Source organism: Miscanthus floridulus, chromosome 2 (assembly GCF_019320115.1).
Source record: "Miscanthus floridulus cultivar M001 chromosome 2, ASM1932011v1, whole genome shotgun sequence".
NCBI lineage: Eukaryota > Viridiplantae > Streptophyta > Magnoliopsida > Poales > Poaceae > Miscanthus > Miscanthus floridulus.
In genome coordinates this window covers 137,991,483-138,063,571 of record NC_089581.1, presented here as the reverse complement: position 1 = coordinate 138,063,571, position 72,089 = coordinate 137,991,483, and the positions used below count along the sequence as shown (strand labels likewise).

The 72,089-nt window shown below is 45.0% G+C and overlaps 2 protein-coding genes and 2 pseudogenes across 2 annotated transcripts; all 4 read left to right on the top strand.

The window, feature by feature from the left end:
- The first annotated feature begins 8,539 nt into the window (after positions 1-8,539).
- Positions 8,540-9,941, top strand: LOC136539827 (protein SEEDLING LETHAL 1, chloroplastic-like). Its single transcript, XM_066531818.1, has one exon. The coding sequence runs from the start codon at positions 8,728-8,730 to the stop codon at positions 9,793-9,795; it is 1,068 nt and encodes a 355-aa protein (XP_066387915.1). The 5' UTR covers positions 8,540-8,727; the 3' UTR covers positions 9,796-9,941.
- Positions 9,942-12,650: 2,709 nt separating this feature from the next.
- On the top strand, positions 12,651-29,825 carry LOC136537139 (uncharacterized; annotated as a pseudogene).
- Positions 29,826-32,513: 2,688 nt separating this feature from the next.
- On the top strand, positions 32,514-33,230 carry LOC136537138 (UDP-glucuronate 4-epimerase 6-like). Its single transcript, XM_066529204.1, has one exon. It carries the CDS (start codon positions 32,514-32,516, stop codon positions 33,228-33,230), a length of 717 nt encoding a protein of 238 aa, XP_066385301.1.
- A 5,245-nt stretch (positions 33,231-38,475) lies between these two features.
- Positions 38,476-68,077, top strand: LOC136530898 (protein ALWAYS EARLY 3-like; annotated as a pseudogene).
- Positions 68,078-72,089: the final 4,012 nt, after the last annotated feature.

Below are 72,089 nucleotides of genomic sequence, written 5' to 3'. Positions count from 1 at the left end.
AATCAATTTTTCTTACAAGCTCCCCTTTTTTGACGATTGATGACAACACAACCAAAGCAATCAAATAATAAAAATTTTGGAATTTAAAAACTAACTACTTGCTAGGATGCAATGCAAAGGGTAAGGTTATATAATGCTAAAAGATACCACATGTAAACATCTTTGGAAATTTATCTTACCCTTGCAAATGTTCCCATGTAGCATTATGGATTTAAGCCTCTCACTAACTTTATAATCCACTATCCTCCCTTTCTCGGACCATTACCACCTATAAATTATTATGATCGAGCTTGCTTTTGGTCCTACAAATGCTCCCCTTTGGAATTAAACACCAAAAAGAAAGACATTAGTAGCACAAGAGAGGGTCAAATTTTGTGATCCTTTGAATGTGGAGTGGAATAAATCACACAACTTGAATCTCATATTACATAGACTAAGCTCCCCCTAAAAATATGCATATATATGGTGGAAGACAAAGCATATGCATAATTAGCAAATTATTGTTCAAGGGAATTTAATCTATATAATGCATGGAGAAAACATATAAATACCAAATTGAAATCAACATGACGATATCGGTTTAGAAATACCACATGTAGAAATCAATTTGATTGTCACCACTTGCAATAGGTGGTGGATTTTTGAAGCATAATGCTTAACTCTAGGGACTCCATTTTCCTTGCAATGAGACTACTACACATATGATAAGTTTGAAATAGTGTTAGTCTCAAAGCATCCAAATTATAGAGTAACCTTCCCCTAAATTTATGCATACAAGCAAGGAATCAGAAGTGGTGTTTGGCCAGGCCTTCTGGTCAGAGAGACGGGCTAGAGTCCGAAGCGAGCGTTGTTCCTCTTTGGCCAGGCCTCCCGGTCGGAGAGGCGGGCCAGAGTCAGAAGCGAGCACTGTTCCTCTTTAGCGAGGCTTCCCGATCGAAGATTAGATCGCCCTTCTGGCCTTTTGATTAGTTATTTGGGCCAGCCCAGGAGTTTACATGTCATTCGTAACGTCATCTGCCGGGCCGAGCCTTTGTTGGGAAGCCAGTCCATGAGGGACCCTGGGTTATGAACCTGACAGGGGGTGAATTAGGCAACTCAAAAATCTACTCTAAACTATGGCCTCTAATTCCACCCTAGCAAAACCTATGCAATAAAGTAATCCATCTAAATGTGCAACTATGATTTTGCTAATGTATTGCTATCTCTATCGCAAAAGAGTCTTGCAACCTAGGTTCCAACCCTATCAACTAGCCTATCAACTAAGCTAGAAAAGTAAAGCACACAACCTAGGTAACAATGTAAATATGGAAGGTAAAGATGAGGTAGAGACGCAAACTCCCATCGACGACTCCAGTATTTTTACTGAAGTATCGAGAAGCGCTCAAGCTTCCCCCTAGTCCTCGTTAGATCCCCTCGCAAGGAATCCCTCGCAAGGGTGAAGCTCCCGATCGGGTAACTCCGTGGATAGCCCTGGGTCTTCCCCATGCGCAAGTGGGTCTCCAGTGCGTCTTCCGGCAAGCCTCTCCTGGACCGCTCTCCACCGTCTTCACTATTAAGCTTCCGGCTAAACCGCCGCGGGCCTTGTTCCCTTTGGTACATAGTGGTGGCCACACCACAAACGTAGTTGGTGTAATATCACAAGACTACAAGCCCCTACGATGTACAACAATGGTGCACGCAAGCACCGAGTGATAAGAGGTGTGTAAATCTCACTAAACACTAGGCCTAAACCTAGAGCAAGCGCATAAGCGGTAGTCTAATCAACCTAAGCACTTCGCAAAACGCCTATGCCAATCACCTATTGAATTACTAAGCACTATACATGTGGAGATCACTAAAGTGGTGTAACAACACCCTTGGTATGTTTACTCAGCTCTCCTCACCTCAAATGGCCGGTTGGAGGGTCTATTTATAAGTCCTATGGAGAAAGTAGATGTTGGGGATGAAACCCAGCTTTTCTGCCACTGAGCGGACGCTGAAAGCTCTAGTTTAGTTTTGGTGAATTGATGAAACCCTAAGTATTAACCTAGTTTATCAAAGTGATTATGAAATAGGTAGCACATTCCAAGTGATGAAGCAAATGAAGATCATAACATGATGATGGTGATGATCAAGTGCTTGGACTTGAAAAGAAGAAAGAGAACAACACAAAAGGCTCAAGGCAAAGGTATAAATCGTAGGAGCTATTTTGTTTTGGTGATTAAGACACTTAGTGAGTGTGATCACATTTAGGGTTGATAGCCGTACTATTAAGAGGGGTGAAACTCGTATCAAAATGCGGTTATCAAAGTGTCACTAGATGCTCTAACTCATTGCATATGCATTTAGGATCTAGTGGAGTGCTAACACCCTTGAAAATGTTTGTGAAAATATGCTAACACATGTGCCCAAGGTGATACACTTGGTGGTTGGCACATTTGAGCAAGGGTAGGAAACTTCACCGGTGGAGTGTCCGCCCATAGAGTGCGGACAGTCCGACGGTGACACCGGTGCCCTAGATAGAAAAGATGGAAGTCACTGTAAGTGACCGGACGCTGGTCTCGGTAGGACCGGCGCGTCCGGTCAGAAGAAGCAGCGAAGACGCTGGCGTCGGTCTCTGACCGAACGCTGGGTCACTTAGTGACCGGACGCTGGAGGGTTGCATCCGGTCCTGCTGACGTGGCAGTGCATAGAGGGGACGCCGAGTGACCAGACACTGGGTGAGTTTGGTCGAGCATGACCGGACGCGTCCGGTAGTGAAAAATCATTTCTGGATGCTTACTAGAAACGACCGGACGCTGAGGTCTAGCGTCCGGTCACTTTGAGCTGCTATGTCCGGTCATCACTTGATCATTGGGATCAGGCGCTCAACATTTGAAGAGAGGGGACACGTGGCACGCATCGCGTGACCGGACGCTGAGGTCCAGCGTCCGATCGATATGACCGGAGCGTCCGGTCACCCCGTGTTGTGCCCAGTGAAGGGGTACAACGACTCTATTTCATAGGGGCTTCTATTTAAGCCCCATGGCCGGCTCAAGCTCACTCTCTTGGCCATTAGCATTAACATAGCAACCTTGTGAGCTTAGCCAAAGCCCTCCCACTCATCTCCATCATTGATTAAACATCTTTGTGGGATTGGGAGAGAATCCAAGTGCATTGCTTGAGTGTTTGCATCTAGAGGCACTTGGTGTTCGTGTTTCACTGCAAGATTCGCTTGTTACTCTTGGTTGTTGCCACCACCTAGACGGCTTGGAGCAGCGAGGATCGTCGAGCGGAGGTTGGTGATTGTCTTCGGCTTCGATCATGGTGATTGTGAGGGGTTCTTGACCTTTCCCCGGTGGAGAGCCAAAAGGTACTCTAGTGGATTGCTTGTGGCTTGTGTGATCCTCATCTTGTGTTGGTTGTGCGGCACCCTATTGAGGGTTTGGCGTGTGATGCCGATTAGCGCGTGAACCTCCAAGTGAGTGAATCGCCACAACGAGGAGTAGCTTGCCGGCAAGCAAGTGAACCTCGGTAAAAAATCATTGTGTTCATCATTTGATTCCGAGGTGATTGGTCTTCATTTATATTGATTCTTATGATTGATTGGTTCACTCCTTGACACGGCGGTATAACTCTCTTGCTCTCTCTTTTTACATTACCGCAAACTAGTTATCAAGCTCTTTAGTGTATCTAGTTATGAGAGCTTATTAGTTTGGTTAGTGTGACTCTTTAGTTAGTCTTTGAGAGCACACTAACTTAGTGTAGTGCCATAGCTATTGTGTGGTTAGAGACAATAAAAACTAAAATTGTGGTAGGTGGCTTGCATTTTTAGCAGGCTAGTGCAACACTTGCTTTACCTTATAATTATCTAACTGGTTTGTTAAGTGTTGTTGTACAAATTTTTATTAGGCTATTCACCCCCCCCCTCTAGCCATTAGGACCTTTCAGACGCGTAGGTTGTCCTAATCGGACGCATCAGGTCATCCCGACCGTTGAAGCCGACCGTTGGCGCTCACTATTGATCAGACTCTCTGGCGAGTCCGGTTGCTTACCATCTGACGCGTCCGGCCGACGTTTTGCCACTCTTAGACTCGATCGGACGCCATTGCCTGGCGCGTCCGGTCATCCACAGCTACAGCGTCCGGTCCTCACTGAGTTTTTTGCTACGACGATGAACAATGAAGTCCGTGCATCCGGTCACTACCTCGCTAAAAGGTCCTAATATGGCTAGAGGGGGGTGAATAGCCTATTTAAACATCTACAAATCAACTAGAGCAATTTGATTAGTGTGACAAATAACAAAAAGCAACCTTGCTCTAGCTCTACAAGGGTTGCAAGCCACCTATCCAACAATTTTTGTTACTATGATCACTAAACACCCAATTTGCTAAGTCACTACTCACTAAGAGCTCTCACAATTGCTACACTAAAGAGCTCCACTAGATGAACTTAAGTTACAAAGTAAGCTCTCAATTCTAGCTACACTAAAGAGCTTGCTACAACTAGTTTGCGGGTATGTAAATGAGTAGGTAAGGTGATTATACCGCCACATAGAGGAGTGAACCAATCACAAGATGAATACTAATTCAATCACCAGGAGAATACCAAAAGGGCAAGAGACAACCAATTTTTCTCCCGAGGTTCACGTGCTTGCTAGCACGCTAGTCCCCATTGTATCGACCAACACTTGATGGTTTGGTGGCTAAGAGATGTTGCATGAACCTCATCCACACAATTGGACACTGCAAGAACCTACCCACAAGTGAGGTAACTTAATGACATGAGCAATCCACTAGAGTTACCTTTCGACGCTCTGCTAGGGAAGGCACAAGACCCCTCACAATCACTAGAAGATGACCACAAACAATCACCAACTTGTGCCAATCCTCCTCCGCTACTCCAAGCCATCTAGGTGGCGGCAACCACCAAGAGAAACAAGCAAATCCCGCAACAAAACACGAATACCAAGTGACTCTAGATGCAATCACTCAAGCAATACACTTGGATTCTCTCTCAATCTCACAAAGATGATGAATCAATGATGGAGATGAGTGGGAGGGCTTTGGCTAAGCTCACAAGGTTGCTATGTCAATGCAAATAGCCAAGAGAGTGAGCTTGAGCCGGCCATTGGGCTTAAATAGAGAGCCCCCACGAATAGAGCCGTTGACTCTCTGTTCACTGAAAAATTAGGGCGATCGGATGCACCGGTCAGATTGACCAAACGTAGGACCCCAGTGTCCAGTCGCGCGATGCACGCCATGTGTCCCCTGCTTCAAATGCTGATCACCCGATCTCAACGGTCATTAGTATATTCAAATTGTGACTGGACGCACTATTCGAAGTGACCAGACGCACCAACACCAGTGTCCAGTCGTTTCTAGTAAGGTTCCACTCGCAACCGGACGCGTCTGGTCATACCCGACCGGACTCGCCTAGCATCCAATCACTCGCCCACTTCTCTATGCGCTGCCACATCATCATGACCGAACGCTGAACAACATTCAGCTAGAGTCTGGTCACCTACGTCCAGTCAAGAGACCAAGGGTGGCCTTCACTACGCGTCACTGACCGGAAGCAGGACCCCAGCGTTCAGTCACTGCGTGACCAGCGTCCGGTGCACTCTGTGAAACCTTGTCTTTTTTGTACAGGGTGCCGGTGGCACCGTCGGACTGTCCGCACTCTACGGGCGGACACTCTGCTGATGAAGTTTTGAACCCTTACTCCCAAGTGCAAAACACAATGTGTATCACCTTTGTGCATGTGTGTTAGCATATTTTTCACAAACATTTTCAAGGGTGTTAGCACTCCACTAGATCTAAATGCATATGCAATGAGTTAGAGCATCTACTGGCACTTTAATAACCGCATTTCGATAAGAGTTTCACCCCTCTTACTAGTACGATTATCGATCCTAATTGTGATCACACTCGCTAAGTGTCTCGATCACTAAACCGAAAAGCTACTATCAATTTCACCTTTGCCTTGAGCTTTTTGTTTTTCTTTCTTCTTTTCCAAGTCCAAGCATTTGATCATCCCCATGCCATCATCATCATGTCATGATCTTTATTTGCTTCACCACTTGGAGTAGTGCTACCTATCTCATAATCACTTTGATAAACTAGGTTGGCACTTAGAATTTCATCAATTCACCAAAACCAAACTAGAGCTTTCACTCGCTCAGCGTTCGGTCGCTGCTGCTGACGCCTGCTGTTGCCGAGCAACTGATCGGACATGTCTGGTCCACATAAGGGTCACGTCCGGTCACCTCTGTCGTGCTCATTTCTTCACGATCTTGTGTCTGACTTGGTTCCTATCTTCGTGCTTGGACTTTGCTTGGTTTCATGTGTCTTCTATTGTGCTTCTAGAGTCTTGCTTATGGTGTTGATCGTCGGATCATCATATCGCCTTCATCCAAGTCACGTCTTGCACCCTATTGAACTACAAAATAATTACTTGCAAATTCATTAGTTCAATTTGGTTGTGTTGGTCATCAAACACCAAAATCCAAAGTAAATGGGCCTAGGGTTCATTTTCCTTACATTGGTAATTTGGTTCTAGGACCAAACAGGATAGGTTGAACCTGACCAATTTTTTTGTGTTGGTTGGACCCATCACGTGTTTGGTTGAGAAGGTTGGGTTCGTTCTAGTTTTTTTGTTTGGTTTGGTGTCTTTGTAGGAGTGGTTTGGGATACTGACTTGTGGGGTCCATGTGTCAACCTCACACTCCCCTTCTTCTACCTTGGGCTCAATTGACTTGCATAGCTCGGCTTGGCCACACGCTGCTCGGCTGCCCGTCCTGCCCCTCGTGTGCCGGCATAGCACAACTCGAGCCTACCCAATGCCGTCGCACACAGAAGCTCCCTCGAGCCATCTTGCGTTGCTGTGCTTCGCCACCACCACCTGTAGGAGATCTGTAACCAACGTGCCAAGGAGGCCATGCCGCCCACACAGGCTTCTCAGGCCCACCCAACGCTGCCGCACGCAGAGGGTCATCGGGTCGTCCCATGTCACCGTGCTCCGCCATCATCGCCAGCAAGAGATCCGCCACCACCGCCCAAGGAGGCCACGCCGCCCGTATAGGTAGGAGGACAAATATTCAATACTAGGTTTGACCTAGGTTTGGAGACCTCCCATCCAAACATCTCAGTGGATTAAACCTGCTCCAACCTAGTTGGTCCCTCCATCCAAATGCATTGTACCACCTCAAGCCTGGTGCCAATTGCGAGTAGTAAAGAAGATATATTGGTTGTGTTTGGTTTCCTGGCCAATTTCTAGCCTGGCCAGAATCCTAGCCTGGGCAGCCTTAGCCTGCTCCCACCAAGCCAACCCCTGATTGTTTGGTTGTTTATACTGTGTTAGCCTGGCTAGCCTCATGATATGTTTGGTTGCCTGCTTTATGTTGCATAGAATCACCTTGTCTTTGGGATGGTAAGATTACCCCCTTAGAAACATATCATCGAACAGATGGTGGGTACTCTCACCGGTGGTCAGCTCCGGCGCTTCCTCGAGCAAATTAGAGTGGTAGGCACCTCTTCGAATAGGAAAGAATAGGAGAGGGATCGGAAGTGGTGAGCAAATCAGAATGGTGATTCAGATCCACCAAACACAAGCAAGCCAAGAACGTACAAGCTAAGCAAGCCAAGAACGCACAATCTTCCATGGATTCTTATGGGATAGGGCGTGCTAGCTCCCCTCCACGAGCGTGTGCAACAGATGGGCACATGAACCTCCCCACCTGCCCAGCATGCAGAGGCGTCAACGAGTGTGGAGGATGAGGCAGAGGGACGACCGGCGCGATGAACTACGGTAGCGGCGTGGTGGGAGCTTGCATGGCCTACTTCACGTACATCAGGCGGTGCACCGCCGTGGGCTTGGGGCGCTCCAGGAACACGGCCTCGTGGGTCTTGAGCACCTCGCGGGCGACGTCCGGGGAGCAGGCGACATTGGTCGGCACGGAGCCGAGGCAAAGGCACAGGAGCGACGCCAGAGGGAGCGATTCGTGCCCCTGGCGAATCACCATGGATGGATCCGGATCGAATCGTTGTCCGTTGCCCATTGCTGCTGCAGCTGGAGCACTCCCTCATGGTGGCCTCCGCTCCGGCGTGGTGGTGGCGGCGGCGATCTGCTGACCAAGAAGAGGTTCACGAGGAGGCCGGCCACGAGCGTGGCATGGCCAGCATCTCTGCTCGAGCTCCGGCGGGCGGGTTGAGCGGTGAGGAGGAGTAGAGGAGACCACCGAGCGGTGAGGGAACTCACACATGAGCTTAGCCAAGTCTGGCCAGCGAAAAACGGATCCCTATCTTGTTTTTCTGGAGCCAGACTGGGTCCTCCAAAGTGGCTTAGCTGGACCTGTCTTTACAGGCAACCAAACAAACTGAAAATTGATTTCCTGACGCCTGGTTAGGGGTTCACCGCCCAACCAAAGTGGCCCACCGTGTTTCATTCATGTCCCGGATACATTGTTTGTTTGTGTGTTTGTCCTTATTGTCGCACATCGTAGGTATACAGACTGTTCGTTTGGTTGTGGCTTGTCGTAAACGATTGTAAATTTCCAGCTGGAACAGTATTTTTCTCTCACACAAACCAACCAGCAGTACTTCTTCACGAATCAGCAACGATATGAACCAACCAACCGAACATGCCGATAAAGGCTAAAGCACCATCCCACCGGCCAACCGGGTTACGCCACGTGAGGATCCGAAATCCTGCACACTATCGGTTCATAGTGTCGGGACCAGGGCTCTGTTCCGAGCTGTTGTCCATGCAATGCAATGCAGCCTTAGACATTTCTCGAGCTCCCTACGCGTGTGGTGGTTCTACCCGATCCATCACAGCCTTATCCTCTTCCTCGATCCCACGACGCCTCATCATCATACATACAAAAAAGCAGGGAAAAGCTTGCGAGCGATGGTGACTATGGCCGGCACCCGCACCGCCCTGGCCCTGTTAGGGCACGAGGGCTTGGATTCTGGTCCCAGGCCGGTGGCGCCGCGCCTCAGCAGCAGGCTACGCGTCGTCGCAGTCGCGCTGCGGACCAGGCCCACCACCAGACTAGCGGTCCCAGGCCCGCCGCCCCCGGCGCCGGCGGCGGAGCCCGTGCTGCCGTCGCCGCCCGTGTCCGCAGGCGCCGCGGCGGTGCTGCTGGAGGCTGGCGTGCCGCCCGCGGACCTCCGGCGCGCGGCAGGGATGTGCCCGGAGCTGCTGTCCGTGCCTGCGGAGGCCATCGAGGCCGCGCTCCGGTTCCTGACGGAGGAGGCCGGCGTCCCGGCGTCCGACCTCCCGCGCGTGCTGCGGCGGCGCCCGCGCCTGCTCGTGTCCCCCGTCGCGGCGCGGCTGCGGCCCACGCTCTACTTCCTGCGCGCGCTCGGCGTTCCGGACCTGCACCGCCGCGCCGACCTGCTGTCTTTCTCCGTGGAGGACAAGCTGCTGCCGCGGATCGAGTTCCTCGAGTCGCTGGGCCTTCCGGCCCGCGCCGCGCGCTCCATGGCGCGCCGCTTCCCGGCGCTCTTCGCCTACGGCGTGGACGGGAACATGCGGCCCAAGGCGGAGTACCTCCTGGGCGCCATGGCCCGCCGCGCCGACGAGCTGGTCGACTTCCCCGAGTACTTCTCCTACGCGCTGGCCGCGCGCATCGTGCCGCGCCACGAGGCGTGCGCCGCCTCCGGGGTCAGGCTGCCGCTCCCCGCCATGCTCCGCCCCGGGGACGCCAAGTTCCGCTCCACGCTCGCCAGCTGCGTCGGGTCCATGCTGCCCCGGAGGCGGTCGCCGCTGTGGCACGCCACGTGGGTGGACGACGACGACGCGACGGCGGCGGGCAAGGAGACGATGGTGTGAGTGTGACGTGCGCATTGGTAGCGAGCGAGAGGCTTTGCCTCTTGGTGGTGTAACATATGTCCATAAGGATTGGCATTGGCTGCTTGTAAGTATGATTATGATAGCCATGATGAATGAATCTAGTTGGTCCTACCATTGTTGCCGTACGTGACATCGAGTGAACAAGGGCATTTTCATTTTCATAACAAAGGCATTGTTGGCTATATACTTGGTTCTACATATATAGCCATATATAGGTGATTGTTAGCCTAATCGGGTGAGCATACAATCGTTTATCGCGTCCTCCTCCCAGAGGATTGAGCTCAGTCAAGAGCACTCTTTGTGTGGACATGAACTTTCCACTTGTCACCAGCCAAAGGAAATCGGAAAAAAAAGAAGCACGTGCCACTGCATCATATGATCGTATCCCCTCCCTGGCCCCTGTACCGGCCTCGCTGCTCAGCGTCCCCACCTTCCAGCAAAGAATCCACAGCTGGCCGCCTACCTGGCCCAATCACTCTCCCCCTTCAAACCAGCACTATCCACACTCCACCTCATCCTCGCCACAACACCAACTGCCAGAGCACTATTGCCGTGACATAAATGAACAAATGCACCGCCTACTTTGGTTCTGTTCGCTTGATTTATAAATTATATTTTTTAGTCAACGAATAGTATTTTTCTTTCATAATAAATTAGTCAACAGTACTTTCAACCATGACTTATCAGTCTAGCAAACAGGACATTTGCTTGTGGCCTTTGTGCCTAGGTGTTTACGAGGATGAGTGGTACATATTTATATCGTTGAAGCGCTAGTAGGAAATAAATAAAGTTCAGACGACCTTCTACGTGTAACGTGTATACTACACTAAGTACAGAAATCATTTTTATTGACGGTATATTTTATTTTCACTGATGGTGGTTTGAATTGCCAATGTGAAAGGTGAATGAAAATAGAGAATTTCCGCTAGCATCAGTTTTAAAATCGCCGGTACAAACACATCTTCATTGGCGGCACCCTTATACCGATCGTTAGTGTAAATATATTTATATCGTCGGAACATCAACCGCATCGCAAACGATTTCACGACAAATAAATAAATAAAAACAAGGCTAAGCACAAGACCCTATTACTCATACTAGCACGGGCGGATCCAGCGGTGGGGCGGGGGGGCTCAAGCCCCCCTACCCAAACCGAATCAGTGCAAATTACTATATAGTCCCTATGAATTTTTAGGTAAAATTCTATAGTGTAGAGGCTGAGACTTAAGATCGAGCAGCAGTACTGTTCAGTCCCCCTTAAAATATTTTCTGGATCCGCCGCTGCATACTAGTGATAAAAAAGTAAACAACAAGCTTACGCTAGCAAAAGCAACTACACTAGCAATAGATAAAATGTAAAAGGCTAGTGTAAGGAATGCAAACCACAAAGGAGGGAGAGACACGATTTCTCTCCCGAGAGCAGGGACGTAGCCAGCGGTGGGGCTAGGGGGGCTTCAGCCCCCCTACCCATCCTGAGCACGTGGAGTTTTCCTAAGTCATCCCTTAAAATTTTATGCATACATGTATTAGGTAGGAGGGGCTAAGGTTAAGAAAAGATTAAAAAAAATCTCTATTCTTTTGTTCAGCCCCTCCTAAATTTTTTTCTGGCTTCGTCACTGCCCGAGAGGTTCGGTGGCTTGCCAACTATCTACTCCGTGTTGAGGCTTAAAGGGTCAAGAACTCGAGATGTCTCCTAGTTCAACGGTGGAGAATCAATGATACAATAGTTAGGTACTTCCACTGTCCCCAAATAAATCAATTCCTAGAATTCGTGTCAGTCAAACTTTTTTAAGTTTACTAACTTTATAGAAAAGAGTAACCACATCTATGACATAAAATGAACACATTATGAAAATATATTCTATGGTACACTAATGATACTAGTTTGATATCATAAATCTTGATATATTTTTTTTTCTAGAAATTCGGTCAAAATTTAAAAAAAATGACTTAAAACAACTCTAGAAATCTATTTATTTAGGGACAGAAAGAGTGGGGATGGAAATCATATTGGCGAGGTCAGAAAGAAAACCAGCAATGATATGCAAATGCTGATGCCGAGTGGCTTGACCCGGCAGAAATATATCACTGCTGGTTTGAAGAAATGAGCTCATCAATGTCGGGTGGTGGTTTTAGCCGGTAGTGATAGACGCCATCACTGTCTCGAAATTAGCCTCCCACCAATTTTTTGAATCCTCGCTTTACCACCCAACAATGTAGTAATCACTGTCGGCTCTAGCACACCCGGCTGTGATGCTCCGATTATATGTTCTCGTGTAGTGTCTAGTGCCTTCATCGGAGCTTACCACCAGAGCTCTCCCAACGGTTATTGACGCATGTCAGAACTAGCTGTTTTCCAGTGGCGGATCTAGGATTTCAATCATGGGGGTACGGACGAAAACGATATAGTCAACGAACATGGACACGACATAATTAGATCACTACAGTAGTATCATGGGGGTACAGCTGCCCCCCCCCCCCCCAAAATTTCTGAAAAAAATCAAGTATATATATTCTTTAATATCTTGTATATGTATAATACTCTTTCTAGGCCCAGCTGCAGCCCATTTTCAAACGTACAGCAACCCATTTTCAAACATATTGACGTATAATAAGCACTTTGCCGATCTGCCGAATACGAAACGACACATCACAGCTCACAGCGATACAACTCCTTCCTCAACCCCGCCCGCCGCCGCTGCAAAGACGGAAACCCTCGTCGTCGTCGTTCGGTCGTTGTCTGACGGCCGACCGGCTGGCTGAGGCGCTGCTTGCCTGCTTCCGATTTCCGACCTTTCCTCCGGCCGTCTGCCCATCCTACACGCTACGCCAATATGCCCAGGAACTGCCAAACTGACAAGTTGCAAAGGGTAAAAATTCAATCTTGTTCTATTGCGATCACTGATTAATCATTTTTTTACCGGAATATTCCCATCAATAATGAGTTCTAGTTTGTGGAATCCCTCTTCTATCTTCTAATTTGACCGATTATTGCAGATTGCAGAACATCAAGGATCAAGTAGCATGAAGAGGAATAACAATCTTGCATCTCTATGGAATGCTCATGCTCAGAAACAGAAAGCACAAAAGGTGTCTTCTTCCACTCCAAATCAACTAATTATTCATGATCAGCAAGTAGGACCTGAAATTCCTTGTGAGGAAGAAATACATGAGACACAAGAGATGGAAATGGAAGATCAAGAAGCAAGACCTGAAAATCCTAGTGACGAAGAAATACATGAGGAACAAGAGACAGAAGAGGGAATTTATGATGTTGATCGTCTTCCCCATGATCCTGGAAAGAGGATCCCCATCATCCAATATTCTGCCAATGAGCAAGATGCAGTGAGAAGAGGATATATTGCAAAAGGGCCATGCCAGCCAAGGACATATAATTTTCCACAGCGACAAATTGGTGGTAAGCGTCGCTTTCCGGTTAGATGGTTTGACAAGTATGACTGGCTTGAGTACAGTGTGGAAAAGGATGCTGCCTTCTGCTTTGTTTGTTATTTGTTTGCGGATACAGCTAATTATGTTGGTGGTGATGCTTTTGTGAATAGTGGGTTTAGAAAATGGAACCATCCTGCAAAACTTGACTTGCATGTTGGAAGCATTACAAGCACCCACAATGAAGCTCTTGAGAAATTTACTAATTTCATTAGGCCAAGAGCATCAATAGCAAGTACTTACATTAAGCACACCACAGAAGAAAAAGTTAAATATAAGGCGCGCTTAACCTACTCAATTAGTTGTCTGAGGTTTCTTTTGCGTCAAGGGCTATCTTGTCGGGGACATGATGAAAGTGACACATCTAGCAATATGAGGAATTTTAAGGAACTCCAAAAATGGTTGGATGAAATGTTTGAAGATGTTAGAAAGGTTACAGGACATAATGCTCCCAAGAATTGTCAGATGACTGCCCATTCCATACAAACAGATATCATTAATTGTTGTGCCAAAGAAACTAGCAAACTTATTATTGAAGATCTTAGAGATGACTACTTTTCTATACTTGCTGATGAATCTAGTGATGTTTACCAAAAGGAACAGTTAGCTCTTTGCATAAGGTATGTTGACAAAAAAGGGAGGGTTACAGAAAGATTCCTTGGTATTGTTCATGTTCAGGATACTACTTCTTCAACACTAACAGATGCAATAGTGTCTCTTCTTATGGAGCACAAATTGACATTATCTAAATGTCGTGGTCAAGGATATGATGGAGCTAGTAACATGAAGGGGGAAATCAATGGGCTGAAAACAAAAATCATGGACGAATCTCCCTCAGCATACTATATTCATTGCTTTGCGCACCAACTCCAATTGACTCTTGTTGCTGTTGCCAAACAAAATGATGACTGTGTCGCATTTTTTGATTGTGTCACAAATATTTTGAATGTTGTTGGGATTTCTTGTAGAAAGCATCACATGCTTAGAGAAGCCCAGGCACAGGAGGTTTTGGAAGCTTTAGAACAGGGGGAAATTGAAACAGGACAAGGTTTAAATCAAGAGATGGGTCTAGGTAGGCCAGGAGATACTCGATGGGGAACTCACTACAAGACTATTTCTCGTATTATTGCTATGTATCCCACACTCTAGAAAGTTCTTAGGAAGATCTCAAAAGATAAATCTCAATCTGAGCGTATAAAAGCTCAAAATTGCTTGACAATAATTGAGTCATTTGACTTTATATTCATGGCACACTTATTGCTGACCATATTTGGATATACTGATGAGTTATGCAAGGCTTTGCAAAAAGGGATTGTCGATGTTTCACCACCGATAGCCTGCCACGGGGGTACTCAGGGCAGTATGTTTGGGCTTCGGCGTATGCCGAACTCGATGGTTTACGTAAGAGACAGCCGATTTATCCTGGTTTAGGCCCTTGATCGTAGATCGAGTAATAACCTTACGTCCAGTCGGCCTTAGCCTTTGCGTTGGATTGATTGTCAAGTGTTTTGTTGTACAATTGTCCTTCTCTTAGGAGCCCTACCCTCCTTTATATAGTCAGGAGGCCAGAGTCCTAGTCGGTTTACAATGAGATTTCCTAATAGGATTACCTAATAGTTCTACTACTACGATTATATGGGAAGAATCCTAGTTGGACTAGATTTTCTTTCTACCTTGCGGGGTATCCTGTGGGTTCCGCATCGACAAGCCCCCGAGCACTTCATGGTTGAGCTCTAAAAATCTCGCTCTGCTCCTTCTAGTCTTGTTGAGTAGGAACAAAATGTCATCCGAGCGTTTTCTGGAGTGAAACCTTGTAGCGCTTCTTGGGATCTTTGGGTGGTGAGTGCTTTTTGAAGAAAAAGTGCATCCATCTGGTTGTAGCCCCCGAGCCTCTTGCTATTTGGAACAAGGAGCTGGAGGATCTTGTCTTGAAGTTGCCCTGATTGTTCGTTGAAATTTTATCAAAAAGAACTCGAACATGGCTTGTTCCGGGTTCTTTTTGCCATAATGTCTTGAAGTGGTCTGCATTGAGGAAGCCTATTGGTGACGTGCGCTTTTTCGAAGAAAAAGTGCACTCACTGAGTGTAGCCCCCGAGCCTCTTGCTATTTGGAATAAAAAGTTGGAGGGTCTTGATCCTTTATGTTGTTTGAAAATTTTGTGTTCTGAAGTAGTCCCCGAGACTTGGATTACGTCATCATCCGAGAAGTTTTGCGGTAAGCAGCCTCCGAGCTTATGTCAAAAAATTGCACTCACTGAGTATAGCCCTCGAGCCTCTTGCTTTTGTTTACAAAAGTTGGAGGGTCTCCTGCGGCCCCATGCTTTCTCCGAGTTCTTCTTTTTAGAAAAGAAGTCGGATGAAGAGTCTTGATGTGTCGTCATTGTAGTCTTGAGTTTCTTGTATTCTTGGTCCTTTGTCTTTGGTTCTGAGCCTCCGGGAATAGGTGAAAATGAAGGCCGATCTCCCTGGCTTAGTGTTGTTTAAGCTATGATGCTGGCCAAGCCCCCGAGCATATATCCGTGTTGTTTTGTTCAGGAAGAACTCGGATGCGTGGTTTTGGCGTATTCTTTGATAGTTTTGCTGTGGTCAGATGTAGTTGTATGGTGGTGGTTGAGTGTAAATGCCTTTAGTTCACGGGTTGTACTATGCTGGTATATTCTTCCGAATATGCCCGTCTTCGAGTACCGCTTCCTCTCGCCTGAGTCGTCCATTATTGTGTCCTGTCTTTTCACTGTGTCCTTTGTTAGGCCTATTTCGTTGGTACTCCTAGTCCATGTGCGCCGATCCTTTGGTCTATAAATACTGTCCCTGAGTGCTTGTTTTCATTCATTGGATATTCTGTTGAAACCTTGGTGGTCATGAACATAGTAGTTTGTGAAGTAGAGCAGCCCCTGGGCATGTTTTGTAGTTTCTGTGTGTCTTGTCGTAGATGGAGGAAGTCTTGTGATGTGGGCTTCGTTCCTTCATCCGGCAGTTCTGGGTTGATCCACGTCGCCTGTCTTGAGACCGTCCGGTGCAGATCAACACCATATCCAGCATCACATCGGTCTTGGGTAGACAGATGCCTACCGGCCTTCTATGCTCCATGTTGCCCTGCCGTGCTGTCGATTTCCGCCTTGGATGCACTGCGTCTGTCCTTTGAAGAAAACAGTGTAACTAATGGCGGTTTGTCCTTCCGAGTAGCAATTTAGGACACGTAGTCATTCCAGAGCCTAGTGGTGTCCGTGTTCCTCTTTGCTACTTTGCTTTTCGTGGTGCTGAGTTCGTTGGGTCTTATAAGATTTGTAATCTTCTATTTTTGAAGTCGCTTGTAATGTAACAAATCTTGTCTTCTGAGTTGTCTTTGACTTTTCTGTTGTGATCCCTGTCGTTCATGAGACTACCGAGTTCTTTCTTACATAACCGGGTTCTTTTGTTCCTTGTGAGGTAGCCCTTTCTTTCTTCTTTCTTTCTTCTTGGTTTGACGGGTCGTTCTTGTATCAATTTGATAATCCTACCGTGGCGTTGGACAGATAAGTCTGAAATCTGCCCGTTGGTTTTTACCGTTGTGAGGATTCGTGCCCTCCGTCGTTTTAGCTGCGTCGGTAAATGGACCGTTGCGTTCCCACACTGTGCTTTAACGGGCCTCGTGGGCCATTTGTATCACTGAGAAATCTATTTAAAGACCTTTTATCTTCCTTTCCCTTGTCGCCCAGCTCTTGCCTTTAAACCCTAGTTCTCAGAAATCCGCCGCCGTCATTGTCGCCATCACCCGAGCACCATCATTCTAGCTTCATCTTCCTTAGCGCCTTTTTTGCTTCCGCCAGTTCATGGGAAAGAAGAAAACTGCAAGCAAGTCTCAGGCGACCTTCGTGGACGAGGAGTCATCCCTGTCTTTGATTGAAAACCAGGAGTTCGTGGCCATGAGGGCAGCTCAGAAGGTTTGGCCGGCTCCAACAACAAGCGAAGACCAGCTGCGCGAGCTCGTTAGTGATGGCTTGATCCAAAGCAAAGTCATCGCTGAATGGAGAGTTCCGGGCGAGCATCGGGTTCCGGCTCCGGGTCCTGGTGAGATTGTCCTTTTTGTTTCCTTTGTCCGTGCTGGACTTTGTCTTCCTGCTTCTGCCTTCCTTCATCAGTTTCTTGGTTATTTTGGGGTTAGTCTGAACCATCTAACCCCCAATGCCATTCTCCATCTTTCTGTTTTTGTTCACCTTTGTGAAGCCTTCCTTGGGATCCCTCCTTCTCTATCTCTTTTTCGCTTGTTCTTTCGTCTAAAACCTCAACCCCGCCGTGAAGAAACCAGTGCCCTCAGCGGTTGCGGGATTCAGTTTCGCCAGGGTCTCAAAATTAAGTTTTTTGACTATGACCTGGTCGATTCTGTCAAAGATTGGCATGCCGAGTGGTTTTACGCTGCCAATTTGATCCCTTCTCTTGTCGTTCACTCCAGATCCGGTCCTATGGTGAATGACCGATGGGACAAGAAGCTTGAGTCACCTGCTGAGATTCAAGCGATCCAGCCACTCCTTGATAGGATTAGCATGTTGAAACAACAGGGATTGACCGGTTTTGGTATTGTCTCAAGCTTTCTTCGTCGCCGGGTTCAGCCCTTGAAAGAGCGGGAACATCTCGGCTTTGAGTATTCTGGGGCCGAGGATCCTTCACGCATGGTCCCAGCTCTTGAGCTGACCGGTGAGGAGGTACTCGAGCGCCTCCAGAAGATGCTGAAAGGAGTGAGCGTCATTCGTTCTGCCATCTCTGAGTTCTCAGCCATCAACCTGCCCCCAGCTGTGAGTTGTCTATCTTTTTTATTTGAGTTCTTTATGTACTCTTGCTGCATCCATTCTTGCTTAGCTTTTCCTTGTCTCGGTGTTTTATCTTTTTTCGCAGGAGCTTGGGTGGAATTTTGTCGATCCGATCCCCCTTGGTGTTCTCCCTGCCGTGGCGGAGACAGGGGATCGTCTAGCTGGTACTTCTACAATTAGTAAGTCTCAAACCTTTACAGCCCTTCCTAGGGTTTCTTTCAGATTTGTTGATGTATATGAAGAGTATGTTCCTCGTCTAGTCCCTCGCGGTCCTTGCAGTGTCCCGAAGAGGGGGCGAATGGACGGGTCTTCATCTGGCTTGCCTGTCTCCAAGAAGCCTCGCAAACCAAATACTCCCTCAGGTACTCCAGTTGTTGCTAGCATGCTCTTAGGTGAGCACATTTAATATTCTTTGTTCTTTTATTTTCATGTTTCTCTCTTGAGCCGAGTACTTTTTGTCTCCTTTTCAGCGGGTGCTCTGGTTTCGTTGGCTGAGGAAGAAGAGGATGATGAAGTCCCCCTCATCATGCGGCGGTGAGTTGTTTTTCATATTCTTGTTGCATTGAATTTCTCCTCTTTGTTTTGAATTTTAGTCTTGGACTTTTTGAAGTAATCGGAGGTCGGGTGTGAGTTCTTCCGAGGCTCCCGCGCCGACTTCTTCTGAAGCTCCGGTGTCGAGTTCTTTGGTTGCCTCTGTCCCGAGCTATACCGCTCCTCCGGTGCGGAGTTCTTCTACGGCTCCAGCCCCAGCTTCTTCTTCCGCCCCGGCTTCTTCCATGGCTCCAGCCCCGGCTTCTTCCGCGGCCCCGTTGTCTGCTGTCCCGCTCCCGTCGCCGGGTGGCGGGGACGTCTTCGCCGTCATGGTTCCCCCTGCGAGGCCTTCTCTTGGTTTCGCGAAGAAAAAAGTAGTCGGGTGAGTAAATTCTAGCTTTATCTTTTTGGCTTTTATCTTCCTTCTTCTGGTTCTTATTGGTGCTTCCTTTTATCACTTTTCAGTGTTTCGTCTTCTCTAATTTCTTCATCGACTTCTTTTCTGCCTCCCACCGTGCCAACGAGTTTTGAGCCTCGGGACTCACAACATTGTGTTGATGAAGTCACCACGGGGGCTTCAGAGCTACCTGGCGGAGTTGCGGACTTAGTCGCTCCGGAGGTAACTGTGGCCGTCGCGCCGGGTTCTTCTGAGGGTTTGGCTCCGGCTTCCCTGGAGGTCGCTTTGGTCATTCCTCCTTCGCCCCAGCCGGCCTCTCCTTCCCCTTCTCTTGTCTCCGGCGGCCCCTCCTTTTCCGGTGACGTGGTGCAACAGTTCGATGCCACTCATCGGTTATCGGAGCTGACCGTAGCCTAGGGGAGCTTGTCGACCCTCGCGACTTCTTTTGGTGAAAAGCTCCAGGTAGGTTTTACTGCCGCTCCTCTTTTGCATGCTTGTTTTTTCTTCTATCCTTACGCTTTGTTTCTCTTTGCTTCTTTTTGCTCAGTCTTTCTCTCGTGATCATTCTGGCTTCTTTTTCTCATCTAAAAATGAGAGGAAGTTGTCTTCGGAGGTGGACGCTCTGAAAGCCGATCTTGACCTTCTCTGGGTTGAGTTGGAGATGGAGCGTCAAATGCACCAAAAGGAGGAGAAAGCCCTTCGCGCCCGGGTAGTGGAGACAGGAGAAACAGAGAGATGCTGCGGTGGAGTCTGCGAAGAATGAATGCAAAGGTGCCGCGGGTTCTGCCTGTTTCTTCTTGTATTTTGACTTCTTTTTCCGCTGACTTGTTCTTGGGTGTTCTGTCTAGCTCTCCGAGTTGAGAAGCAGAAGCTCTCAGGAGAGTATTGATGAAATGAGGGCCCTTAGTCCGTTCTAGTCATAATAGAGCTGAGGAGGTAATTACTCATGCTGAGGAAGAACTCGCCCTTACTAGGCTGATTAGGCGTGGAGCTGACAGAGATCTTGTGCAGGCCCAAAAAACCATTGAAGGCTTGTCCGGGAAGCTGGCGACGGCTACCGAGAATTGGAATGCTTTGTGGAAATCTTTTCGTTCGGTAGCCGATGTCCTCCGGACTCCAGCGGATGACGGGCAATCTTGGGCGCAGTTCATTCCCCGGATTCCGACTCATTTCCAAGAGTTCGCGAAGAGGTGTGCCCAAGTATGTACCAAGAATGTGCTGGCCCAGGTCCGGGTCCTTGCTCTAGAAGCGCCTCTCTCCAAGATAGCAGAAGAAGCTGAAAGCCAAGAATATCTTGACGCCGTTGAAAGGATGGAGCCCGAGGTTGAAGATCTAGCCAGTAGGGTTGTAGATAGTCTAAATATTGATATTTCCCTTTCTGATGACAACGCCTGACTCGATTGAGCGTCCTCTTGTAATATTACACTTCTTTTTAAATGAAGATTCTTTATTTTTGTCGATGTATTCTTTGCCTGGGTGCGGTTGAAGTTACTTGACTTGCTGAGTACCTTGTCTTGTTCCCGTCTCTGCTCCGTAAGACAACTCTGTGCGTTATTCTGACGAGGCCCCTCGATTTGTCGAGTACTTTTCTTTTCTTCCTCCTTTGTGATCCGTCGAGTGCTTTGTCCGTGCTATGACTTGTTAGGATGTAGGTCTTTGCGTTAACAACCTTTCGCCTGCGCTATGTAAAACGACTTTGGTATAGAATGTTGCCTCAACAAACTTCGGCATCCGAGTGCTTTCTTGAGTGGCGCTTGTGCTTTTCTGAGGAAAAAGTATTCCTATCTGGATGTAGCCCCCGAGCCTCTTGCTTTTCAGAACGAAGTGCTGGAGGGTCTTTTGAAGTTAAAATTTCGGTCGACTCAGCCAATTTGCTTTTTGTTAGCTTTTAGCTACCCTCATCGGCGAGTTCAAGCGTTTTTTCAGCTATTTTGCTCTTGGCCGGGATGCTCAGGCATGTTTTTAGCCATTTTGCTTTTTGTTTCGGGTGTTAGCTTTTAGCTACCCTCATCGGCGGGCTCAAGTGTTTTTTCAGCTATTTTGCTCTCGGCCGGAATGCTCAGGCATGTTTTCAGCCATTTTGCTTTTTGTTTTGGGTGTTAGCTTTTAGCTACCCTCATCGGCGGGCTCAAGCGTTTTTTCAGCTATTTTGCTCTCGGCCTGAATGCTCAGGCATGTTTTCAGCCATTTTGCTTTTTGTTTCGGGTGTTAGCTTTTAGCTACCCTCATCGGCGGGCTCAAGCGTTTTTTCAGCTATTTTGCTCTCGGCCGGAATGCTCAGGCATGTTTTCAGCCATTTTGCTTTTTGTTTCAGTGAAAACAACTCGTTGGAAGTCATGACAAGACATGCTATGGATGAATATCATCTTTATTGATCATGAGTATAAACTAATACATATGTTGTTGAAGAGTATTGTCTTTCGTTGATTGTGAACGTAGGTCCCTTGTGGCTTGCATATCTGTTTTTTCTTGAGCTGTTTTTACGCGTAGAATCTTCTTAGCTGGCTGATGTGCCATGTATTGCTGACTTCTTTTCCATCTTCGGTTATTAACTTGTATGTGCCTGGTCCGGTGACTTTTGTGACAATGAACGGGCCTTCCCATGGACTGAGTAGCTTATGTCGTCCATCAGTCTTTTGTATCCTTCTTAGCACTAAGTCTCCAACTTGTAGTGATCGAGGTTGGGTACTCTTGTTGTAGTGCCGTCTTAAACCTTGTAGGTATCTGGCTGATTGGAGGGTAGCGTTTATTCTGACTTCTTCTGAGCTGTCGAGTTCTAATCTTCTTGTGTGTTCTGCTTCTCCTTCATCATATTGTTCTATTTTTGGGGATGTCCAGATCAAGTCGGCAGGTAGTACGGCCTCTGACCCGTAAACTAGGAAGAAGGGTGAGTGGCCTGTTGCTCTGCTTATTTGAGTTCGTAGCCCCCATATTACTTTCGGTAATTCTTCAATCCATTTGGACCCATAGTCCACTAGTTCTTCGTATAACCTTGGTTTTAATCCGGCTAGTATGAGTCCATTAGCCCTTTCTACTTGTCCGTTGGCTTCTGGATGTGCAACAGACGCATAGTCTATACTGAAACCACAGTCTTGTGCCCAGCTCTTGAATTCTGTAGCTGTGAAGGGGGAGCCTAGATCTGTGATGATTCGATTGGGCATGCCGAAGCGGTGCATAATGTCTTGGATGAACTCGACTGCTTTGGTTGCGCTGTATTTCGCGAGTGGTTTGTATTCAATCCACTTGGTGAACTTGTCGATTGCTACAAAGATGTACTCGAAGCCGCCTTTTGCTTTTTTCAGGGGTCCTACTTGATCTAGCCCCCAGCAGGAAAAAGGCCAAGCGGGTGGGATGCAGATAAGATTGTGAGCTGGTACATGGGCTTGTCTTGCAAACATTTGGCAACTTTTGCATTTTCTGACAAGCTCTTCTGCGTCTTTCAAAGCGGTTGGCCAGTAGAATCCGGTGCGAAATGCTTTGCCAACCAGTGTCCTTGAAGCGGCATGATTTCCACAGCAACCTGAGTGTATTTCGTCTAGGATCTCTTTACCTTCTTCAAATGAGACACATTTTAGGAGTACTCCTGATGATGCTGCTCTTCTGTAAAGTTTATCTCCTACTAGAACGTAGTTTTTGCTTCTGCGAACAACTTGGGTGGCTTCTACCTTATCTGCTGGTAATTTGTTTTCTTTGATATAGTCGATGAAAACTTGGGTCCATGAAGTGTTGATTATCAAGATCTGAACGCCTTTAGCCTGAATTTCATGTGTTGTTTCACCGGGTTGTTTGATAGAGGGAACTGATAGCTCTTCTATGAATACGCCGGGTGGAACCTTTGCTCTGTCTGATCCGAGCTTGGCAAGGACATCTGCTGCAATGTTGGAATCGCGTAGGACGTGTAAAATTTCTAATCCTTGGAAGTGTTTTTCAAGTTTCCGTATTTCAGCACAATAAGCACCCATGTTTTCTTTGGTGCAGTCCCAATCTTTGTTGACTTGGTTGATGACCACTGCTGAATCGCCGTATACGAGTAATCTTTTTATTCCGAGGGTAATCGCGACTCATAGCCCGTGGATGAGGGCTTCATATTCTGCTTCGTTATTTGTAGCTTGCCATAATATCTGAAGGACGTACTTGAGTTGTTTTCCTTCTGGAGAAATGAGGAGAACGCCTGCACCGGCCCCACCTAGTTTGAGTGATCCGTCAAAGTACATCTTCCAGTGGTCGAGGATTGTATCTGATAAGGGCTGTTGAATCTCTGTCCATTCGGCCACGAAATCGGCGAGGGCTTGAGATTTGATTGCTTTCCGTGGGGTGAAATTGATGTCAAGAGCTCCAATTTCAACTGCCCATTTGGATATGCGCCCTGTGGCGTCTTTATTGTGTAGGATGTCTCCGAGTGGAAAATCTGTCACTACGGTAATCTTGTGGCTTTCGAAATAGTGGCGAAGTTTCCGTGAGGTAATGAGTAGGGCGTAGAGTAGTTTTTGTACATGCGGGTACCGGATTTTGGATTCTGACAGTACTTCGCTGATGTAGTATACTGGACGTTGCACTTTATACACGCGTCCTTGTTCTTCTCTTTCTATGACTATTGCTGTGCTGATTACGGTAGGAGTTGCCGCGATATATAGCATCATATCTTCATCTTTCTTTGGAGGTGTCAGGATAGGTGATGAAGTGAGGTATTCTTTAAGTTTTTTGAAAGCTTCGTCGGCCTCTATTGTCCACTCGAACTTGTCTGTTTTCTTTAGTAGTTTAAAGAAAGGTAACCCTTTTTCGCCGAGTCTTGATATGAAACGGTTGAGGGCCGCCATGCATCCTGTTAGTTTCTGCACATCTTTGACACTTCTAGGTGGGCCCATTTCTGTTATAGCTCGAATTTGCTTGGTGCTGGCTTCGATCCCGCGCTGACTGACCAAAAATCCGAGTAGTTGTCCTGAGGGAACTCCAAATACACATTTATTTGGGTTCAATTTCCATCTCCATTTCTTCAAGTTTTCGAAGGTTTGCTTTAAATCTTCAATTAGAGTGTCTGGGTTCTTTGTTTTTACCACCACATCGTCCACGTATGCCTCCACATTTTCACCGATTTGATTCCCAAGGCAAGTCTGGATAGCTCTTTGGTACGTGGCACCAGCGTTCTTTAGTCCAAACGACATGGTCTTGTAGCAGTAGGCACCAAACGGGGTGATGAAAGATGTCTTGCTCTGGTCTTCTTCTTTTAGTGCGATCTGGTGATATCCTGAATAGCAATCGAGAAAAGATAATAACGCAGATCCTGCTGTCGAGTCAACTATCTGGTCAATGCGTGGTAGCCCGAACGGATCTTTTGGGCAATGTTTGTTGAGATCTGTGTAATCGACGCACATACGCCACTCGTCCGTGTTTTTCTTCTGTACAAGGACCGGGTTTGCTAGCCAATCTGGATGTAGGATCTCCTTGATGAATCCGGCTGCCATTAGTTTTGTTATTTCCTTTTTAATTGCTGCCTTCTTGTCGGGTGAGAATCGTCGTAGCCGTTGTTTTACAGGTTTGGAGCTTTTGTTAACATCGATTCTAGTGCTCAGCCAACTCCCTTGGGACTCCTGGCATGTCGGCTGGCTTCCAAGCGAAGATATCTTTGTTGTCCCGAAGAAAGTTGGTGAGCGCGAGTTCCTATTTTGCCGAGAGGTGAGCACTGATAGTTGCTGTCTTGGAGGTATCGCCTGTGCCTAAGTCGATTTGCTTGACGTCGGCTTCTTTTGGTGGTGCGATGATGCTGGGCTTTTTAGCCGGTATTTCTAATTCTTCTTGGCTTGTTTCTGCAGCGATTGCGGCTATTTCTTTTCTTCCATTGTCGGCTTGCGCTTTAGCTGCAATCTGGATCGCCTGAACGTCGCAGTCAAAAGCGCGCTTTAAATTGCTTCGAAGGGAAAGGATACCGTTGGGTCCTGGCATCTTAAGTAGTAAGTACGGGTAATGTGGTATTGCCATGAATTTGGCTAGTGCTGGACGTCCGAGGATTGCATGATATGATGAATCGAAATCGGCGACTTCAAATTTGATAAACTCTGTTCGGTAGTTTGAAGGAGTTCCAAAGGTAACAGGTAAAGTAATTTGTCCGAGTGGCATGGCTGCTTTGCCGGGTACTATTCCATAAAAAGGTGTGCTTGTTGGCGTAATCATCCCTGGCGAGTTGTAGTCCCATTTTCCTTAGAGTTTCTGAAAAGATGATGTTAAGCCCAGCTCCTCCATCGATTAGTACTTTGGTGACGGTCATACCAGCAATAGTCGGATCCAGAACCAATGGATAATGGCCTGCGTTTCCCACGCTAGTCCATTGGTCTTCTCTGGTAAATTGGATAGGATACTGTGACCAATTGAGGTATCTTGGTGTAGCCGGTTCTGCTGTCATAATGGTCCGCAGTGCTAGTTTTTCTTGATGTTTGCTTCTGCAATCCGGAGCCCCTGAGAAAATCACTGCTACCGTTCCCCTAGGTTTTTGGAATCCTTTGTCCTCGTGGTTGTCTTCTTCTCTCTTCTGATTGTCCTCTTTAGTGTTTTCCTTACTATCTTTTCTTGTGTATCGATCATTGAAAGTGTAGCAATTTCCGATAGTGTGCCTCCCACTAGGGTGCAATGGGCAACGTATGTTTTCAATGTCATCATATCTTCTTGGTTTGGGAAATTTCTTTGATTTGTCGGCCATTGCCACAGTATTGTCTGGTCTACGTTTTCTTTCTTGATGTCTGCTATTTCGTTGACTTTGCTTGTCCGGGTTGTCTTGGTTGCTTCTGTCCGGGAACCTCTCTCGCGTTTTTTCTTCTGCAGTAATCATCTTTTCTACTGTACGTCTGAATTCTTCATTGTTTCTCGGATTTTCTTTGCAGAAGTCTTGAAATTGCCATCTGGCCATGATTCCGTGAGAAAAAGCTTCAATTACTTCTCGTTCGGTTATGTCATGCACTTGAGCTCGTAGTTCGCCGAATCGTCGATAATAGTTTCTGAGACTTTCACCTCCCTTTTGCTTGAGTCCTTTTAGTTCTGCATGAGTGATTGGGTGTGTAATGATTCCTGCGAAATTCTCACAAAAAGCTCTCTGCAAATCCTCCCAATTTCTGATAGATCCTGGATTTAGTTTATCGAACCATTGGAGGGGCATGGCCTCCAGTGCCATGGGGAAGAAAAGGGCTTTGATATCGTCGTCTCCTCCGGCTAGTTCAATCGATTGTGAATATATTCTGAGCCATTGCTTTGGTTCGGTTTTGCCATCATACTTGGAGTGATTAGATGGTTTGAATTTGTGAGGTAATCGCACCAATGCGAGCCTGTTCGCGAAACAGGGGAACCTGTCGTGAGCCTTGGTTTCTTTGAATTCAGATTCGGCGCCTTCCTCTGGCCAACTGTCGTTCTGATGGGAACAATTTTGCGAGGTTGTCTGGGTAGGAACCCTGCTCCTAGTCTTCCTTAGTTGTTCAAATCGGTGGCCTTGATTATGTTCCTTCCTACTTCCTCCGTCATGGCTTCCACCCGGCCCAAGTCTTTCGAAGGCGGATTTCCTTTGATTTTGATCTTCTTGCCGGTGGGTTGTTGATCTGGCGGGTAGTCTTGATCGAGCTTTCTCTTCATGTGTTCTCGGGATTGTCGATCGGAGCAAGTCCTGGAGCTGTTCGTACTTCTCACCAGGATGCGAAGTTGCTCCGAGTTCTTCTAATGCTTCTCGAATCTTATCGTAAGGCGTATTCGCCGTGCGTCTCCCTTCGACTTCTCGTTGTGATTTTCTTTTGTCGTACTCAGCCAATTCTGACTCGTATCTGGTCCAAGCTTCCCTGCGCTGCCTAGCACGGTGTTGGCGCCCTTGCTTCAACTTGTTTTTTCTTTCTCTAGCTTGTTTCTGACTATCTGTTTCTCCGTCGTAGCCCTGGGCAAAGGGTGATATGTTGGATTCTGATTCATCTGATGATCTGACATCGGGTGCTTCCGGGGGATTTAATGGTGACCGCGGTCGTCGAACCATGAACACTTCTCGCGCATGAGTCGTTCTGTTATTGGCGTTAGTTTTCATACTGTCGGAGTCGCTGATAACTTTAGTGGATGCCTCGGTGTCGTAGATCGAGTCTCCTTCTTGGTAAGGTAAAATAGCTGTTGTTGTCGTGCCGACTAGTTGGGTTCCGCTACCTTCAGGAACGGAATCCGGCCAGTGGATGATACAGTCCTGCGATGTTATCGTTAGCACGAGGCCCTCCTGAGCTCCTGTCAGTGGTATCCCGAATCTTGGATTGAAAAATCTTTCGACCTGTCCTTGATAGGATTTTGCCATGTTGTCGAGCCCAAATGGAGAAGAACTCGACTTCTTGAGAGAATTCTGGGGGTAATCCGAGTTGTTTTGGGTTGTGCTCCGGAATCTTGCCAAAAAAGAACTCGGTTTCTTGAAAGCACTCGGATAAAACTTCGCCTTGGAGCTTGAATTCGAATCGGATACGAGTGGTCGTGAAATCCGATTTGATTCGGATACTATGAGCTGCGCGAATCTTCTGGTGAGCTGATCCATTGTAGTTGTTGGAATAGGAACTTCTTTTAGATGATCTAAATCTTCGAGGAGATGGCTTTGAAGCTTGCCGTTGTTGTCTGCCTCGCAGATCCATGAGCCGAAGATGAAAGTTGATCCCGTCGGGAAAATCATGTTGTCGAGGTCCATCGAGCTCTCGGAAGCAAAGTCGTCCGAAAGCCCCTACCTGGCGCGCCAGCTGTCGATGTTTCACCACCGATAGCCTGCCACGGGGGTACCCTGGGGCAGTATGTTCGGGCTTCGGCGTATGCCGAACTCGATGGTTTACGCAAGAGACAGTCGATTTATCCTGGTTCAGGCCCTCGATCGTAGATCGAGTAATAACCTTACGTCCAGTCGGCCTTAGCCTTTGCGTTGGATTGATTGTCAAGTGTTTTGTTGTACAATTGTCCTTCTCTCAGGAGCCCTGCCCTCCTTTATATAGTCAGGAGGCCAGAGTCCTAGTCGATTTACAATGAGATTTTCTAATAGGATTACCTAATAGTTCTACTACTACGATTATATGGGAAGAATCCTAGTTGGACTAGATCTTCTTTCTACCTTGCGGGGTATCCTGTGGGTCCCGCATCGATAGGGATCAAGACATTATTAATGCTATTGAACTTGTTGAGATGACTAAGTTCCATTTGCAAGTGTTGCGAGAGGACAATGAATGGGAAACCTTTCTGAAGGATGTCACATCTTTTTGTGTTAAACATCGAGTCAAGGTTCCTGATATGGATGGTTTTTATGTGCCTGTGGGGAGACCAAAACGTTACTTTGTGAAAGTAAAGAATCTTCATCGGTTCCATGTTGAAATGTTTCTAAGTGTCATTGATATGCAACTCCAAGAGCTCAATAGCAGATTTGATAATATATCTTGCTTATTATTTTATTATTGTTCAGCTTTTTTGTTTTTTTCCTTTCGTAATAATTTATTTTCTCCTTACTGGGGCAGGTTTGATGAAGTTAATACAGAGCTTCTTGTTTGCATGACTGCTCTAAATCCAGCTAATTCATTTGCTGCTTTTGATAAAGATAAACTTATGAAACTTGCAAAGTTTTATCATCAAGATTTTACAAGTCCAGATTTGGTCCAACTTTCTTCGCAGCTTAATATGTTTATTGTTGATGTGCGAAACGACACAAGGTTTCAACAAGTGAAGAATCTTAATGAGCTATCTATCAAACTAGTTGAGACAAAGAAGCATGATCGCTTTAAACAAGTTTATTTATTGCTGAAATTGGTCCTCATCCTTCCCGTAGCTACTGCAAGTGTTGAGAGAGTCTTTTCAGGAATGAACTATGTGAAGACCAAGCTTCGGAATAAGATGGGTGATCAATACTTAAATGATTGTTTGGTCACATTTATTGAGCGTGACTTTTTTCGACGTGTAAGTAATGAAGATATCATTAAACGCTTTCAAGCTATGGCGGAACGGCGTGTGAAGCTTTAGCTGGAAACTTGTATTAGTATATTAGAATTATGGAAAGTTGAAAACATGTAACTTATCACAACTATTTTATCATCGTTTAGTAATCTAATTATGCCGTGTCCATGTTCGTTGACTATATCGTTTTCGTCCGTACCCCCATCATTGAAATCCTACATGCGCCACTGCCCACGACCTGGCGTTCATCGACCGTGCTCAGACGGCGGCCGGCAAGTACACTACCTACAACTGTGCTGGCCTGTTCTACTAGCCCTACGGTGCGTACTGGAGTCAGGGGCGCAGGCTCTGGCAGGCCGAGCTCTTCAACGCGAGGCGGCTCACGTCGCTCGAGCACGTCCGCAGCGAGGAGGTGCGCGCCATGGTGAGAGATCTGCACGCCGCGGCGTCGTCGCCGTCATCGTCGTCGGCGACAGGTTGTTTTAGCGGCCACGTGGTGGCGCTCAAGGAGCACCTCTACATGGTGAACCTCAACGTGATCTCGCGCATATGCTGCTAGGCAAGAAGTACATCGTCGACGGATATGGCTCGCCGGCGACACCTGAGGAGTTCAGGTGGTTGATCGACGAGCATTTCTTTCTCAACGGCGTGCTCAACATCGCGGACATGATCCCGTGGCTCAGCTGCCTGGACCCGCAGGGGTACATCAAGAGGATGAAAAGGTCGGCCAAGATGTTGGACCGGTTCCTGGAGCACGTGCTGGATGAGCACAACGAGCGCCGGCGGCGAGAGGGCCAGGGTTTCGTTGCCATGGACATGATGGACGTGCTTTTGGAGCTCGCTGACGACCCCAACCTCGAGGTTCCGATCAACAGGGATAATGTGAAGGGGTTCACTCTAGTAAGCGTTACTAATTCACTCCGTGCATAATTGTTTCTGAGGCATCGGAAGAGTTGTTATTAATTACCAGCAAACATGCCTTACACTGAAGCATATATACGAAGTCATACGTCTTAAACCGGATTTGGTACCACCACTAGACATGAGTCGGTTCTAAATCGTATGAGCGGGTCTGGGTCACACAGGAGCACGGAGGATGCAGAGCTATTTTGGGAAGCAAATAAAGAAGATTGAAACAAATCTTCCGCTCTTTAATTTTGGATATAGATTAGCAAATAGACCCGTGCGTTGCAACGGAAGAAAAAATAAACATTCGTAGAAAACGACAACAAAATACTATATATCTATTTATGTTTAACCATTTTTATAAAATTTAAAAGCTATAACTTATTTATAATGACCATGACATCCCAGGCAATTATATGATAATGTCCTACTTAGCTGTATCAAAATAAAATACAATATCGATAAAAATTTCTCCCGTTCCAAAGTAAAAGAAATATTTACTTGTAAATATATATAACTTTATTTTTTATATTATTTAATTATTTGATTTGATTAATTGGACCATTGATTGATCCATTCGCACTCATGGAGTTGGAGTCAGGATTCTGTCACTGATGATTGCCTTCTGGTATCAGCTACGCTTTCGATCTTCTACAACTTCCACACACTCAAGGGCAAGCAAACACCAACAAACGGCGCTGAGCACCTAAGCTACACAAGGTTCTAATCCGGCACAGTTCTTGCTCAGGCAGTCAGGCACCGCCCAGAACCCATGGCTCCGGTTTTGACAGTCACCGACGCCACCTACATGGCTACGTCGCTGCGACGACTGGCGCGCTGCCGTCCGAGCCTACCATCAAGCTCGACACCATGGAGGCGCAGTGGGTTTTGGTTCCGCTGCTGCAACACCTCCTGCTCTTCGAGGGCGACCCATCTGCCACCCTTCGACGCCATCCTCCAGTCCCTCCCATCCTCCCTCGCCGTACCTGGCCACCCACGCCCCCCACTCGCCGGCAAGCTCCACTGCCTCGCAGACACCGGCGATGTCGCCATCTGTACGTGTTGCTCCACCGGTGGCGGCGGCGATGACGGCATCAGGTTCGTTGCCGCGGAGTGCGACGCTGACCTACGCCACCTCGTTGGCGACGAGGACCATGACGTGCTCACGTTCGAGCGCCTCGTTCCGGAGCTCGACACGAGCCTGCTGCCAGCGCCGCTGCCTGGCGTGCAGGCAACGCGTCTCGCGTGAAGCGGGGTGGCCCTTTGGGTCAGCGTGCTGATAGGATTTATAGTATCATCTAGAATTAGATCAATAGCTTAAACTTGATTTAGATAATACCTTGTCGATGTACAGTCGCGTCTATGGCACCGTCAATAAGGTGGCCACGACGTATCGGTGTAGGGGAAGTCGTACAGGCGTCCGTTAGATCGTCGACAGTAGCAGTAGTGTAGGCGTGGACCAGTGGCAACGGTGAAGACGGTGTGGACTTTCCGTCGCTTACAGCGCGTCCTTCTAGATCGGACTAGGGCTAGAAACCTCGGTGGGACGCTGACGGCTATGGTGAACCTCGTACCTTGCGCTCCGGTCCCCACCTTCCTCTTTATAGCGCTGCGCGACGGGGCTCATCAGACAGGAGAACGGCTGGACGCCCCCAACCAGGGCGCGGATCAAGGGCCCAATTGACCGTTGGGCCAACTGGTAAAGATCAATCTAACATTCTCCCCCTTGATTTCAACTTATGACTTAAACTTAACTTACTTTATCTTTTTTCCATTCCATCGTAGATCAGTGCATAGAGCGTGCCTCATCGTTCGGTCAGTTGTCATTAGATTAAACAGCTACAATACGCCTCTCTGTTTTTGAAACAGATTTTCAACTAGGCCCTTAGTATCCAGAAATCATAGATTTTCCCGTAAACCATGTAGACTATGTGTTCTCTAAACGCACTGGGTGGTTAGCCTTTGGTAAGCGCATTCGTAAGTACTTGCTTGGTACTTATATGTTCAATGCTTTTAAAACGATTCTAGATTTTCTCCTTTACAACATTAAAGATATGAAGGCACGTCGAATCGGCGGACATCTAGGGTGTCCATGTAAGTTCTTTTTATTTGGTGCGTTAGATCGAAATTTCACAGTATAGATGAGGCGCGTCACAACCGATCTTCATCCTTACATTCCGCAGTAGGTAGATGAAGCAGCTGCACTCATTAAATAAAGTACGGCTTCCTCTGATAGTAGGTGATATGCAAATGGACGATGACGTGTAGAAGATGAATGGGTGGTGCCTGGTGGGCGGCGCGCAAGCATGCATGCATACTGCTGGCCCTTGTTTGCTTTGCAGAGGTGGGCCCCACCGTCGTCGTCACACGTAAGTGCTCCTTCCTCTTTCTCTCTCTCGAGTGAATGGCAGGCGGCAGCAGCTCCGCTCCTCCCCTCCTCTTTCTCCTCTCTGCGCTCGCGCTCTCTGCCTGGCTCTTCGTCGTGACCGCCGAGAGCGCGCAACAGGCGTGGTGGCGCCGCGCCGCGCCACGGCGAGTCCGGCGTAGCGGCCACCGGCATAGGAGGCCCCCAGCGCGGGCGAGGCCTCGCTCATGCTGCCGGCGTGCGTCCTCACCTAGGGCGGGCCCCACGCAGAGGCGCGGGGGGAGCGCGCGGCGGCCGTGGTGGCACAGCGGCGTGGGCCAAGCGTGTGTCGCGGCGGCGCGGCCAGCATGGCGGGCTCCCACGCGGACGCGGACGCGACGTTGCTGCTGCGGCGTGCGGCGGGTGCCAAGCAGCTCGTGTCGGCATCGTTGCACCTGCTCTTCCGTGCCACCGTGCTCGCCACGCTCGCGCTCATCGTGCTCTTCGCCGTGCACTACCCGTCCCTACTCTCCCACTCCTTCAGCCTCTCCACGTTGCCCGCGTCCGGCTCCGGCTCCTCCTCTTCTTCCTCCTCGCTGCGGTCTCGGCACTCGCACTGGAGCCTGCTAGGCTCAGGGACATCGTCGTTGTACGGGTGGGGCGCGGCGTGGGAGCGAGAGGTGCAGCGCAGCACGAGGCCGCGGGGGGACGGGCCACTGTCCGTGGTCGTCACGAGCGCCGCGGGCTTCGTGGGCTCGCGCTGCTCGCTGGTGCTCCGCGCTCGCGGCGACAGCGTGCTCAGCCTCGACAACTTCAACGCCTACTACGACCCGTCCTTGAAGAGCGCGCGGCAGCGTCTGCTGGCGTGCCGTGGCGTGGTGGTGCATGACACCGACGTCAACGACGCCGCGCTGCTGGAGCGACTCCTGTCCGTGGTGCCGTTCACGCACGTGCGCACCTCGCGGCCTAGGCGGCCGTGCGTGACGCGATGCAGGGGCCGCAACACGGCAGCAGCAGCCCCAGCTTCAGCCCCCGGAGCCCCAGCACTGGGGCAGGCAGGCTCGCTCGCCGCTGCCGCCGCGTGAAGCGAAGCGCACCCCCACGGACGCTGACGCTAACGATGGGACCCGCGCCTGCTTTCTGGGATGTTGGGAGTGGGCCCGCCCCCTGATGGGCGCCTGCGCACCGGTGGCGAGGGGAAGCGTGAGGACGAGGAGAGCCAGCAGGCTCCACGCGAAGCAGGCCGGGCGAGCCAGCCGCCGTGCCATCTAGAGGAGGGCGCCGCCGCTCGTCTTTGCTTGTTTGCTCGCACGTCCTGTTCCAGTTCTAGGCAGGCCAGAGAGAAGGCTCAGAAAGGGACTGCAGGCGGCGGCCCGCGGAGGAGCTAGGGTTCTCTTCCTGCGTCGCCGGGATGGCGGTGGGGGACGCGCTGCGCCGGCTCTACGAGGAGGTCGGCTGGTCCTACGCCGTCTTCTAGAAGGACATCGGCGCCGCCGACCCTGTTAAGCTCCACCCCTCCTTCCTCCTATTTTTTTTCCTCTCCCAGTTTTTCTCGGATCTTAAGCTTCTCCTGCAGCTCGATTTGCGAAGAAATCCCATCCCATTTGTTTTCGGAACATTCGTATGCAACTTTTCGCTCCCCGGGTTTGGGCTTTGGAATTTTGCTGCGCATTCCGTTTTAGCTAGATTTGCATGCTAGACAAGCGAAGCGCGCATGGGGAACATTCGGATGGGCATATTCCTTGACATCCTTCCCGTTATGGGAGCTCTTTACTTCAAATGAACAAAGAACGTGTATGCACTTTTGGCGCCGCTGCAAATTTACTGGAACCTGTACCCATTGAGTTTGTGCTAATGCGTGTGAGTTCTTGGGGTGTAAAAGGGCGGGAATGCGTGAAATGCGCTTGCATTTCTGTGTAACGCTAATGTGCTGCGCATTTAGCTTCGTGATGATGTGCTTAGTGCACGAATTCAGCGGTTCTTTGCTGATTTGTGTGTCTTCGCCTCGGTGACGTGCAGGCATTTGGTGTGGGAGGACGGTTGCTGCGGCCACGCGTCATGCTCCACCGGATCTGAGGCTCCTGAAGCTGGGTGTGAGCCAGGCACCAGTGTGTGCACGCTTGTTTGGAAGGTCATGGCCTCGCAAATTCATGTCGTTGGTGAAGGGTAAGCACGAATTGTGTTTTCCTTGTTAGAATGTTCTTAGCTGCTAATAAGTGCTTCGGCGTTGTTGGAGAAGTTCAAGCTTCACTGATATATGTATGCTGTGTTTGTACTCTTCGGTACCATTGGCCGTGCTGCTTTCACTGGAAATCATCAATGGATTGTCCATGATCCTGCTACCGATGATCACAATCTCAGACCCGAGGTACGATTCCTTCTCCTTCCCTTGTGAACTGATATAAATGTAGCCCAATTTCAGTTTTTCCGTGGTCCATTTTGCTGTCACTGTATTTAAAGCGTGAGGCCAAGGGATTTATGCTACTGCAGAAGTCCTTGTGGGGTTATTTTGTCCTTGAGTATTTGTTCTACACCTTGAAACTTTGCCATGTAGTGAGTTTGGTCTATTATTCTGTGAGCAAGCTATCATTGTGATAAGCTAGCTGCGAAAGCACACAAATAGACACACGAAATAAGTGGAGACATCTTTCAAGGTGGTTTGCCCTAGAGCTGAAGTCAACCATGATGGCATTTCCCTTTCTTCATGCACGCACCATGAGGATTTCCTCAATATCTTTGGGGTCTTTCCTACTTATTGTCTAAGCAGATAAATGTTTGGTTTGTTTGGGGGATTTTAATTTGTAATACGAGCTTCTGTGATGGAACACCAAACTGATTATGTTCTTCTTACGATGATAGCTTGCCGCTGAGATGAATCATCAATTTGCAGCTAGCATTCAAGTTAGTACGATTTTTTTCCTTGCATGGTAAACAATGTTTGCTTTGGAGTTCTCAATAAGTTATTGTCTGCAGGCTGTTGCAATTATTCCTGTGTTACCACGAGGTGTACTGCAGCTAGGCTCTACAGGTGTGGTAAGATATCCATGCTTTAGCAATTGGGATTACTATATAGTATATATTGTTCTACATGTCTTGAAGTTGTTCTCTGTCATTGTTATATGGCCATGACGTACTACTTTATGACTGTGTTACATTGTTGACTGGTCAAATGTCTGTTCCCTTGATCTCTGTATATAAACCATATGGTGGTGAGATCCGAGGAGACAAAACCTTCTTGTGGACAGTAGCGAAACCCTGAAAAGAAAAACAACTTGTGATAATTGTGCTCTATTTTTGCACTTAGGATTGCTGTGAAAGAAATAAGAATTATGACATGTTAGAACTTATATGAATGCTTATTTTCTGGCAGGTAGTGGAAAATACCAACCTTGTGCTCCAGTATAAGAAGCTGTGTTCTCAGCTGAACAATCGGTCGAGTATGGCTTCATCGTCATCTGTTAAAAATGATTCGAACCGGAAAGTTCAGCCACGCCCACTATAACTGAATTTTTGTCTCCCCTTTCATTGATTATTTTTTTTGCTAGGTTCCAGTATTGTCTATTGAAGGAAATGACACAACAATCTAGGGAAGTGGGGAATGGTTGATGTTCCTCTCAGCTCAAAGCATGGTAGTTGGAACTATCATGGTCCGCTGGGTGTCAAAGTACTCTGATCCAATTATGGCAACAGGATGGGTATATTATCCACAGATGAACAATCAGTCCATGTTATGTCTTAGTTTATGTCACATGCGCCAAAGCTCTGCCATGCTATTGGTTATGTTCTTCATCACAGAGGCAGCCAAGTAGCCAACCCCTAGAGGAGAAGCTTCAAGAACCTAGGGTTTCCCACCTCCATGGCCATCGCCGCCGCTGTCGCCTAGGTGCATCCCTCGCCACCGCCGCTAGCAAGGCACACCGTGGCGTGTACTCACCTCGCCTGGACCATCGTCATGTGCTTGTTCCTCACAAGCTTGTGGCTTTTCTTCTTGGGCCTGACCGCCAAGGAAATCGGGCGTCTCGCCTGCGGTGAGGGCCGCGCTGTGGTCACCGCGACATACAAGTTCGTCTATGTAGCCGAGGTCACCCTTGTGCTCGTACTCCCCTTTGGCCTGCTAGTGGTACTGATGAAGGCCCGCGCGCAGGCGGCGGCGGGCACCGACGTTGTGGCAACGAAGGTACGGAAAGGGGATCCATTTTTTCTGGCACGGTGATGCGAATAGGATAGGTGTCATCTGAAATTGGAAAAAGCTTTTATTGCATCCGCGCAATTTTTATTCGTGATTTGCCTTTGGTTCCGGTCTAGGAGCCTGCTCTGAGGACATCCGATGGACATGCCTAGGATTTGCATAGTACTTGGGCTTCCTCAGCTTATGGTTTCATCTCTCCTCCATGCTATACTCGCGACGGCAGCTGCGCCGGTGCTGATGCTCCTTGGCTCTGAAGCCCAGGTGAGTTCCCACATCCTCCTCTTCTCTTGCTCCTCATTAGGCGTTGTAGCCCATCCCCTCTCCAGCAGACGAACGAAATTGGAATGTCAAATTGTGTTGGTTTCAGAAAGGGGACATGGAGGATAAGCAAGATTGCTTTGCTGGGGATTCTTGTTGATCGGGGGGGGGGGGGGGGGGGGGGACAACTCCATCTGCCTTCCTCACCTTTGGGAAAGAAACCTGTGCTATGGTTTGTTGCTCTATATGCTAGATTTCTGCTGCCTGTAGTTTAAGTGTTCGATTAAATGCCTATTCAAGTTGTGATCTCGACAGCCTCCATAGCCCTACTTCATACGGAGTGACATGGAGTTAGAAGGTGGCACCAAACTTAGCAAACATGGAGTGACAATGCACTGCAGTGCTTGTGGGCTACACACAACAAGAGAACTTGCCAAAAATATGCAGATCAGATAAACGTGCCTAATCCAGAAGAAGAATCAGAAGAATATGACGACCCAAGCATACTAGAGGTACATGAGGTTCAATCTTTCTTTCGAACAAGATTTTTTTGTATGGTAATTACAATGTTGATGCCTTTATTTTTTCAAGACATTATGCCACCTAAACTGAATCCAACAGTGGATCCAAGTGAAACCGCTAATACTATGGTGTTCAATCTATTACATAAGATATACTAATATTCTTTTTTATGACATTACATATCTGCTTAATTGAGTTTTTTTTTCTATAGTGTAGGACAACCTAGCACAATCAACAATGCAGCCACAGGGTCTATTACCACAATAAAATATGTTTGTAGCTGTGAAAAGGGATAACTTACCTCCACCAAGGGTTACTACAGCAATGAACATAGGTAGAGGTCGAGCTACAGGTACAAGGTCAAGAAAAAAAAGCAAAAACTATAACAGACAGGATGCATGCTGCAGCAGTGGTACAACTCGCAAAAGAGGATGGGAGGAGGGCGTGCTGGAAGAACAAGAGGAAGGGGAGGAAGAAGGGGGCGTCCTGGATGCAGAGGTGCCAGAGCAACCTCAGGAACTGCGAGAGGTTTCGAATTCTTGTTCTTCGGAAATAGAACGCAGTCTCATGTCGCACCTGAAGAATTGAGTAACAGTTAATCTGCTCCAGGAAATACATGACAAGAGGTGCTAAATCGTGGAGACTTGCATCTTCACCTATGATACTCACTTGAGCAATCTATAGTTTGATTTCAGTTAAGTGTTTATTTTTGAATTTATTTATCATTGGGATAAGGAAACAGTACCCTTGGATGTTAAACTTTGAACAAATTTATGCTATGTCATAATTTGAGACCATCTTTGAGTTACATGTCCCGAATCATGTATATCTGCTTGATACGTTTGCTGAGAAATTATTAAATTTGCAAGGCACCATCGCATTCTTCATTCAGAAGTAGTATCTGATACTAAGGTAGAGCTGCCAGCCTTGGGGAGCATGCTGCCGAGGGAGGGGATCTCCATGGCTGGTGCCTTGTGCGGGGCATCGACGACGCCCATGACGAGGTCGTCCCCATCAGGAGATAGGCAGCAGCAGTGAAAGGAAGGCCATGGCCAATGTGGAGGTGGTGCCCAACGCAAGTGAAAGGAATCGTTTTTTTTTTTTTGAGATTAAGGGAAAGGAATCGTTATGGGGCTTATCATGGCCATTCCGAAGAGAAACCTGACGGCTTGACCACATGACTTGATATGAGCCAAGCTGAATGGAAGTACGTGGCTCTGCACACGCTGCAACATGAGCTAAGTTCTGTGTACGAGTGAGCCGATGCTGCGATACGAGCCCCTCTTGTAGCATACGCACGGGAGCTGGGGTCTTTGGACCGTCTATGCACCAAAATGTTGCATCGGATTAAACATAATATTGTACTTCACATGTAACTTGCTCGAACCTTTGGGCCTTGACCCGCCGCCTGGACTCGTCTCCCCCGCGGCCGATCTCCATCCGCTCGCCGCGCCGCAGCCCGGAGAGGAGACTGCGCTCGGTCGAGCACCACCTGGGGCCCAGCGTCCTCGCGACCATCTCCGGCACGGCGTCCGCCCTCTGCAGCCCCGGAGTCCCTGCGACCATCTCCGGCACGGCGTCCGCCCTCTGAAGCTCCGGTGTCCCTGCGACCGTCGCTGCTGTCCTACTTCGCCACTCGCCACTTTGGCCGGCGACGAGCACCACCAGGACACTAGGTATTCCCTCCCCTTGGTCCTCCCTTCCTGCTGTGCGAAGCCGTGCGCCCAAACCTTAACGTAATTCATAGGTAAAAATCGTGCGCCCAAACCCTAACATACTATTCGTAATCGGATCTGAATCTAATTACAGGTGTATATGCATGTATTATGCCTACTAACTTCGATTGCTTTGCAAAAATTATTGGATGTACATGTGTACACCCATGTCCTTTACCGGGTCCGCCCCTGCACCTTGGAAAGAATTGGGTTATTTTTTTTTCATCCGGTAGAGGTTTCTTGTCGTTTATTTTCGCAATTATAATCTTGGATCCTTGGATTTGTGCCCAGTACATCCAGTTCTTGAAGGAGAAACCTATATAGACCACAAAAGAGGAAGGCAACTGTTCTGGAAAGGACGGTGTGGAGTTCTTGATTTTTTTTTCTATTCCCTCATGCATTCAAAGAAAAGATCCAGGGCGTCGGCGAGGATGCCGAGCTGGTACGTGCAGTCGACGCCCGGGGGTGTGGGTCCACGTAGATGAGCTAGTTGGCGCCTTGGCGGCGTGCTCCACCGCCTCCGCGGCGCCGGCCATGTCAGCGGCGGCGGTGGCAGATGCCGTTGCAACGGCGAGGAGGAGGAAGACGAGGGGTACGGTGGCCGCCGCCGAATGCTTCATGGCAGGATGCGCGCGCGGTAGCAGGTTTGTTCAGCGAGCTGGCCGGCCACCAAGACGATCGATGGATCTGGGCGATATGCAGCCGCTGCACCTCCTCCAAAAATCACTGTTCACCTAAACGGCCATTTAGCCCTCTTAAACACCGTGTAAACGCTACACGGTGGTGCTCCGTTTCTATTTAATCGTCCGTTTACCCCGTTTAATTGTACGTTTACCCCGTTTAATGGACTGTTTAGCCCGAATAATGGCTAAACGGTAGGTGACCGACTGTTTACCGTTTAGCGTTTAGGAAAACATTGCCAAAAATAGGAACCCAACGAAGATAATCTGCCAAATTTTAAAGATATATATGAATGCAGAATATATAGCATACTTCTTCTACTTTGATGATTACATGCATGCTTGTAAATTCACATGTCTCTCATCTGTAGTAAGTATTACAAGGAGAAAAATGAACGTATTTTACATGCACATGCCATGTTTGATTCAAAAGAACAGCAGATGCGTGTCATGCCTATAACTGATAAAAGGGCAGACCCAGTGTGGGAGGCTCCCACATGAGTGGGGTCTGGGGAAGGGAAAAACCATGCCTATAGCTGAGCTTAAAAAAATTATATACACTGATGTACTACCTTTATGTGTTGCATGCCTATAATCTTATTTACAAGTGGCTGCAATACTACACCACGAACGTTCTCATTATCTGCTTATGATGTTGTTTATCTAGCCTACTACTAGTAAAGGGCGTAGGGCGTACCCAGTGCAGAGAGCTCCCGCTCTGTGCGGGGTCTAGGGAAGGGTGTTAGTGGCAAGCCTTACCCTCGCCTGTGCAATGCGAGGAGACCACGACTCGAACCCGGGACCTTCCGGTCACAGGCGGTAAGACTCTACCGCTTGCACCAGGCCCGCCCTTCATCTAGCCTACTACTAGTATGTAACAAATTATCTAATCCAGAACCTGCTGTTTTTTCTATGGTTTTCTAGACAACAAATCTTGGTCAATCTTTTTTCTTCAAAGCACTTAATCGACTAGACAACCAGAGCAAGTGTTGAAGAAAAATTGCAAGGGTAATTGTGTGCAAATATTTCCTTCTATCATTTATGCAATGTTATAGATGATGGGTTGTTGCTACAATATGTTGATTTGAGGTTACAACTTATTTTACTGATGATGGGTTTAAGTAGCTATGTCTTTTTTTTCCACACCGGTAAAACCGAATTTCATTACCATGGCAACGAAATTACAGATAGTATCAGTTTAGTGACCGTAACACATAACCACAACTGCAAATCTTATCCATGCAAATGATCACAGAGGGAACATGGGCATGGACACAAACTACCGCTACTACCAGTAACTAGGCAACAAACTAGCTGTCCAAAAGATACCCTACGAGATTAACTGGGGTTCCAAACACGGGAGTTTCACCCACAGCAGCGCACAAGCTGCGATTGATACAACTCTAGCTTAACCGGCATAAGGGACCAGCTGCTTTTCATCTTTATTACGCGACTGCATATCCTGCTTGTGGAAGAAGAGAGCCGCCATCTTCACTGCTTCAGCTCCCTGGACGACCTGCTGCTCCAAGTCACCGTTCAACAAACCTGCCCAATATATATGAGAAAGGAGCAAATCATACACACAATCTCAGTAGGAGATTTTACATGTTTGTATAAGTAGCTATGGCTGTCTAATTACTTTCTCATCCTGCAGCATATATGTTTGAGATGCAAATGACTTGCATTGCGTACTGATGCAGTAGATCAGGAATTGTGTATAACTTTAGATCAATTAGTTTGATAAACTAGTTGACATTTGTTAATAGATCAGTTGCCCTTGCTGCTGCTTCATTTTAATTAATCATATATGGTTTCTTTCTTGCACATGTGATGGCCAGCTTGTGCTTGTGCTCAGCTAAAGCAGCAGCATGCATATGCATGGCCAGGAATAGTTCCATCTCTGCTCAAAATATATTTGCAGTGATACACATCAGCATGTCATTTCAGAATGCTATGCTTGTCAAGGCATTTTTTGTTTACGTCACCACACAAGCTAATAGATTCTTGGGAACTTGTAGGTTTCCTATTTCAATACTGGTTTTCCTGTTTTCCTCAATTTGTGCAGGTTTCTTTTTCACTGTTACTAGATTCTAGCACTTACAAACCTGCTCAAAATACTACTAGTATGTAATTAATTATCTAATCCAAAATCTGCTGTTTTTTCTCTGGTTTTCTAGGCAACAAATCTCGGTTAATCTTATTTCTTCAAAGCACTCGACTAGGCAATCCGATCAAGTGTTGAAGAAAAATCGCAAAGGTAATTGTGTACAAATATCTCCATCTTATAGATGATGGGTTGTTGCTACAATATGTTGATCTGAGCTTGCAACTTTTGTCTAATTATTGTCTCATCCTGCAGTATATATGTTAATGCAGTAGATTCAGAATTATGTATAACTTTAGATGAATTAGTTTGATAAACTAGTTGACATTTATTAATTAGTTATCGAAACAAATTTTGTTCTTACACCATTCATGTGAAATATGGTGTAGATGGATGCAAATCAACTGCGAAGGTCTTTAATTATTAGAGCAGTTCTGCTGCTACATTTTATTATATCCTAATAGTAAGGAGGATAAGAATGAAAAGGACAAGAATCTCGTATTCCCCAATGAGTGATATGGAAGCAAGCAGAGATGATTACCTTTCTAATATCTATCATAAAGACGATATGAGTTGTTTGCGCATGCTGAGAATGAGGAGAGCACCATTCTTTTTGCTATGTGATACACTGAAACAAAAGAGGGCTTCTTTCTGGTACTATCCAATGTTGCGTCGAGGAACAAGTAGCAATGTTCCTTCACACATGTGGCCACAATGAGAGGAATACTGCAATATCCAAAAACTTCAAGAGATCGGGAGAGCCGTTACTTTAAGTCAGTACTACGTGCTATAGGTGAACTTCGTGATGACCTTATTAGGCCTCCATCTCTTGAAACCCCAGCCAAAATGCTTGAAAATCCCTGGTGGTATCCTTACTTTGAGGTATGATCTTGGTACACTGTGGTAATGTTTTTGAGTTGTCTATATGGATGTCCATTTGACCATATTTTTTAATTGAAAAATCATGATGTAGAATTGTATTGGAGCAATAGATGGTACTCACATACGAGCTAGTGTCCTCAAGTCCCGTGAGGCGGCTTTCCGGGGCAGAAAGAGTTCTACAACCCAAAATGTGTTGGCTGCCGTAGACTTTGACCTTCGCTTTACATACGTGTTGGCTGGTTGGGAGGGTTCCGTGTATGTGTTGGCTAGTAGCTGATGGCAATAGGGTGGCCAAAGGCTTCAAGAACTCCCACTACAATCGGTGTGCTAAAGTGGTGAATAAAAGATTTCATGTGAATTTTAATGGTAGTCAAATTTCCAATCACCTTAAGACTTGGAGAACTCGCTGGAACACCATTGTGACCCTCAACAAACTCAGCTCAGCACATTTTATTAATGATGAAACTGGAACTATAATGCTAGATGAGGAGAACTACTTGGCTCGTGTCCAGGTGTGTATTATCAGCCCACACTCCTTTCCCTCAATAGTCACTATCACACCAAAATCAGAAACGTTGTTATTAAAGAAACATCAGAAACGGTCACTGAAAGTAGCAGCCTCTTGTGTCCAGGTGTGTATTATCTAGCTCCAGTCATGCATGTATGCAAGTTTTTGCATATTTGTCTTGTGCCTGTGCGGACGGTCACTGAAACTAGGAGCCTCTTGACGTTCCCAAAAAAGAAATAGAGCCTTTTGTTATTATTACTCCATAGACCATACAAACTGGAATGCCATTCAGTCGTTCACCCTTTGTTTTTGTTTATATCTTTGTGTGGTTCCAATTCTTTTCTGGTTGCTGGTTTGGTAAAATAGCAGCCCTTGTTCACATCTACAACAACAACAACAACAAAGCCTTTTAGTCCCAAGCAAGTTGGGGTAGGCTAGAGTTGAAACCCAACATGAGCCCCTAGTCACGGTTCGAGGGTTGGGGTTGGCGTGAAGCGAGGCAGTAGGGTCTTAGTAGGAGAGGACTTGATCCTCAACAACAGGCGAGGAAGGGAATCGTAGGGCAGGAGATTAGAATCCTCGGAGGCGGTCCCTGCCGGAGCGAAGACGCGGTTGCCCCGGTCGCCACTCATATTGGGGTCATGTCGTTGCCTCCCGTCGCAAGCGAGGGAGCTCGAGGCCACGACCAGCATGATTGTGAACCCCCTTCCAGCGAGTGGTAGATCCGTGGGCGAGGGAAGCGAGAAGGGAGGTGCGGGAGATTTGGGAGAACAGAACACTTGTGCAAGCCAAGGGGAGCGGAGAGGTGGGAGGAGGGAGAGGTAGGAGGCAGTGACCGAGGTGCACGCGTGCAGATGTCGGCGCGCCGCGTCGGAGATGGAGGGGCTCCTGGCAGGCGAAGTGGTGGTGACTGGTGAGCCTAGGAGGGGGAGAGGAGGGTGTTTGGAAATGGCGAGGGAGGGAGTAGAGACAGTTTGCGGTCGCTAGAGGTAGAGGGATTGGGGAGAGCGAAATGGGGAAATTGCATCGAGCTGCTTTGCTGTATGCATTTGAGTTCTTTTTGCACTCGTAGTCGGAGGAGAGGAGGTTGCGATTTTTAGCCCATGGGTTGGGTCGTGACTGTACCTTGCTCGGGAACCCATCCAGTTAGAGGAGAGGAGGATGCGATTTTTAGCCCATGGGTTGGGCCGTGACTGGGCGAAAAATCGCATCCTCCTCTCCTCCGACTGCGAGTGCAAAAAGCCTTCGTGGGCTCTCAGGGCAAGGTACGCTCACGGCCCAACCCATAGGCTAAAAATCGCATCCTCCTCTCCTCCGACTGCGAGTGCAAAAAGAACCCGAACGCGTACAACATAGTAGCTCGATGCGATTTCCCCATTTCTCTTTTCCCCTTCCCTCTACCTCTAACGACTGTGACCTGTCTCTCCTCCCTCCCTTGCCATTTCCCAACACCCTCCCCTCCCCTCCTTCTAGTCGCACCACCACTCCGCCAGTCACCCTCCATCTCTGGTGTGGCGCGCCGACGTTTGCACGCACGTGCCTCGGTCACTCGCTCCTCTCCCTACTCCCACCTCTCCGCTCCCCTTGGCGCGCACTAGTGTTCTGTTCCCTCCAATCTCCTGCGCCTCCCTTCCCGCTTTTCCTGCCTGCGGATCTACCACTCACCGGAGGGGGGTTCGTAATCACGCTGGTCGTGGCTTCGATCTCCCTCGCTTCCTTACGGGAGGAAACAACACGACCTCGATTCGAGTGGCAACCGGTGGAACCGCGTCTTTGTTCCGGCGGGGGCATCTCCGGGGACTCCACTCTCTGGCCCCGCGATTCCCTTCCTCGCCTGCTGCTGAGGATCAAGTCCTCTCCTAGTAAGACCCTACTGCCTCGCTTCACGCCCACCCCAACCCTCGGTTGTGTGCCGTGGCGTGGGATACCCAAATTCATGGTTGCTTGTTTGTTTAGGACCGCAACTGGTTTTTGTTCAAGACAATTGAGGTTCGCATTATGGGGATAAGGATAATGCATTTTTTTCCTACTTGCTTTGCAAGGCAGCGCTACTGATATCTTCTGTTACTGCTGCGGCGTATTTTTTGTAGGAAGCATTGTGCTGTGCATTTTAGCTTCTAGCAGTTACAACCGAGTTTGTTGGCACCTGCTTTAGGCTTGTGCTTTAAGTAGTTGTGCTTAGATTCTTGGAATTCAAATGGCATCCTAACCTATCTTGCCGTGTCTCCTTATAGAGCGTTACATGGAAGTCCCTAAATGACATACCCTGTTAGAATAACGTATTGCTAAAAATTACTCCTTCAAAATATAGCTGCTGTTGGATTTTGAAATAGTATGCCAGTCAATGCTATTAGATATCATTGTTTTGATTCCGAGTGTGTTGTGTAAGGGCTCTTACCCCTTTTTTCTTAATATAATCATACGCAGCTCTCCTGCGTTTTTGAGAAAAAAATGCTATTGGATATCGTTAGGATTAGGCAGATTCATCCTTGGGACATTCTCACCACACTAGAAGATACTAGGGATAGCTCAATGCTTAAATCATGGTAATCAATTAAGGACCACCAGGTTTTTCTTCTGGCATGTTGAAAAGCACCAAAGCTCCAACTTGTTCTATAATATATTATACTCATTTCTGGTCTCGTTCAACATGTTACATAGCCCCAGAATAATATTGCATCTTTAATGTTTAGTAGCATTGATATACACTCCATGCTGCTTGTATCTTTGGTCTGTCCATGCTGAAACTGAACTCAAAGTTCACTGAAAATAAAATTACTTAGGACAGTATGATGGATTAGGGTCCAAATGAAATGAGAATTTTTTTTAGCATCATGTCATCACCTTCTGCAGGAATTATGAAGTTTATTATGAAAAAGCATCCTTTAATTTGTATTTTGGGAATAATGGGGCATCATATATATATTGAGTGCTTGAGCCACATGGTTGTCCTAATTCTTAAATAAAAAAATGGAGATGGTTTGCAATAGCATCCACCTGTTCTAGATTTTTTGAGCTATTGATGAAAGGAAAGTGCTTATTGCTTCAGTGACCATAAATAGGATAGGATGTGTGAATTTTCATGGTTCAACAATATTCAAAGCCTTCCAAGCATGGGTATCTTCCCCTTTTGATGTTTTAACTTATACATAGCCATCTACTGATTGTTAGTCCTGAGAATTAATGCGTCAAATATTATACTACTTACCATGAAATACACACCCCCCCCCCCCCCCCCAACACACACACCTGACCATTAAGATGCATAACAATAACAATTTCCAAATAATGTTTAGAAATGGTTGGCGATAATGTGAAACAAGCCAAACATTGACAATATAATACTTCAAAGGTTTTATTGTACCAATCTTTGTGGACGATGCGATATTCATATGCTGTTAATAGAGGTTTCTGTTTTGAGTTGCCTGGCAGAGACCCTAGCCATAAAGAAAAGGTATTTACTTGAGCAGATAAGCTGAGATAGTGAGATCAAAGCAGAAAAGTTCTTCCTTTAATGAACATGGTTGCACCAGAGGACATTTTTTCCTTCGTGTCCCCCCATGGGTGACATCACTGCAGCCAACCTTGGCGCTGTCATGGTTTCCAGTTTTCCACCACTCTAGGATGGGCTGTTGCAGCTCTGTGTCCTAGTGGTGTTGGAAGAAGTAACACCATACCTTTGTAGGGCTCTTGACAACTAATTGTTATTGTTATCGTAACAATGGTGAAGTTAGAGGTTTATTTTCCATAATGCAATGAATGCTGAGTGTTAAGAGTATATTTGGTAGTTCGGGATATTGTAACACGGTACTGCCATCTGTATCGGGGAGACGTCTTGACCAAGTCTTGTAGTCTATTTATATCACTATAGGGCTCAATGTGATGCCTCCAATGCATTATACACAGTCCTTCCTGCTTTCACACTAAATCCTTGTGCTATTGGCTTGTAAACTATTTCTCAATGTTAAAAAAAAATCTAAGATATTTGTACATGTAGGCACATACCATCCTACATTGCAATGATTAGAAGATGTGATGGTGGTTTAATTTTTGAGAATTTGTATCAATCTCGAGGCATACATGATTATGGTGATTGTACATGTACGGGAATAGTCTTGTACTCAAATTATTCTATTGACTTTCTCCTTTTCTTTGTTACTGAAGAGCTCAGCAATAAAGTCCAGTGAATTGTGTTTTCAGGTAGTATTAGTGAATAGTGATTTTGAATGGCTTCGGCAAGAAAAGTAAGAAACACGAATAAGCGTTATGCCAAAATCAATGAAGATTGGCAGGATAAAGATACAACAAGTGTACCTAAAAGTAAAGTGCGAGTAAGTACATGTGAAAATCAACATTTTTTCTTCTCACATGCATATTTTTCTTCATTTTTCTTATTCTGCAAAGGATGTAACTTATTTCTCTGTGATTATATGACATGGTAGTATTCTGTGGACTATCAGTTCATAGTTTTTTTTCTAGTCTTATGTTTTCAAGGAAAAATGTGGTTTCAAGCATGGTTTTGGGTGCTGCCATTGATTTAAGTAGTTAGCAGTACCTTCGCTTTGTCATTGATCACTGATAAAAGAAAAACTCATTTGCAGAAGAAAAAGTTATCAGACATGCTTGGGTCTCAGTGGAGCAAAGATGAGCTCGAGCGCTTCTATGGTGCCTACAGAAAATATGGAAAAGATTGGAGAAAGGTCTGTTTTTAATCTTTTATAGACAACTGATACAAGGGAAATGCATCAATATGAGTTGCACTTTCCTACATTCAATATGTTAACCTGAGAAAGTTAATTTATCTACTCTGATACCTATTTCAGTTTAATGATTTTTCATTTCACTTTTTAGGTTGGTGGTGCTATCCGTGATAGAACATCTGACATGGTGAAGGCTCTTTACAATATGAATAAGGTAAATATTGGGCTGGTCATGTTATACACCTGCTCCCATTCCATTTAATAACCTAAATTTCTATAGACCAGTTCAATGGATCAAGGTAGCAATGGTTCGTTTGCTTGGTCTTATATTTTTCTGCCAAATTCACAACTATATTCCTATATACGCTTTATTGTGCTAAATTTATTATGTGGCATATCCAGGCATATTTATCTCTTCCGGAGGGAACAGCAACTGCTGCTGGATTAATTGCAATGATGACCGATCACTACAATATTCTGGTGAGACTATATTTAAGTGGTCAAACACTATAGGGGTTACTATTTCCATATATTCTTCAATTCTTTTCTGTAATATATGAAAAATCGTGTGAATAGACATTTTTCTCCTTATCTGTGTGCATCTTTGTGATCATGGGATTAAGAGTAATAACGTTAGCACTGCCTCAAAAACAGTTGTTTTGCTTCTTATTATATGCAAAATTAGTAATTAGTTCTGCATCACACAAATGCGATCTATTTGTTGCACATGAGTAAATGAATCGAATTGCCTTGCTGGGATCAACTCCTTATGTGATGGGGTAAGTGATTTCAGCAGCTGTGAATTTCATTTCAGAATAATGCTATATGCATCAGTTACATTTATTGAAAATACTCACAAGGAAATCTGTAATGGACTGTAGGATGGAAGTAACAGTGATCGAGAAAGCAATGATTCCCCAAAAGATTCTAGGAGGCTACAGAAGCATGGTCGTGCAAAACTTCAATCTGTGTCTAAGACATCAGATACGCATTATACTGATCTGTTGCAACCTCAGCCTGCTTCATCGAGCTATGGATGCCTTTCTTTGTTGAAGAAAAAACGTTCTGGAGGTAATTTGACATATTCCTATGTACATATGCCTGGTCTTTGTAACAGGACAGGAGTGATGTTTTGTACAACTAGGAAAACATACAAAATCTTTGATATTATATTACCTGGCTATGTGGGAATCTGAGATATACAGAATTGTATGGAACAATGGTTTGGTTCCACAAATGCAATATTATGGGAGCTAGTTCTAGCACGCCAATGAAAATCAGTGTTTTTTTCCCCTCTTGTGTCACTCACCTCGTAGTCAACTTTGAAATGCTTTGGTTGCTATAACTTGGAGTACGCAATTTACTTCGCTCAGAAGAATGCAGGTCCTATTCAATACCAGAATGCAGATAAAACAATTGTGGATTCTATTTAGTTTGTTATGCTCAGCCTGTTAGTCATTTTGGCACTAGGCTTTTAGGCAGCAAAGTATCAGTCAATTGACATCTTGACTGCACAAGCATCTATCTTGAGTTTGGATTTACAATAGTATGGAGTTAGTAGTACCCTAAATCTATGGCTATGCTTCCTATCCTGTTTTTGAAGCCAGTAATATGAATATCTTTTGATGATCATAAATCTGATATAAGACCCTTCAGATAACAATCTGGATGCTAGCTATGATTCTGCCAAGTATCAATCATGCAGATAGCATAATCTTCTATAGTCTTGCGAGATCTCTTTTTGATTTGGTATTACTATTTACTAGGCATTCGAACCATGTCTAATTTTCTTGTTCTTGAACATATCATCTATTTTTTTAATACCGTGAAGTTATTGTCCTTAAATTAATTCTGCAACTTATTCTAGAGCACAAAAAACCAGCTGATTCCTTAATCTGGCTAGTCTTGGTGTCAATATAGTCCCTCTGCACTTTCTTTTTGCAATGAGATTTGTGTCTCTTTCAGCAAATTGAATTTTATCACAATTTCATTTTGTTTTCTTCTTAACCAAGGACCAAGGACACTTGTTTTGCCTCCCTTTTCGTGCCTGTAAAACCTATTCATGTTTGCACCTGATTTATGTGGTTGCATTATCTTCCTTCAATATCAAGAACTTATAATTGCTTGTAAACATGAGCTTTTTACTTAACTGAAGTTAAGAAGTACTTGCTTTTCATCGAATGAATCACCTAGTGCTGCCTTAACATTTTTTTTAAAAAGAGATGATACAACTTTGCTTTCCTCAAATCTTGATAATGGGTTGATGTCTTGAAATCTTTCTAGACCTATTTGTAGGGAACAGGCCACGTGCTGTTGGGAAAAGGACTCCAAGAGTACCTGTTGCAAGCATGTACCATCGAGATGACAGGAGTGCATCAAATAGACAAGCTAAACCTGATGCTAACAATGGTGATGATGAAGGAGCTCATGTAGCTGCGCTTGCTCTGGCGGAGGTATATCAAAGAGGAGGCTCACCTCAGGTTTCCCATACACCTCGGAGATCTGGTGATCATATGTTCCTGTCTCCTGCTAAAAGTAGTGACAAAAAAGTAAGAAACTAGAATTATATGCCTCCACCCATTTTTATCAGTCACTCATTTAGTAAAGTAATTGCATGATCAAGATACCTGTATGGCACTTGCAGAATGCTGATTCAGAGATGGGAAGCTCAAAGCTGCATGGATTTCAGTTGGATGCTGATTACCCTGAAGGTAGCTTGGGAAGTAGGGAAGCCGAGACTGGCGATTATACCAAAGGTGCATCCTATTTGATAGCTAACAAAGGATCTCCATCTAGCAAGCCTCAGAAGAAAGTCAAGAGGCTTCAAAAGAGGAGAAAAAAAGCTGTACGCAAAACGGGTGATCAGTTTGAGGATGATAGAGAGGCTTGTAGTGGTACTGAAGAAGGGTGTAGCATGAAAAAGGCAAAAGAGGAACCAGAGCTGGAGACATTGGGAAGCAAAACTGCATGGCCATGTAGCACATCAAATAAAAGAAGTCGCCAACTCTTTTTTGATGGTATGTTTTCTGTAATTCAGCACTGAAATATCAAAATGACAATACATGTCAGCATTCTCTTTTGTCATGTATGAATTGAAATTGAGCAATGAATTTGTTTAATTTCTTTTCATTGACTGTACTGCACAATATTTTCTCGATTCGTGGAATAGAAATACAAAGAACTAAAGCAAATGTGCCCTATATTATGGAATGAGAATTCCCTTCTAGTGTGAAATGAAAGTTTCAGTGAACAAGCATTTAAAAAGTGTAGGGATACTTCCAATCTGTGGGATGGAGAGAGGAAACCTGTTTTGAGTCATCTTTGTCACGTTCCAAATTCTTTTTAGGATATTGTTTGTCTTATGTGTGTATTGCACTATCATATATAACCCAGGAAACATAAATAGAACTATACATTTTTGTCAGGTATCATACTGATTTTTTCCTGCCATAAATATGTCCCTAAGTGTTTTTTTAGTTTAGTCATTTGGTTTTGGTATACACTCATATGCTCTAATACTTTAGTGTGATGCTTATTTAGTTTTAGGATGATCTGTTGGTTCTTGCTTTCTTTACACATATACAGTAGCTAACCATCAAACCGCCCTTGTTTTGCAGATGAAAGATCAGCTCTAGATGCATTACATACTTTAGCTGATCTATCTGTGAATATCCTACAACCATCTCCAGTTGTTGAATCTGGTTAGTCTTATCTTATACTATATTCAGTTTGTGTTATATTTTAAATACTACGTTCAGTTTGTGCGTTTAAATTCATCTGCCGCTCTTCTGACTAATTTGCATAGAGTTTTGGAATGTTTATACTTTATAGACATATTCAGAGGGATTAAACTTGGTGACTATGCAGTATTTTATCTTTCTTGAATAGCTGGATGGATGGAGTTGCATCAATCAATGCAGCCCCCCCCCCCCCCCCCCCCCCCCCCCCCCCCTCCCACCCTCCCTCCCACAGTCCACACAGACACCCACAAAAAAAGGGAGGTAGGCCCAATTTGGATGGAATATTAACCAGCATCCACATGGTTTGTTCGGACATATAGATGGCCTGTATCCAGGGCAAATATGGATCAGAACCATCTGTCACATCCCCCTGTCCTTCAAATGTTCGCAGTCTGATAATTTAATGGCCACATTTCTGGAATTTTGTACTGTCCCTCAACAAAAGTATCAACTCAATTGATGTCACAAAACATATTGAGCCTAATATACACCATGATGTTCCTTAACTCCATGCATAGTGATGAATATTTTGTGTTGTAATAAGCATAAGCATTGCATGGGAAATCCCACAAAAAATACATAAAAAGTGTGTTGCAAAATTAGCAGCCATCAATATTTTTTAACGATTTTGTTCACCTTTTTTAGTGGTGAAGGAGAATAGAATTGGTGGGATATTGGTTGATGTATTGCATTGGGCCTCATGGGCTGATTATATAGAGTACATAGGACTAACACCCCACGTGGGTAGACAATGTGGTACTATTCCTATTTACTCTAACAAGAGGTGGCTCATCTACTGCTTAGCAGGCACCACACTGCAGCTTGCCTTTCCCTTTTTATGACATTGCTTCTATTAATTATAGTGTTATTAATGGTGCCCCTAATGAATTTTCAGAATCATCAGCACAGATTAAGGATGAAAACAAAGACAATGATTCTGATGGAAAGCCTGGTATACCTGCAGCAGCTGTATCGGTGTATGAGCAGAAAGATAACTCCAAAAGTACATCAAAGAAACTCAAAAGGCAGTCAGAAATGGCAAGCACTGATATGGTTACTAGGAAAAAAGGCAAACTTGCTAAAGATACTAATCATGATGGGAGCATCACTTCTGAAGTAAAGCAGCAAGCTTGTACATGTGGTGTGAAAACAGAAAAAAAGAAGAAATCTTCCATGGGAAAGGTACTTCAACAATTATATATGTTCAACATTTTCTGCAGTAGTGCTTGCGCGATAGTTGAAGGATATAAATTATGTAGTCAAGTTTATAAACTGCAGATAGTATTTTAGGGGATTGGTTTTAGTGTAGTCTATATGCTGGTATTGATTTCTGTATTCTCATATGGTAATTCAATTAGTATTTTAACCATTGCATCTTCGACCTTCGACAATGCCTTTCCATTGGTGAATATGGTGGTCAGGACGGTGATTGGAGAAGTATCCATCTGGTGTGCTGCCAGGGCTAGGGATGTCAGAAACCTGGTCTTGGGATTAGTCTAGTATTTTTTTGCCTTCCCCAGTTTCCATAGTACTAGTGGTTGTCTCTCTCCTGTCCGTGGCATGATTGTTCTAATTAACTAGCGTGTTTGTGTTGTGTTTTAGGTGCTCTGTTACCCTTTTTTTCCCCTGTTTTTGAAATGACATGCCCATGCCATTTGAGAAAAAAAAATTCTACAAGTACTCACAATTTATGTTTGTGGTTGTGTACTATGTGATTTATGTCTTTCTTATATCAAACTAATGTGGATATTTATATAAAATTTGCACACACAGCTTGAAGTATTGGCAGGGCCACAATATCGGCTCTCACTGTGAAAGCACCACTACTGTGTAGTGGCTGCTAGATTCCAAAATGCTATTTTTTTCTTCATACGCAAGAGAACTGCATTTTGCATTAGAAAGAGAATGAAGTTTGTTACATCTGCTCTCGCAGTCGCAGTTTTAGGTTACATACGCCCTTTTTTAATCATGAATGACCATAGCCTACTAGTTACCCTCTACTGGCTCCTAATGTGATGTGGAATTTTAGAGGCCCAACCTTTCGGTGAGATGAGATGCCTTCCAATTGTGAGGGTGACTCACACGTTCCAGGCTACTGACCAAGAGGTTCCAATAGCCTAGCAACCGCTGAACCAACCCTTGAGATGTTATCAGCCTAGCCAAAACCAAGCTGACCTGACCACTAGGATCTGTTCCTGCAAGAAATGGAAGAAAACCAGCAAGAACAAGGTGCAAGCAATCTGAAATTGCAAGTATGTAGTGAAATATTAAGATGGGGCTTTGAGTAGAGGTTGGTCTGTTGGTCTAACCGACACAAGAGACAACACAAGCAGTAGTTTCCAAAGGAACTGAACTAAAACAAAACCCAACTCTTACATATGGAGGTACCCCTCCTTTTATAGCCAAAATGGCTGCTGCTACAGTGCATGCTACTACAATGTATTGGCAACAGCTAATTCTATTACTACTGTTAATATGGAGGCTGTTCCATGAATCTGGACAGCTAACAAGTAACAAACAAATAGTTTAGCCTACTATACTCTAGCTGGCTGCAAGTGGTGACTGCCTGTGGACAGCCACAAATACAGCACAAAATATCAGCTCAAATATCTTTGTCTTCAACACCAAGGTTCCTGATTAGGAGCACATTTCGATCTCTCTTGTGTAAAATTTGTGAACTGCTGGCCTAGCTTCAAGTGGTGGAATGGATGGTACTATAGCTGTAGGTGGTGTGGTTGTATCTGAAGAAGTGATTTCCTCATCATCCTCCCCTTCTTAGAATGGAGTCGTCCTCGACTCAAGTTCATCTTCATTTCCCATGTATGGCTTTAAATCTGAAACATTAAAGGTGGGACTAGCCCCAAAATCTGTAAGCAGATCCAGTTTATAAGCATATCATTTATCCTCTCTAGTATACGAAAAGGACCATCAGCTCTAGGCATTAACTTTGATTTTCTTAAGTTTGGGAACCTATCCTTTCGCAAATGTAGCCAAACTAGATCTCCAGGTTCAAATGTGATTTCCTTTCTACCTTGACTACCTGTAATTTTATACTTTTCATTCATGTTTGTTTGCTTTAGTAATTTCATGCATTTTCAAGATCAAATCAATTGGTAGCATCAAAGTTTACCTTCTCTGAAGACGGTAGAGGCAATAAATCAATTGGTGCACGAGGCATAAAACCATAAACAACTTGAAAAGGACACATCTTGGTTGTACAATGTACTGAACGATTATAAGCAAATTCTACGTGAGGCAAACATTGCTCCCACATTTTCAAATTCTTCTTTAGAATAGCTCTAAGCATGGTTGATAGAGTACTGATTAACAACTTCAGTTTGGCCATCTGTTTGGGGATGACATGTAGTAGAAAATAGTAACTTTGTCCCCAATTTAGCCCAAAGTGTCCTCCAGAAATGACTCAAAAATTTTGTATCACGATCAGAGACTATTGTATTAGGGACTCCATGTAAGCGAATTATTTCCCTAAAGAATAAATCAGCAATATGTATAGCATCATCACTTTTATGACAAGGTATGAAGTGTGCCATTTTAGAGAACCTATCCACGACAACAAAAATGCTATCCCTCTTCTCTTTGTCCTAGGCAGTCCTAGAACAAAATCCATTGAGATATCCTCCCAAGGAGCACTAGGAATAGGTAGAGGCATGTATAAACCATGTGGGTTAAGATGTGACTTATCTTTTTGACAAGTGGTGCAGCGTGCCACATAGCGCTCGACATCACGTCTCATCTTTGGCCAATAGAAATGGCCGCTTAGCACATCTTCTGTCTTCTTCACACCAAAATGTCCCATTTGTCCACCTCCATGGGCCTCCTGTAACAGCAAAAGACGGACAGAGCTAGCTGAAATGCATAGCTTGTTAGCACGAAATAAAAGTCCATCACTCACAATGTACTTATTCCAGCCCTTTCCTTCCTTGCAGTGCAACATTATTTCTTTAAAATCAGTATCATGCTCATATAGCTCTTTGATAGTTTCCAAACCAAATATTTTATAATCAAGTTGAGATAACATGGTATAACGTCTAGACAATGCATCAACAATGATATTTTCCTTTCCTTTTTTGTGTTTTATGATATAAGGAAAAGATTCAATAAATTCCACCCATTTTGCATGTCTACGATTTAGTTTGTTTTGGCTTCTAATATGTTTGAGAGACTCATGATTGGAATGAATCACAAATTCCTTCGGCCACAAATAATGTTGCCAGGTCTCTAGGGTGCGAACTAAGGCATATAATTCTTTATCATAAGTAGAATAATTTAGATTAGGTCCACTTAATTTCTCACTGAAATAGGTAACAGGCTTACCATCTTGAATTAATACACCTCCAATGCCTATCCCACTAGCATCACATTCGAGTTCAAAAGGTTTACCAAAATCAGGAAGTTGGAGTAGGGGAGCATTGGTGAGTTTCTCTTTGAGGAGGTTGAAGGCATTCTCCTGTGCTGGCCCCCAATGGAAGGAAGCTTCTTTCTTTGTCAACTCATTCAATGGTGCGGCGATGGCACTGAATTCTTGGACAAAACGTCTATAAAATCCGGCAAGTCCAAGAAAGCTCCGTACTTGTGTGATTGTGTTTGGAGTCGGCCAACTCTTGATGGCATCAATCTTGGCTGCATCAACTTCAATTCCCTGCGGGGCCACAACATAGCCAAGAAACGATACTCGATCTGTGCAAAATGTACACTTTTCGAGGTTACCAAACAAACGCGCATCTCTTAAAGCATTAAAAACAGCACGTAAATGCTCAAGATGTTCAGAAAGTGACTTACTATAAATCAAGATATCATCAAAGTATACTACCACGAATTTTTCCAATGAAAGCACGTAGAACTTCGTTCATCAACCGCATAAATATACTAGGTGCATTAGTTAAACCAAAAGGCATGACTAACCACTCATATAAGCCAAATTTAGTTTTAAAAGCTGTTTTCCATTCATCTCCTAATTTCATTCTGATTTGGTGATAACCACTACGCAAGTCAACTTTGGAGAACATTTTAGAACCACTTAATTCATCAAGCATATCATCTAACCTAGGAATAGGGTGACGATATCTAATTGTGATATTATTAATAGCCCTACAATCAACACACATACGCCATGATCCATCTTTTTTTGGAACCAAAATAACCGGAACAGCACAAGGACTAAGGCTTTCACGTATATACCCTTTGTCAAGCAAGTCCTGCACTTGACGTGCAATCTCCTTCGTCTCCTTAGGATTGGTCCTATATGGTGCACGATTGGGTAGGGAAGCACCTGGTATTAGATCAATTTGATGTTCAATTCCTCGGATTGGTGGCAGCCCAGGTGGTATTTCCTTTGGAAACACATCTCCATACTCCTGCAAAAGGTCAGCAACAGCAGGAGGCATAGGAAGAGGCATATCCTCATATGAAAATAATGCTTCTTTGAACATTATAGCAAAGCAAACAGAATTACTTGTTGTCATCTCAATAATTTCAGATTTTGTAGCTAGTAAAACAGGACTTTTCAACATAATTCCATCTTTCTTAGCATTAGGTTCTTTCTTATTATTTGAAGCAAGTTCCTTAGCTATAACTTGATTTTCATTTTTGCTAGTTTCCTTGTTCTCTCTATTAGCTCTTTCTATTTCATCTTTTAGAATAGGTTCAGGAGAGAAGGGCGGGCCTGGTGCAAGCGGTAGAGTCTTACCGCCTGTGACCGGAAGGTCCCGGGTTTGAGTCGCGGTCTCCTCGCATTGCACAGGCGAGGGTAAGGCTTGCCACTGACACCCTTCCCCAGACCCCGCACAGAGCGGGAGCTCTTTGCATTGGGTACGCCCTTTTTTAAGTAGCTTCAGGAGACATAGACAGCAAAGTAATTTTCTTCCCTTTAAACATGAGCGTGTACTGATTGGTTCTACCATGATGCAAGGTCTCTCTATCATGTTGCCATGGTCTTCCTAATAACAAAGAGCATGCTTGCATTGGAACCACATCACAATCAGCATAATCATGATATGAACCAAGTGAAAATTGTATCCTCACAATATGAGTTACCATCAGTTTATCACAACTGTTGAACCATTGAATATAGTAGGGCCTAGGATGTTGTTTTGTGGTTAAGCCAAGCTTCTCAACCATGTCCATGCTTGCCAAGTTGTTACAGCTTCCGCCATCAATGATCACCCGACATGATCGGTTGTTGATGACAAATTTAGTTTGGAACAGATTGTGGCGTTGGCTCTGTTCAGCTTGTTCCATTTGCACGCTAAGCACACGCTATACAATGAGACTCAAATACTTATCTGCTGATTCAGCACCATACTGCTCTTTCTCTTCCTCTTCCTCATTATCTTAATGATTACCTACAGGGTCAGTTGCAAGCATAGTATATTCTTCCTCAATATCACTAGCTGACGTGAACTCACCATTGTCATTGATTAGAAGAGCTCGCTTGCTAGGACAGTCCCGCATCATGTGTCCATAGCCCTTACAGCGATGGCATTGTGTATCTCGTGATCTTCCTGATGAATTAACTGAAGAGGAACTTGGGGCAGGGGCTGGTGCTGGGCTCTTGTTTGCCTCAGGTGCACGTGTAGGTGTAGTAGAGGAAGTAGGCTGCACACGGTTGTTGGAGAAGCTTGGTGCAGGTGTGCGGCTGGAGGAAGTTGCGGACGTCTTTGCTTGCCTTTGATTTGGCCAACCTGTAGAAATAACCCTAGAAGGGCCCCTTGTCCTTTGCCGGTCCTGTACTTCTCTTTCAGCTTTACAAGCAAGGTGAAATAAACGAGTGATAGAATTATATTCTTTATAATCAAGTATGGTCTGAATTTCCCTGTTAAGCCCCCCAAAAAATCTAGCCATCTTAGCTTCCGGTGTTTCTTCTAACCCACAACGTAGCATACCAATTTGCAATTCCTGATAATATTCTTCTACAGTGTTTTTACCTTGTTTCAAGCATTGCAATTTATTTAATAAATCACGAGAATAATATAATATGAAGGTACAAAACGGGCTCTCATAACTCTCTTCATACCCTCCCAGGTAGTAGGAACATCCCTATTTGTACGGCAGTATTCTTGCCACCAAATAGATGCAAAATCAGTAAACTCACTAGTGGCAGCTCTAATTCTTTTATTATCAGGGATATCATAACACTCAAATTTCTGTTCTATGGCCATTTCCCAAGTGAGATATGCATCAGGATCATATTTACCAGCAAAAAGAGGTATTGAAAATTTTATTTTCAGTAGAGGATCATCACGGTCTCGTACCTCTCGGCGGCGGTGGTGGCGTCGATGCGCATGGTCACTATTTGTATTAACCACATCATCTAGTTCAGTATCTGCAGCGTAGTCATCAATAGCAGCAGTAGCACGAGATGTTGTGGCAGAAGATAATTGTGCTTGTTCAAGCTGCACTATGCGAGAGTGGAGGGCTGTGATGATTGTGCTGGTGCTGTTCAAAGCCTCTCTGGTCTTGTTCACCACTTTTGTGATGTTTTCAGTATGTTCATTTAGCAAGCGTGCCAAGTAATCCCTGGTTGCTTGTGTCTTTGGTGCGAGGGGTTCGGCTTTCTCACCTTGTTCACCTGCCATTGTTAGCAGCAAACAACAAACAATACAACAAGATTATATGTGCCTACCAACGACTAGGATATGGAAAGTGGAAATTCAAAGGCACTCACACTCAAACTCTTACCAAGTACTTAGAGGTTCTTACCAAAATCAGCAGGTGGTGCAACTGGCAGCTGGGTCAGCCTCCAACGATCTTTAGGGTTGAGTTCAGCCAATGCAAGCTTATGTTACCTGAATGGCCAGTAGAGAGTGTAGCTAGGACAGGTTTATTTATGTAGCAAGGATTAGACAAAATCAAATCAGTAGGTGCTAAATTGAAAATCTGCCCAAAGTCCTAGTCAACATTGCTGGCCCTATAGAAGACTAAAAGCTGGTTAACAAGCTTAGAAAACAAGGGATGGAAAAGAGCTGCAAGCCTGCAACAAGGCTACCACTTATGTTTTTTTTTTCCAGAAGTGCAACTCAATCACAGGCTATAACTAATTTAGTTTTGGCAAGGAAACCAAAAGTAGAACAACAAAACAAGTGCACACTTGCTGTTATTCAAATGGTCTAGCATTAGAACAATCCAGACAGAATATGACTCCTCTCTTTCTTTTTTTTCTTTCTTTTTTTAACTCTAGTGCTGTATTTACTGCAGCCTAGCACTTGCAGCTGGACAGCTATCTCTCAGCTGCTAAGGTTGCCAAAGACAAATTTACTTTCTCTTCTTTCTTTTTCAAGATAGATCTCAACTAGAAGCTTTAAGCAAGAACTATGACCAGCAACTTAACATATGACAATGCAACCCAGAGATTCAACAAAGCATAGACTGAAAAGAGATTGCAAACTGGCTCAAACTGGTTTGGATAGGGCGTGGCAAACTCTCTCTGTTTTTTTTTGGATTATAGGTAAAAGAACACTACAACTACTAAAAACTCAGTCTCACCGATTAACCATTGCTCCGATACCAGTTGATGTGGAATTTTAGAGGCCCAACCTTTCGGTGAGATGAGATGCCTTCCAATTGTGAGGGTGACTCACACGTTCTAGGCTACTGACCATGAGGTTCCAATAGCCTAGCAACTGCTAAACCAACCCTTGAGATGTTATCAGCCTAGCCAAAACCAAGCTGACCTGACCACTAGGGTCTGTTCCTGCAAGAAATGGAAGAAAACCAGTAAGAACAAGGTGCAAACAATCTGAAATTGCAAGTATGTAGTAAAATATTAAGATGGGGCTTTGAGTAGAGGTTGGTCTGTTGGTCTAACCGACACAAGAGACAACACAAGCAGTAGTTTCCAAAGGAACTGAACTAAAACAAAACCCAACTCTTACATATGGAGGTACCCCTCCTTTTATAGCCAAAATGGCTGCTGCTACAGTGCATGCTACTATAATGTACTGGCAACAGCTAATTCTATTACTACTGTTAATATGGAGGCTGTTCCATAAATCTGGACAGCTAACAAGTAACAAACAAATAGTTTAGCCTACTATACTCTAGCTGGCTGCAAGTGGTGACTGCCTGTGGACAGCCACAAATACAGCACAAAATATCAGCTCAAATATCTTTATCTTCAACACCAAGGTTCCTGATTTGGAGCACATTTCGATCTCTTCTTGTGTAAAATTTGTGAATTGCTGGCCTAGCTTCAGGTGGTGGAATGGATGGTACTATAGCTGTAGGTAGTGTGGTTGTATCTGTAGAAGTGATGTCCTCATCATAATGCCACCAGACCGTTAGCACTGGCATATGTGTATCTCTATCATTCACTGCTCGTAGGAGTCACTGGGCAGATGGAGAGCCATTGTTTAAAACGATGTCATTACATTGCTTACAGAGCATCCGGGCACCAAGGATGACTAGGGTGTTGAACCCCTTATGCAAGCCCCCCCAACCTGTACTCCCCTCTGCCCTGTGCCACCATTGGGCAAAGACCATGTCCTCAGGACTCAGCGTGAGCTCCTGCAGGCGGAACCTGCTGAAGGGTGCCACAACTCTCCGGCGCGTCATCTTGGTCACACAAGGGGCAACAGGCCGCGTGTGGTAGTCCATGTTTAGCCGGCCTGTCTGCCCTCCAACACCTGTTCAAAATTACTAGCCATGCTCCACAGGAGGAAAAAAATTGTATGCGCTCGTGCTGCACAGGATCAGCCTTGCGACACTGCCCGTGCGCACGATGCGTGTTCTCTTGCCGAATCGGAGGAGTATTTCCGGGAATACCGTGCTAGTAGGTTACGCGAGTCGCAGGCGGGCTGCCAAGAGCTTGAGAAAAAAAAACACAGCACGGAAGGATATGCATCCAAATTAGCACGAAGATTAACAAGTAGACGGCGTATAGACGGTGCTGTACGGGAGGCGGATTGCGGCACGAGCGCATAGAATTTTTTCCCCCACAGGAAGAATTTGTAGCACACAGGCACCCACGACTTCTGCAGTCTCTTTGCTGGTTCGAAGCCATTGTAAAACACCAAAAATTCCCCCGGGCTGCTGTGGCGCCAGTGAAGCTCCACCTCTTGCAGAAGGTCCCTGACGTCAAGGTATCTAGAGAGTGCTTCGGTATAGCGCAATCATGTTGGATGCCAGGTCCGACAGATGCTGACTGTACAGCCACAGGTCCTTACAAAACAACAAAATGCTATTTTAAACTGCTATATTGTATATGTAGTGCCTTGAACCACTACTGCTGTTCCGTCTTCTACCACCGCTATTTAGTTTCTTGCCATAGTTCGTTTATGGTGCATAACTTCAACTCTATGTGCAGATTTTGAAAGATGAAAAGAATATGCCAAAAGATGTCGAGAAGACTGAGGTAACTAATCCTTTCTATTGCTGTCTTCTCATTATTGCTCCTGATAAACTTTTTCATGGGGGTTCAGTTTCAACTTTCCAACTGATCTGATTCTTTCCTCTTTGCATTCAATTCTTATGCATTTATGCTTATTTGTTTCAAGAACCACCGCTCTATAATTAATTTGTGTATCTTAGTTTCCTAATTTTTTTTGTGTATCATAGGACCACTCTGTAATTTTCATGGGACAGCCTCCCCCCTAGCCTTGTGCTTACTAGAGATGGGCTGGTGATATACTGATTTCGTCCATTTCTCAAACCCTCACAAACTTGTGGAATGCATTTCTCAACTAAATCTGGACAAGAGTATATTTTTGCTTATAGTGGTTAGTGATGTAGTCAACCTTAACCTATTTAGTTTGATTGGATGACTATTAGTTTTAAAGGCTTGGTTTGGCTATACCAAATCTGCTCTGAAGGTGTAAATATCATTTGTTGTTGCATATGCTGAATAAGTGTGTAGGCTAGATCACATATGTGTTTTGATTTGTAGACAGCCTGCTAAGTATAAGCTTTTGAGAGTTCTGTCCATAGCTTCTTGCTATGCAGCTGTTTGTCATAATTTTCATATTCTTATAAAAAGTATAATCCTTTCTTTTTTCTGTTGGATATTGTTGTTTTGCTGTAAAGGCCTGATATCTTGAGAAACCATCCATATTTACTTGATTGATGTTGCAATTTCATATTGTTTACACTCAAACGATGTTTCTTTTCTCCAACACGCAGGAGAGCTGCATATCATTATATTAGAAAGAAAAAGGGGATGTTCTTTGGTTATATCAGAACATTTTAGTGCATTACTTCATTATACACCATTGTATTGTACGGAGTACTAGTCTTCACTGAATAACTCTCTAGTTCTTTGGTTTTCTCAAATTGTCACCCGTCCATGCACGATCAAGTTTTACCCTCCTACATACCTCCTTATGCTTGCTGGGACGCAACATAATTATTTCCTGTTATATCTGTATATTATAGGTTTCTCCTGAAGAAGAGAAGGCGTCTTCTAACAAAAGTAAGGATACTCATATTAGTCTAATTTTGAAACAAAACAAGTTCAGAGTACAGGGATGTTCTAGGGCACATGCTAATTTTGTGAATGTAGCCATGGATATCGCAGAGACAACTACACAAGTTGCAACAACACCGCAAGCTGACTTGATGGCAAAGGGTAAAAGCCGCCGTAAATTAGGCATTCAGAAATCACTAACTCAAGAATGTAAACCTGCCGAGGGCGCTGGCGATTCTGGAAGTGATAAATTGTCTTACTCCCTAAGTAATATTATTGATCTCAAGGTATTGCTTTCTATCTTGTTTAGTGTACTGGTCGTTGTGTTTCATTACTTGGCATGGGTGAAAAGTCATTTACTTTACTCTAACCTAATGCAGGACAAACTCTCTCATTGCTTATCATCACGTTTGCTCCGTAGATGGTGCATGTTTGAGTGGTTCTATAGTGCAATTGATTACCCGTGGTTTGCAAAGAGTGAATTTGTTGAGTATTTGAACCATGTCAAGCTAGGTCATGTTCCAAGACTGACTCGTGTCGAGTGGGGTGTCATACGAAGGTTCGTAATCTTCAACTATTTTGTTAGGTTTAGTTGTATTTGTCCCCTAAGTGTAATGTTTTTGCAGTTCTCTTGGAAAGCCCCGTCGATTGTCGAAGCAGTTTTTGCACGAAGAGAGAGAGAAGCTTGCTCAGTATCGTGATTCAGTCAGACAGCATTATACTGAACTTCGATCTGGCGTTAGAGAAGGTCTACCAACGGATCTTGCACGACCTCTAGCAGTTGGGCAGCGTGTTATAGCCTGCCATCCTAGAACAAGGGAACTTCATGATGGGAATGTTCTGACTGTCGATCATAATCAGTGCCGGGTTCAGTTTGATCGACCTGAACTGGGTGTTGAGCTTGTAAAGGTAATCAGCTACTATCTCACTTATGTTTTGACCATTTTATTGGGAGTTTCACTTAATGTCTTTTGACTTCAATGCTTTCAGCTTATTTGTGATTACCACTCCAGATATCACCATGACTTGTAATAACTCCACTGTCCTATCTGGACATGCTCCATTGCTTGCCTAGAGCCTATAGAACACTGGGAATGAATAAAAGGGTTCCTAGTCTCATCTCTTTTGGCCCTTTTTAGCCTTGGAGCCTTTTTAGCGATTACATCGCCAGAGAAGAGCGTGCCCTTGGTCCTCTGACCTGTACCCACAAATGCACATGAATGTCATGTTTCTGAACTTAGACTCTGAGAGAGTGATTTTCTGTATGTTTGTTCCTTGTGTTTCCCTTGTTATATCACGTATACTTCAACCAAGTGTCCTTGGTTTTACTGTCTTCTTTGGTTGCTGTGCATATTGTGGAATCTAGTTTATTGCATAGGATTTTTTCTACATCGGCAGTAATACATTGTGCATCCAAAATGATGGAAGAAAAGTGCACTGTAATATCCACCACAAATGCTAAACCATGACATTCCTTTTTTGGTTGGGAATAATTTGCCTCAATGTGATCCATGCAGTCCATTATCCTCTAATATATTGTTTGTGTTCCTTGTACAGTTGTACTCGTTTCCTTTATGCTTATATTTTGCAACACAACTAGGGAAATGCTTGTGGAAGATTATCTACCTCTCTATGAACAATGTTTCAGCTTCACTCAAATATAAATAACAAATATTAATCCAATGATGAAACTCTTGAAAGAGTTGGCGTGTCAAATATGGTTTACTGAAATGAACTTGTTTTGCAGGATATTGACTGCATGCCCCTACATCCTCTGGAAAATTTTCCTGAATCTCTCAGACAGCAAAACATCATCAATGGATATTACAGCCACTTATCAGAAGCAAAATATGAGGATCAGATGAAAGACTTGGCTAGCGGAGGTGCAGCGAGATCCACATCGAATTTGAATGGTGCAGATGCAACCTTCCCTTCTGGTCATCCGATGAGTACCTTAATGAAGCAAGCCAAGGTAGCATGTTTGATGTGGAAGCTATTTGCCTTTCTATAGTCAATGTTGAATAAGCTAACTGCATTCCTTTTGGGATTTGTGCAATAGGGTGACTCTAATTTATTCTATTGCACAGGCCAAAGCGACAGTTAATGAGGTTGCAGTTGCAACACAACAGTCAATGTACAATCAACCACGCACACTTTCGCAGATACAGGAAAGAGAAGCTGATATAAGAGCTCTTGGTGAGCTATCACGTGCTCTTGATAAAAAGGCAAGTGCAACAAGGCTTGTGCCTTATTTTCATCCCTCTCTCTCTCTCCCTCCTTCCCTCCCTCCCTCACTCTCTCACTCTCTCACTCATCCATTACAACAAGTTCCAGCTTCTGGTTGATATAAGCAAATACTAGCATGTTGGCAACCGGCCTCCATGCACTGGTGAGCAACCAGTTCACCCTCTCTCTCACACACACAACACTTGGCTAGAGGTAGAAGGAGTTGAGCACAGAACACAGCACACACAAGTGCAGCAACTCCCCTTTCTATTGCATCATATGGGGTATAGGAATTTACCAACTACACCAGGTATACTAGTACCTGGGCTGAGATCAGCCTCCAACTACTCTACATGGCTGAGGTAAGCCATGACTAAGTGGCCTATTGCCATACCTACAGCAGTAAGGTGGGAGAGGGAAAGGATAGGAAGGAATTGACCCAATGCCAACTCCCTGCAGCAAAACAATCAAAGGATGCAGCAGATTATCTTACATAGCAAATAGCAAAACAACTCTTTTAGCACAAAGCACAAACTCATACCATGACTAGCACTTAATCTTGACTAGTTGTGATCTAGACGGTCTGATCGTGTGCCCAGTAAGGTGGGAGAGGGGAAGGATAGGAAGGAATTGACTCAATGCCAACTCCCTGCAGCAAAACAATCAAAGGATGCAGCAGATTATCTTACATAGCAAAAAGCAAAACAACTCTTTTAGCACAGAGCACAAACTCATACCATGACTAGCACTTAATCTTGACTAGTTGTCATCTAGAGGGTCTGATCGTGTGCCCATGCTGTCTAGACGCTAGACTTGAGGGCCTTGACTAGTGTCAAGATGTAGTCTAGACATGAACAGTGGACAGTTGAAATGGGCTACTGGTCATAGTCTCAGAGAGTATAAAGTATAAAATGGGGATAATCCACTCGTCCTGTTTGAAAGATGAGTTCCTTTTAGTTCCCAGATCAGGATATGGCTACAGAGTACTGTAATTGTTGTAAAGATCATTGCTTGTCTGCTGTTTGTATGTTGCCACCAGACATGTTGGCCATTCTTATAATGATTTGTTGAGTATATACGTATTTAAATTTCACATTATTCAAGTGATTTACGATGAACTATGAATCTTTTTGTAGGAAGCTTTGCTGGTGGAGTTGAGGCACATGAATGAAGAAGTGTCTGGAAAGCAGAGGGATGGGGAAATTATTAGAGACTTGGAGCATTTCAGGAAGCAATACGCTATGGTGCTTGTGCAGCTAAGAGATTCGAATGATCAAGTAACCTTCCCCAGTTCAAGTATCACTTTAATAACTTTGGTTTTACCTACTTAGGTGAATGATACTATACTTTTTCCTACTCAGGTGGCTGCAGCTTTGCTTTCGCTTCGTCAACGCAATACATATCATGGGAATCCAGGGCAGTCTAAATCCATGGAAAATGGCATAGCCCTTCGCTGGAGCATCAGATCCGTATAACCTTTTCAGTTATATTAATCCAGAGTCTGATTCTCAAGTGATCGAAGTTATCGAGACTTCAAAGTGCAGGGCAAGAATGATGGTTGATGTTGCTATCCAGGTCTGTTGGCCAGAATTATTTGTATTCTTTTCTGTATCATATCAGGCTATCTGACCTAGGGTTCCTCATGGTTCTGATTTACTTATCTATTTATATAATTTGAATTATTGTCTCTACATTTTGAACTGAATGAGCATTGCTTTCCATGTTTCTTTCTGAGGCGAACAATAAAATTTTGAATTTAAGATTTGAATTGACAGGAAATCAATAAACTTACTCAGTAGTGAGTGCTCGCTACTCAGCAATTCCTACTTACTGGAATATAAATTACCTGTCTAATAAATACTAAATGCTGAGTTCATGATCGAAGTAATAGAACCTTGGACCCTTTTTACCCAATCAGTTCTGTTTGAATTTTCTTTAAGTTAATCATGAACTTGTTATGACTTCAAATTGGACATTTCCTTTTGAGATGCACTGTCAGCTTGTTGGGGCCAGCTTCCATGTGTCAAACTCTTGTTTGTTATGTCTATTGTCTGATTAGAGGGTTCATATAGTTTTAGAATTTCTCTGTTTGGTTGAAGCATTACCTATTTTATTCTATGGATCCATTTTTGGTGCTACTTACATCTAAGAATTTTCTTCCCTTCCTCGCATTTTAAACTTATTTTGTTTAAATGCACTTGTGATTTTCCCCTTTTACCAGGCTATGTGCAAAGTGAGTGAAGGGGAGAATGCTTTTGCAAAAATAGGGGAAGCACTAGATCACTTGAATACCCACGGTACTGGCTCTGGTTTAAGTATACTTGGCATAAGACGGATACCTCCTGAATCAGGACAGTCAAATGCATCTTATCATGATAATTGCACAACTGCCCCTGCAGCAAACAGCAGTTCAAAGTTGCCTAACGGCTGTGATTCGGAAGCTCAATTTCCCAAAGAGTTGATATCATCCTGCGTAGCTATGATGCTTATGATAAAGGTTAATCATCCAAGCTCCACATGTTATTTACACTTACATTCCAACCCCCCCTGTGCCTAGTGGTCTAAAGCTTCCATCTGTTGCATTCACCAGAACTGCACGGATAAGCAGTATCACCCTGCTGAAGTCGCGCACATCCTCGATTCAGCACTGTCAAGCGTACAACCGTGCAGCTCCCAGAACATCCCGATCTTCAGAGACATCGAAATGTGCATGGGCATCATCAAGAACCAAATGCTGGCGTTGATACCCACTCCAAGTGGCTAAGCTCCACTCCTGCCGCGGGTATCCTAGGCTCGGCATTCCTTAGGCTATTAGCTAATATATGTACTTTGGAAATGAAAAACCGGATACCTGTATGTGGTGTGCAATATTCCTTTTTTGTTCTTTTCATTTTTTGTTGTCTGTTTGTACAAGTCGTGTATTATTATTTATTATGAAATATGCTCGTGTGTTGCAACGGAAAAAAAAAATCTCTTGTCATTGAGATGTTATCTTGTGTGTCACTTGTAGGTATTTGATACATAGAAGAGATTGATATGGTTATTGTTTTCTATAAAATCTCAATCAACAATTATAAGTCAAAGGAAATAAGAATCTTACCATGTACTAAAAGATCTAGACGTGTATATAATAATAATTATAATATAATAATAATGCTTAAGAATACACTGGTTGTTTCAAGTGAAGAGATAATTCTAAAAAGTACTTAAACACTACCCACTATCAAGCCGGAAGCATATTGACGTACCATTTGTTTCGGTAATTTGAGAGTTTAATACGAATATAAAGGCATTGGGTTTGGAATCGATATAGAAATATCTAAAGAAATATATAGCTCACTTGGTTTGGTGAAGTCATCCGTCGCAAAAAAGAACATTTGGTTAATGTTTAGGGAGGGATTTTTGTGCAAATTCGTACAATCCAGAATTTTTTTTAAGCTCCAATACAGAATTTTCTATGCATTCGTTCATCGTACTATCCCTTGCTAGCACCGCAAATGCTCCTTTCCTTGGGTCCAAAAAAGCTCCTTTCCTCTTCCTCATACAAGCGTGCCCGGCGGCAGCGGTGCATGGCATGAAGAAAGACAGCGGCGGCGTGCGGGGCGAGGACTGGCTGCAGCAGATGGCTGGGTGATGACCGGCGACTGCTCGTGGTGGCTAGCTAGTTGAGATCCGACGGCAGCTGCTCGTGAGCCCTGCGGCTGTGGCTTGCGGCTCGCCGGGCGTGGACAGGTGGCGGCGACGACTCACAGGCCAAGGAATGATAGCGTCAGCTTGCGAGCCATGCGGCGGCACAACAAAGGAGCGGTGTGGACGACGACGATAGGGGAGCACGGCCAAGGACGACGGATAGCTACACCCTGAGGGCATGGCCACCCATGGCGGGCTCGTGGCCATGGTCAGAGCACAGCCATGTCCGCTGATCGGGCGCGGTGCAACTGGCTAGTGCACGATTTCATGATTGTTGTGTTTTTTTTCTTGATTCGCTTGGATCAATTGATTGTGTGATGAATTTGATTGTTTGGTGGGATGTTTTTTTCCCTTTGGTTTGATTTGTACTTGGATTGGATTTTCAAGGTGGTAAGAGTCCGATTTGGAGAAACAACGAAAACAATTCGTAAATGTGCTAAAAAAAAGATGGTTGCATGATTGCCGAAGCCGAGTCACTTTAGGATTATTAGGTTGGACAAAAATTTAGGGTGGTAAGAAATTTTGCCTCTTTAGTATTACTAGCAAATATGCCCGTACGTTGCAACAGAAAAACTATTAAATATATTAATTGGAAAAAACGACTAGTGAATAGTACATGTATATTTATGTTTTACCCCCCTTAAAATTTTAAAGTTTTCTCGTTGCAAAACACAAAAGTATCTAGACATAAATATACAATAACTTCATTTTTATAAACAACTAACTTCTTGCCGACTTTAATTATAGCTTAGCATTTTATTTTGGACACATGGAGTAATAGATAATAATAACATAATAAGGGCGTGTTTGGCTAGGCTTCGCCTGGGCTGCTCCTTTGCTGAATCCGGAGCCAGAGCCGGAGCGGGAGAGAGGCACCGAGGACGACTTCGCCTCCTTAGGCAAAAAGGGTTTTGGCTGCTCCTCCGCCGCGCAGAAGCGGTTCTCCTTCCATTGCCATTTGTTGCGGCTCTGCTGCCGTCGAGCCGGAGCCAGAGTGACACCAAGCACGACCTAAATATCTTTATCTATACCTAATATACACGACGCACGGGCGAGGTGGCAGCTCAGGCGGCACGGCGTGGCGTGGTCGGCTCGGCCGGACAAGTGCCGCGGCAGGGCGGCCGCTCGTGCGGATATTGCAGCATGCCGGTGGCTCGATCAAGTGGCACCATGAGTTTTTTTTATTATTTTAAACACTTTTTTAACACTATTTTTAAATGTAACACCTCTTAACTTTTTTTTTAAAAACTAAACTACACTGCCGCGCTATTTATGGCGGCGCAGCAAGCCTACCACATGGTAGTCATTCAAAGTGCTGACTCGTTGACGTGGCGCAACTTAGAAAAATTATATCTTTTTCATATGATCTCGGATAAAGATGATCTTTATATGAAAATTATTGGTCTCAACGAGATCTACAACTTTCTAGTATTGAGTTTTTTCATTTGAGATTGTTAAATGTTTAAAAAATAATATAAAGTTTCAGCATCGTATTAAAAAATAATATAAAGTTTCAAAAAATATAAGAGCTTATACGCGATTAATATGATGCTGAAACTTTATATTATTTTTTTAGCATCTTTACGACCTCAAATGTAAAAACTCAAAACAAGAAAGTTATAGATCTCATCGAGAGATATAACTTTCGTATAGAAAATACGTCCATTTGGCACCATATAAGAACAATACGATTTTTCCAAGGTGACAAACGCTTGTACGTGATTAATACGATGCTGAAACTTTATATATTTTTTTAGCATCTTAATGACCTTAAATAAAAAAACTTAATAATAAAAAGTTGTATATCTCGTCGAAAGCTATAATTTTTATATAAAGATCATCTTCATCCGAGATTATATGAAAAAGATACACTTTTTTTTAAGTTGTGCCACGTCAGCTAGTCAGCGCTCAACTGACTGCCACGTGACAGGCTTGTCGCGTCGCACCCCACCAAAAGAGTTAGTTTAAAAAAAGAAAGTTAGGAGGTGTTAGATTTGAAAATAGTGTTAAAAAAGTGTTAAAAATAAAAAAAATAATTCCACGATGACGGCCCAGCTCCAGCGACCGTGTTACCGAGAGGTAGCACTAAGACGGCAGGTTCATATGTGATCGTGTCAATTTATTTTCAATTTGCTTCTCTTGTACATGAGTCATAGCTCTTGTCGATCTACTGTGTATTCAAAAAGAAAAAAAAATAAGGAAAACACAAAAGGTACGTACATGAGCTAAGAGCTCCAGTCGGACTTCCTTTCTGGCAGCCGGAACTCTGTCCACGTGGGCGTTTTCCTATTTTATTTATTGATTTGCTTTTTGTCTGTTAATTAATATCCATATCCAATACTTCTTTTCCAACTTTCCATCTTGTATATTGTCTCACGATTGTGTTCGTTTAGTTTGTTTTGAAATTGGACTTCGTATCGTGCTAGATTTTAACTCGTATGAGCACGGGTTATTATATATATAAGGTCGGACGAAAAAAAACTCTTCATCCACAGTCAGAGAGAGACATAAAAAAAATTGACAAACCAAAAAAATAGGTGAAGAGAAATTATCTCTTTATTATTAGGTATAGATTAGATATAAAGTACAGATATAGATATAGATTATTGTCTGTTATTAAATATTCAACCGGGGGTAAAAATTATGTGCTCTCTCTCTCTCTCTGCCGACTCAATATTAATATGTACTATTTACATTTTAATAGTGAGGTTGTAGGCAGAGGCTTATGCATGGGAAGCGATTTTTACATCTTGTAGTTTGTACGTGGCACTACAAACTGATCAACCCCGTTCCTACTTGAGTACACTACGAAATTAAAATAGACACGTGATGAGTGAGTTATTAAAAATTCGAAACCAGGGAACGTAACCATTTTTGAATTTGATTCAATCGGCGCGCCATGGGCGACGGTGGGAGCTCGACGGCGTGCGGCGAGTACGGCGCGGCGGGGCTCGTCCGGGCGTGCAGAAGGATCAGGGCGAGAGAGCTCGCCCTCGCGAACTCGATGGGGCTAATCCCCGAGGCAAACGACGGCCGGCGGCGGCGCTGCCATGGCAGCCGGCCGAAAGCTCGCCGGAGAGCGGCGGCGCGGTCGCTACGGGGCCCTAGAGCCTAGGCGGCTTGCACGGGGAGATAGAGGGCAACCTTGCGAACTCGGCAGGCGGGTTCGCGGCGGCGGCCGGTGGCCGGAGACGGCAGCACGAGCGGCGAGGCGGAACGGCCTACGGCAGCGGCTACGGCGAGGTCGCGCGACGGACACAGAGCGAGAAAGGTAGCGGGAGAGGCACCGGGGGCTTGCTCACCTCGTTGCGAAG

What these genes read in the sequence shown, in the direction of transcription:
- LOC136539827 (XM_066531818.1), top strand. Translation starts at nt 8,728, where the DNA reads ATGCAATGCAGCCTTAGACATTTCTCGAGCTCCCTACGCGTGTGGTGG.
- LOC136537138 (XM_066529204.1), top strand. Translation starts at nt 32,514, where the DNA reads ATGGCGGGCTCCCACGCGGACGCGGACGCGACGTTGCTGCTGCGGCGT.